Source organism: Felis catus, chromosome A1 (genome assembly GCF_018350175.1).
Source record: "Felis catus isolate Fca126 chromosome A1, F.catus_Fca126_mat1.0, whole genome shotgun sequence".
NCBI lineage: Eukaryota > Metazoa > Chordata > Mammalia > Carnivora > Felidae > Felis > Felis catus.
Window position 1 is genome coordinate 170519824 of NC_058368.1, and position 72089 is coordinate 170591912.

At 36.6% G+C, this 72089-nt stretch overlaps 2 protein-coding genes across 3 annotated transcripts in view; both read left to right on the forward strand.

The window, feature by feature from the left end:
* The first annotated feature begins 1428 nt into the window (after positions 1-1428).
* Positions 1429-45292, forward strand: WDR36 (WD repeat domain 36). Of its 2 annotated transcripts, none has more exons than XM_023244671.2 (23): positions 1429-1590; positions 4065-4092; positions 6189-6289; positions 11234-11351; positions 12334-12466; positions 13950-14004; positions 15441-15573; positions 15857-16032; positions 16342-16462; positions 16940-17005; positions 18281-18367; positions 19658-19803; positions 24324-24438; positions 24921-25086; positions 25325-25433; positions 27623-27702; positions 33313-33420; positions 35485-35582; positions 35979-36124; positions 38667-38786; positions 38963-39044; positions 40690-40877; positions 42024-45292. In XM_023244671.2, exons 1-23 carry the CDS (start codon positions 1429-1431, stop codon positions 42171-42173), a joined length of 2688 nt encoding a protein of 895 aa, XP_023100439.2. In that variant the 3' UTR covers positions 42174-45292. The 2 variants fall into 2 exon arrangements, with proteins under 2 accessions (XP_023100439.2, XP_044890554.1); XM_045034619.1 differs by lacking the exon at positions 1429-1590 and adding an exon at positions 1818-2901.
* A 9508-nt stretch (positions 45293-54800) lies between these two features.
* CAMK4 (calcium/calmodulin dependent protein kinase IV) overlaps positions 54801-72089 on the forward strand; it is a 311152-nt gene continuing 293863 nt past the window's right edge. The window contains exons 1-2 of the mRNA XM_045034623.1: positions 54801-54986; positions 55204-55394. The gene's annotated coding sequence lies outside the window, so the exon portion shown is untranslated. The remainder of the gene's footprint in view (positions 54987-55203; positions 55395-72089) is intronic.

Genomic DNA, 72089 nt, shown 5'->3' on the forward strand with positions numbered 1-72089 from the left:
TCCAGCTGCCCTTCAGTGACACCCCCCGCCCCCCAGCTTCTTCTCCTTTTCTAAACCTAGTGCTAGTCTGGATTTGGATGCTAAAAAATCTCAGAACTTTGTACAAATCACTTAACCCCAATGAACCAGTTTGCTCATTTAGAAAACAGTAATATAATATTTGTCCTAAATTCACAGCTTTAATTTGAAGATTATATTAAATAATGGGTGTCAAGGGCTTGTGAACTGTAAAGCCTGAAGACGTTTTTCAATTTTCTTCCCAAACTGTCAATACATGCAGACATCTTAAGTTTTATTAGAAAGGCAACATCTGCATTGCACACAGTTTACAAAACTCTTAAAAATGCTTATCTAGTAGTTAAAATCATTTGTAAACATTTCCATCAGTCAGAGATTTAAAATAACACATTAATATTACATTTTTTTACTGTAAACAAACTCAGTAAAAAACAAAAAATCTTTGTATTATGGAAAATTTCAATTTTATACTCAAGCATAGGGATAGTATTGTGAACTCTCAAATACCCAATCCCCAGATTAAACAATTACCAGCTCTATTTCATCTAAATGCTTCACCTCATCCCCAGTTATTTTGAAAGCAACCCCCAGATATATCACTTCATCCGTAAATATGTCGGTATCTATCTACAAAAGGTAAGAATCTTTAAAAGCATAATCACAATGCTAATCTCACATATAAAAATTAACAATAATTTCTTTTTTATTATTAAAAATTTTTTATGTTTATTTTTGACAGAGAGAGAGAGAGAGAGAGAGAGAGAGAGAGAGAGAGAGAGAATATGAGTGGGGGAGGGACAGAGAGAGACAGAGAGAGACACACAGAATCTGAGGCAGGCTCCAGGCTCTGAGCTGTCGGCACAGAGCCTGACGCAGGGCTCGAACCCCCGACCCCGAGATCATGACCTCAGCCCAAGTCGGACGCTCAACCGACTGAGACACCCACGCGGCCCAACAATAATTTCTTAATATCATCAAATATCCAGTGTTCAGATTTTCTCGAGAGTCTCATGGTTTTATGCAATTTTATAACTGCACGTTTAACTTGACTCTGTCAACACTACACCTGGTCTCCCTTCACCGTCCGGGTCGTTCCGCTTCCCCTGCCGCTCGCCCTCCTCCAAGGTCCCTGTTGCAGTTTTCTTTCAACCCCACCAGACGTGGGGAACATCTCTGGAACCCTGGAGACGACCGCCCGCGGAACCGAAGTCGCGCCTCCACTGCGAGCTCTGGTGGGAGTTCTTTTTCAATTGCACTAAGAGCCGTGTCTGCTAACCGATTGGCAGGGGAAACCGGAAGCGCTTGTGAGTTTGTAGAGCGGTTAAAGAACTGCCACGAGAAGAAGGGAAGGACCTGGTCCGCTGGTTTTCATCGGGACTGGAGCTCAGAGGAGCCTGGACCGCAGTATCGATGGAGGGTGGGACGGGAGGTCGAACCAGCAGCGCGCTTTTCGCGGGTTTCCGGGCTTTGGGGCTTTTTAGCAACGACATTCCACACGTGGTGCGGTTCAGTGCTCTGAAGCGCCGATTCTATGTGACGACCTGCGTGGGCAAGAGCTTCCACACCTATGACGTGAGTGACTTCTTCCTTCGCCAGCCTCCCGGGAGCCACCCTCTTAGCCCCCAGCTGAGAGCTGCCTCAGCTCTCTCCAGGGGCAGTCCTGCTCTGCTCCCCCACTGATCAAGGGCTTGCGTTTCTGCCGTCTCTTCCTTAACTCCTACCTGTCCAGTTTCATCACGACTTCACATCCACGTGCTGTTGTTGTAGCCCTTGCAATCCGCTTGGGGCGAGTTTCGGAGGCTGTCCAGCTAGGGAAAAGTACCAGAGAACATTTCAGTTCTACAGCAATGTATTTGTTCAGTAAATATCCGTTCAGGTTCCCTTGAAGATGTAAACGTGATTAAGACCAGTTTTTGCCCCCTCTTAACGAGAAGGACTTGTAAGACATTTTATTGTGCAATTTCTGACACGCTGGATTAGAAATTCAGACTAAAATACATTGGAAGATCTTGGAGGGGGTGAGATTAATTATGATTTTGGGGACTGTTCACATTTGGTAGCAAACTAGTTTCCTTAAACTTCCCCTGAGCATCTATTTTCTACTAACATTTGAGGGTCTCGTACGTGCTTCTTAGTCTAAGCCTGGCAGCAACTTCTTTGTGAGATATGTATCGTTTACCGTTTTCCGTAGCACCCTTGTATAAACTAGGAAACAATCTCAGAAATTAAGTTATTTGTCCCAGGGCTTCCTGCTTGTTAGTGATGGTTTTTCTCCTTTAATTTCTTATGAATCATAGTCTTTTGTTGCTGTTTACTTTTTCCCCTTCATCTTCTCCGAAGGAATGTATGCTCTGTGAAAGCAGGGAGCTTTTCTTTATGATAAAGATGATAATAGCCAGTGTTGATTAAGCGCTTTTTGTGGAAGCTGAGCTGTGAAGTTGCATTCTTTTAAGGATTGTGGGAAGCAAATGTGTTAGTAGCAAGAAGAGTTGGTTGTTGGTAGCTGGTTGAGTTAGTGGAAGAGGAAAGTGAGGGACATGCCCAAAGTGGAGATGGTGCTGGTGATGGCAGCTAACGTTTATTAAACGTTAATTATGCCTGGTTCCGTTAACACATTTTATACATTGAATACTCATAACAACTCCATAAAGCAGGTACCTATTTTATTTAATTTTTTTTAAGTTCATTTATTTTAAGAGAGAGAGAGAGAGAAAGTACGCACGCACGGGCACGCTAGTGGTGAAGGGGTAGAGAGAGGGAGAGAGAGAATCCCATTTGGGCTTTGCACTGACTGTGAGGAAGAGGGGCTCCATCCAATGAACAATGAAATCATAACCTGTGCTAAAATCAAGAGTCGGATTCTTAACCATCTGAGCCACTCAGGTGCCTGGTACTTATTTTACTTCTTATTTTACAGATGAGGAGGAATTTGAGACACAGGGAGACTGATTAATTTTGTCAAGGTCATGTTGCTGGATCAGTAACCATAGATTGGGATCAGCTAATTACAGCCTGCAAGCCAGTCCTATCCTGCATTTGTTTTTGTATATCTGTGACATTTTTGTTTATCTTTTTGAGTTTAAGTGTTTTGAGTTTATTTGTTCGAGTTTATTCTAATATAATGATCTCTAAGTAAAATTTTCCACAGTAGTAGAATACAATATAATTAAATTTTGCATGGTATGGAGACCTGTGTGTGTTTACATTTAAGAAATATAGGATATGTAAAAAAAAAAGAAAAAAGAAATATGGGATATGTAATTTGATCTCCAAGGGCCCTTTCAGTCTTAATATTCTAGCATCTCTGGGATTTGAATTTACACTTATACCTCACTGAACTCTGTGCTTCAGAGATGGGTGGTTTTGACATTTAAAAAAAAAATTTTTTTAACGTTTATTTATTTTTGAGACAGAGAGAGACAGAGCATGAATGGGGGAGGGTCAGAGAGAGAGGGAGACACAGAATCGGAAGCAGGCTCCAGGCTCTGAGCTATCAGCCCAGAGCCCGACGCGGGGCTCGAACTCACGGACTGTGAGATCGTGACCTGAGCCAAACCCGGACGGTTAACCAACTGAGCCACCCAGGTGCCCCAGTTTTGACATTTTTAAATGGTTGGAGAAAAAATAAAAACTAACAATATGTCATGATATATTAAAATTACATGAAAATCAAATTTCTGTATACATAAGTCAAATTTATTGGAATAGAGCTATACACATTTGTTTATATATTATATGTGGTTGCTTTCAAGTTTTGTTAGCAGTTGCATAGTTTCAGCAAAGACCACATAGCCTACCAAGCCCTGAAGTTACTATATGACCCTTTGTAGAAAACGTTTATGTCCCCCTTCCGTCACCACTCCTGATGAAATAGTTGAAAATACAAGTTTTCCTAATAATGAAAAATTAGGGTCAGTAAATATATTTTTTAGGAAAGAGAGCATAGCAGATTTATGTATGAGATTATCTTAGTTTTCAAGTGTTAAATTTTCATTAACAAAAGCAATTATAATCTAATATATTTTTTTTTTTCTTTTTAAAAACAGGTTCAGAAACTTAGTCTGGTGGCAGTAAGTAAGTATAAACTTCATCCTGAATTTATTCATGTTTAGTGTCTTTTAAAAATATTAAATTTGGGGGCACCTGGGTGGCTCAGTCCATTAAGCGTCTGACTTTGGCTCAGGTCATGATCTTGTGGTTCGTGAGTTCGAGCCCCATGTTGGGCTCTGTGCTGACAGCTCGAGGCATGGAGCCTGCTTTGGATTCTGTGTCTCCCTCTCAGTCTGCCCCTCCCTCACTCATGCTCAGTATCACTCTGTCGCTCAAAAATAAATGTTAAAAAAATTTTTTTTAAATATATTAAGTTTTTGACATTAATTTTAAGACACAGAATATATAAGAAATTCATTGTGTATTTCTGATAAACTTACATAGTTTAAAAAATAAGTTCAGGATAGGATCAGATGTCACATTTAGTTGTCATCTCTTTAGTCTTTTTAAATTTAGAATAGTTGATTAGACTTTGTGTTTCACAGCATTGATATTTTTGAAGAGTATAGGCCAGTTCTTTTATAGAATGTCCTTCAATTTGACTTTTTCTGCTGTTTTCTCGTGATTAGATTCAGGTTATGCACTATGACAAGAATAACAAAGAAATAATTCAGAATTCTCAGTGAATTTTATTAGCAGGCACATGCTGTTGATTAGTTCTATTCCTGGCAGTGGTAACTTTGATCATTTTATTAAGGTAACATTTGTCAGGAGGCTCCATTTTAAAGTTTTACTCTTTGTAATTAATAAGTATCTTGTGGTTAGATACAGTGAGACAGTGTAAATATCCTGTTACTTTTGAGAGTTTTACCCACCATTTTGTCACTTAGTGATGGTACTTGCCTGAACCAGTTATTAGAATGATGATTACCAAATAGTGATTTTCGGGTTACATCATTCCTTCTACTGCAAGGAAGGGTTTTCCCTTTTCCTACTTTTTGATACTTTTCCAATAGAAGGAAAATTTATTTTTTTGGAAACCGTTTTACAGAATAAAGGGCCTGCCAGGGCTGAGAGATTGTAGTATAACCATGAAATGTGATCTTTGTAACAGAAACAGAGGAGAGCTATAAGGAACCTAGTGTATGTGTCTGATTAACTTAAAATTTTAAAACGATTATAGAAGGGCACTATAGCCTAAGTTGAATACAAAGTAATTAATAAACCTATGAAAATAGTATTTGGGGAATGAAATTTTTTTTTTTTAAGTTTTATTTTATTTATTTTGAGAGAGAGCAAGCGAGCACGTGTGTGGGGGAGGGGCAGAGAGAGAGGGAGAGAGAGAACCCCAAGCAGGCTCTGCACTGTCAGTACAGAGCCCAGTGTGGGGCTTGAGCTCATGAACCGTGAGATCATGATCTGGGCTAAGATCAAGAGTCAGACGCATAACAGACTGGGCCACCCAGATGCCCTGGGAATGAAATCTTAAAGTAGAATATGCAGCCTGAAAAATACTTAAAACAATCATCTATCTTCTAACTCTCCTGCCCCTAAAACAAGGAATAAAAAGAAAAGGCCAATGTGACCATGATAGAGAGGAATAAAGAAATCATATCGTGTGAGAAATGGCTAGAGGTGATAGGCGTATTTGCCTTGGAGAAGACTGAGTAGATAACTGTATTGTTCATTTAAAGGGTCAGGATTTAGAGTATCATAGGGAATTTTTCTGAGGTTTTCCCAAAGCATAGACTTAAATAGGGGTTAGGTCTTGATTTACTTTAAAAATTTTCCTAGAGTTATAAGTAAATGTGGCATTCCTGAAGGCATTTACATGAAGGGTTGATAACTATCTGCCAGTTTTTTTATGTGAAGTGTGATTTTTTTCCAAATAACTTCAAAAAGCTTTTCATTTCTTTAGGATTACATTTTAATGTCTGTAAATACTAGATTTTAATTCTCTTAGGGAAGATCAGGTGATTTAATATTCTCAGTCTGGTAGTTATTATTAGAAGTATAAAGTAACATTGAAGTCAACTTTATACCGATTAGTTTTTATTCATGTATCTACACATAGATACATATTTTTTAATTATAGCCATGAAAAATGGTATATGTATACTTGAGATTTCTGTCTGTGCCAAGATCTTACAATTTCTTCTTTTATATTTTCTTTTACCTAGGTAACTCTGTCCCACAGGATATCTGCTGTATGGCAGCTGATGGGAGGCTAGTCTTTGCTGCTTATGGGAATGTTTTCTCTGCATTTGCCCGTAATAAAGAGGTTTGTATCACTGAACTATTTTAATGTGTTTTTTGCAGTTAATAGTTAACTGTAGTGAAAGTGGAGGGAACTTTAATGTTACTGTTCTTCTATTAGAATTCTCTGGACATGTACTTGTTTTGTTTTAAACATTTATCTGGTTTTCTGGAGGAAGAGAAAGTTGATTTCATCAAATTTTCAAAATTAGTTAAAACTGGTACTTCAGTTTTCTTCATCAGGGTTGAACATCAGAATTATTTGGGCAGCTTCTTCAAAAATTTTCCTGCCCAGTTGGGTCTCATATCCTGAGCTTTCTACTTTGTGTTTTTGGGTGGGGTAGGATTTAGAAAATACTTTTGAAGATGCTTTCCCAGGAGATTCTTTTTTTTTCCTTTTCTTTTTTTTTTTTTTTTTTTTTATCCAAGTTAGTGAGAGGCACCTGGGTGGCTCAGTCAGTTGAGTGTCTGACTTCTGCTCAGGTCATGCTCTCACAGTTTGTGGGTTTGAGCCACAAACTTCTGTCTGCAGAAGCATGTCAGGCTCTGTGCTGACAGCTCAGAGCCTGGAGCCTGCTTTGGATTCTGTCTCCCTCACTCCCTGCCCCTCCCCAGCTCATGCTCTGTTCCTCTCTCACTTAAAACAGTAAAATAAAACGTTAAAAATGTTTTTTAAATCCAAGCTAGTGAGTGTATAGTCTAATAATGATTTCAGGAATTGAATTTAGTGATTCATACTAACATAAAATACCCAGTGCTCATCCCAACAAGTGCCCTTCTTAATGTCCATCACCCATTTACCATTTAGCCCATCCCCCCACCCACCACCCTGCCAGCAACTCTCAGTTTCTTCTCTGTATTTAAGAGTCTATTATGGTTTGTCTCCTTCTCTGGTTCTATCTTATTTTTGCTTCCCTTCCCTTATGTTCATCTGTTCTGTTTCTTAAATTCCACATATGAGTGAATCATGTATTTGTCTTTCTCTGACTTATTTTGCTTGACATAATACACTCTAGTTCCATCCATTTTGTTGCAAATGGCAAGATTTCATTCTTTTTGATCGTCAAGTAACATTCCAATGTATATAAATACCACATCTTCTTTATCCATTAGTCAGTCGATGGACATTTGGGCTCTTTCCATACTTTGGCTATTGTTGATAGTGCTGCTATAAACATTGGGGAGCATATGTCCCTTCGAAACAGCACACCAGTATCCCGTGGATAAATGCCTAGTAGTGCAATTGCTGGGTCATAGGGTAGTTCTATTTTTAATTTTTTGAGGAACCTCCATACTGTTTTCTAGAGTGGCTGCACCAGTTTGCATTCCCACCAGCAGCACAAAAGGGTTCCTCTTTCTCCGCATCCTTGCTAACATCTGTTGTTGCCTAAGTTGTTAATGTTAGCCATCGTGACAGGTGTGAGGTGGTATCTCATTGTGGTTTTGATTTGTATTTCTCTGGTGATGAGTGATGTTGAGCATCTTCTCATGTGTCTGTTAGCCATGTTTTCATTGGAAAAGTGTCTATTCATGGTTTTTTTTGCCCATTTCTTCACTGGATTATTGGTTTTTTGGGTGTTGAGGTTGATAAGTTGTTTATAGAGTTTAGATACTAACTCTTTATTTGATATGTCACTTGCAAATATCTTCTATTCCATTGGTTGCCTTTTAGTTTTGCTGATTGTTTCCTTCGTTTTGCAGAAGCATTTTATCTTGATGAGGTCCCAGTAGCATCTTTGCTTTTGTTTCCTTTGCCTCCAGAGAAACGTCAAGTAAGAAGTTGTTGCAGCTGAGGTCAAAGATGTTGTTGCCTATTTTCTTCTCTAGGATTTTGATGGCTTCCTGTCTTACGTTTAGGTCTTTCACCCATTTTGAGTTTATTTTGTCTGTGGTATAAGAAAGTGGTCCAGGTTCATTCTTCTGCGTGTCTCTGTCTAGTTTTCCCAACACCATTTACTGAAGAGACTCTTTTTTCCGTTAGATATTCTTTCCTGCTTTGCCAAAGGTTAGTTGGCCATACGTTTGTGGGTCCATTTCTGGGTTCTCTATTCTGTTCCACTGATCTGAGTGTCTGTTTTTGTGACAGTACCATACTCTCTTGATTACAGCTTTCTGATACAGCTTGAAGTCCAGAATTGTGATGCCTCCTGCTTTGGTTTTCTTTTCCAACAGTACTTTGGTTATTCGGGATTTTTTTCTGGTTCCATGCAAATTTTAGAATTGTTTGTTCTAGCTCTGTGAAGAATGCTGGTGTTATTTTGATAGGGGTTGCATTGAATATGTAGATTATTTTGGGCAGTATCAACATTTTAACACTATTTGTTCTTCCAATCCACAAGCATGGAATGTTTTTCTGTTTCTTCTGTTTTGTAGTTTTCAGAGTATAGATCTTTACCTCTTTGGTTAGATTTATTCTTAGGTATCTTATGGTTTTTGGTGCAATTGTAAATAGGATTGATTCCTTTATTTTGTTTTCTGCTGCTTCATTATTGGTGTATAGAAATGAAACCAATTTCTGTACATTGGTTTTTATATCCTTTGACTTTGCTGAATTCATGTATCAGTTGTAGCAGTTTTTTGGTTGAATCTTTTGGGTTTTCCACATAGAGTATCATGTCATCTGCAAATAGTGAAAGTTTGACTTCCTTCCTGCTGATTTGGATGCCTTTTATTTCTTTTTTGCTGCCTGATTGCTGAGGCTAGGACTTCCAACACTGTTGAATAACAATGGTGAGAGTGGACATCCCTGTCGTGTTTCTGCCTGCAGGGGAAAAGCTCTTAGTCTTCCCCCATTGAGGATGATATTAGCTGTGGGTCTTTCATATATGTCCTTATGATCTTGAGGTGTGTTCCTTCTATCCATACCTCTTGAGGGTTTTTATCAAGAAAGGATGCTGTTTTTTTGTCAAATGCTTTTTCTGCATCTGTTGAGACGATCATGTGGTTCTTATTCTTTTATTAATGTGATGTATCACATTGATTGATTTGCAGATATTGAACCAACCCTGCATTCCAGGAATAAATCCCACTTGATCATGGTGAATAATTCTTTTAATGTATTGTTGGATCCAGTTTGCTATTATCTTGAGAATTTTTACATCCATTTGCATCAGGGAAATTGGTCTATAGTTCTCCGTTTTAGTGGGGTCTTTGTCTGGTTTTAGAATCAAGGTAATACTGGCTTCATAGAATGAGTTTGGAAGTTTTCCTTCCATTTTTATTTTTTGGAACAGCTTAAAAAGAATAGATGTTAACTCTTCTTAAAATGTTTGGTAGAATTCCCCTGGAAAGCCATCTGGCTCTGGACTTTTGTTTTATGAGAGATTTTTTATTACTGATTTAATTTCTTTACTCGTTATGGGCCTGTTCAAATTTTCTGTTTCTTCCTGTTTCAGTTTTGGTAATTTACATGTTTTGGAATTTGTCCATCTCTTCCAGATTGCCCAATTTGTTGGCATATAATTTTTCATAATATTCTCTCATTATTGTTTGTATTTCTGCGGTGTTGGTTGTGATCTCTCCTCTTTCATTTGTGATTTTATTTATTTGGGTCCTTTCTTTTTTCTTTTTGATCAGTCCTGCTAGTGGTTTATCAATTTTGTTAATTCTTTTAAAGAACCAGCTTCTGGTTTCATTGATTTTTTTTCTACTATTTTTTTTTTTTTTTAACTTCGCTGTCATTGATTTCTGCTCTAAAATCATTTCCCTTCTTCTGCTGTTTTGGGCTTCATTTGCTGTTCTTTTTTCAGCTCTTTTAGGTGAAAGTTTAGGTTATGTATTTGAGACCTTTCTTCCTTCTCTAGGAAGGCCTGAATTGATATATACTTCTCTCTTATATTGCCTTTGCTGTATTCCTGAGGTTTTGGGCTGTCATGTTTTCATTTTATTTATGCCACTACTTTATGTGGATTGAATGTTTCATTATGAACAACTCAGCCCATGACTCCTTTTCTAAGAACCAAGTGGTTCTCTGTATAGAGAAGACAAGATTCTCTGTTTTCTACACTGGTAAGGAAGGGTCTTTTCTTAATCTCTCATTTGGTTTCTAAGTTTGTTCTGGAAAAACAGCCTTGAGAGATGACCTGGCTCAGGAGGTCCAGAATGAAAAGGGAAGTGGTAGTATGGCTGCCTAGATAGCCAAGGATTCGGATCAGTGTACTTGTTAAGGTCTAACTTGGACTGACATTTGTTCCCAGGGTCCTCCATCATCACTCCCTGTGGCAGAGGAGGGCAGTTTACCTGTGGAGATCTTTAATGGGACTTGTTTGAATTTTTAGAGTCAGGAAAAATGTCCTTTTTTTTTTTTTTTTTTTTTTTTAATACAAAATACTGCAGTTTGTAGTTTTCCCTGGAAGATACAAATAGAGAGAAAGTAAGGGTGGCAAGGCATGAGAGACTAATTGCAGGAATTGTAGGAAGCTGTTACCACTTCTAGGTCCAAAGGACAAGGAGAAGAAATAACGTTTCTGGAATTTGGTGAGAACTGAAATCATAGAGAAGGGGCTGTAGTTCTTAAGGAATGCAGCTACTGTAAGGATAAGGGTCTCTGTGTATCAAAACAGAAGTACTCTATCCTCCCTATCTCATCTGGAAGCCAGCTGGTGATGGAGCTTATAGAGTTAGCCTTCTAGAACATAACCATTTTTTTAGGATGCATGGAGTAGTGCTGGTTAGATTGGGTGAACAACCCGGCTGTATGTGTCCTCCCTAAGCTCAGTTGTGAGGTTGAACTTCAGAGGTCTCATTTCTATGTTTCCAGTTTAGGCTTCCTTATTATTGGACTGGCTGAGGGAGCAGGTGAAAATGCCTGGTTCCTTGCCATTTGTTAATCTAACCTTGGATAATCAAAAGTTGGATTACGTATCTTAATGAGAGCATCTTTAGGATTAGCATGTTTTTGGTTAATATGAATAATGTTAAATGTTGAATGAGTAATAATATTAAATTCTTTTGAACTTTAACATTGTAGGTAGTACACACCTTTAAGGGTCATAAAGCAGAAATCCATCTGTTGCAACCCTTTGGGGATCACATTATCTCTGTTGATACTGACAGCATTCTTATTATTTGGCACATATATTCAGAAGGTAAGAATGAGCCAATTTATTGCATTATCATGGGGGTGGATAGTATGTGTGCAGCTAAAATTAAAAACCTATGTAAACACAACTTCTATGTCAGAGGTTTCACATGTAATCAGAAAAAAATTTAGACTCTTTAATATATATGAAGAAAAAGGTTGTAAGTAAAAAATGGATAGATAATTTTAGTCAGCTAGGAGCTAATTATAGTATTTATAACCTGTTTAATGTATTAATTTCAGCTAATACATTTTCCATTGCAGTTCTCCAAGTTCAGTGATGCGTGAATTATTTTCTCTGTAGAGTGCATTTTGGTGTATGATTACACCTGAGTAACTCTTGGTTTGTATTTTCAACTTTCCGCAAAGGAGATTGTGGTAGTAAACTAAAGATCCTGTAAAGATCCTGTAAAGATCCTATAACCTAAAGGAAAGTATACATCCTTTCTCTAAGAATATGAGTCAGTGTTCTTTAACTGTGATAGTCTTATACAGTGGTAGCAAGCTATGTTTGGTGGAAATGTATGAGAATCACTGTTTTTACTTTCACCAAGATTTGCCTCTTACTTTTTACATCTTTGAGAGACCCATCAATCCCCCTAGATATTTGGCTTTTCACTCCATGGAAGAGTTCGGTATAAGTACTTCACTTTGGAATATTCACTCTGCCTCTTGATCAAATTATAAAAATAGTAAGGCTGATTCCTTTTTTTAAGCCTTATTTTTTATTCCTATAAACAAGTTCAGCAATGAGTGGAATTTTTAATAGTACTGATATTAGAATTTTAGAGAACTTTTGACAGTCTAAATTACATTTACAAGTTGCCCCTCATTACATTTAATTTCTCAAGGAATGTGTAAAGGTTCGAATGTAAGTCTTTGGTTTATATTAAGACATAAATCTCTGATATGGTAGGCTTACTTTAAGGGCTAGATATATAGATATATGAAAAATAATTACATGTTGTTTATAACTTTTACTTTTGTAGAGGAATATCTGCAATTGACTTTTGATAAATCAGTATTTAAAATTTCTGCAATTTTGCACCCAAGTACCTACTTGAATAAAATACTTCTTGGCAGTGAACAAGGAAGCCTACAGTTGTGGAATGTAAAATCCAAGTAAGCACTTTATTTAGAATATAATGTAGGTGGTTCCCATTTTATCCTTACCTACTACTCCCTAACACATACTTAAGTCTCTCAATTCTCCCTGCCTTTATATGTTTACCTGAGGGCCTTCTATAAGTATACCTACTTTTGGTGTTGTTACGGTATCACATAGGCAAAAGGTGGCATGTGGTCCTGGCATATGGTAGGCAGCTTCATAAGTATCCATTTAAAAGTATATACTAATGGCCCTAATCTGTAAAGAATCCATATAACTATAGAGAAGACTCTAGTAAAGTAACATAAGAAAATAATTATGTGTTGGTCACTGGACAGCATCTAGTTTTCAATAAACTGAAGAAGTAGGAGAAGGCAAAGTCAATCAGTATTAATTTAGTGCTAGCATTTAGGAATCATTTTTAGAGTAAAAGTCCTTGTATTATCAACCACAAACTTGATGGACATTTACTATAATATTATTGGTATAGCTGGAGGGCTAGATAAATGGTTTTGAATACCTCCACCTGTTATTTGAACATTTATCTGGAGAAAAAAGTGATAGTTCAATCTTTGTATAGCATTAAAAAGACAAAAATATTTGACCATCCAAATTGTACTTTCTAAATCCCTCATAAATTTGAAAGGGAAAATAAGATTATCAAAGGTTTAACATTTATCCTAGTTCGTAGTTTTAAATCAGTGTTTTCATTCAATTTAGCAAATATTGACTACCTACCCTTGTAGGTTTAGGGATAATGACAAGTATTGTCTCTGCTCCTGCATTATATCTTGAGGCTCTTTATGTGATGTTTACACACTATTTTACATTAAATATTCCTTGGATAATCATTGAGTAACTAATCTGTGCCCACTTACTAAATATACTATATGATTTAATACTTTATTGAATATCATTATAACAATTTCAGAATCTGTTTCTTCATGGACTTCTTTATCGTTTGTGGCTTGATTCTGTAATTTAGAGCAGCATCACTATTGTCATGTGACAGTTATATAACATAAGTATCATAGTTATATTCCCATTGGTAATATTTTTCTAGAAACACACTGCAGTAAAAAAACAAGATCCACCTACATTCTAAGATGGTTTTTTGTTATAGTCTGTAATATAAAATGATTTTTAGCTTGTATTTTTTTTCTATTTCTTAAAGAGTTCGCATAATGTAGTAGTTACTAGCAGCATGGGGCATAGGATCTGGAGTTGGTCTGTCTGGGCTCTATGAATTATTAGCCATAGAACCTTAGCTTAATTGTTTCACATAATTAAGTTTCTTATTTTCTTATCTGGATAATGGTGATAATATCTACCTCATGGAATCATTTTGAGTATTAAATAAGTTAATATATATATACTTAGAATACTGTGGGTCAGAGAAACAACTTAAATATCACCCATTATTATTTTGCTTTTTAATATATAGTCGATTTTGTTTCCCTAAAAAATAAAAACTTTCAACTACTTTTCTTCCTGTAGTAAGCTTCTGTATACGTTTCTGGGATGGAAAATTGGAGTCACAGCTCTTCAGCAGGTTAGTATTTTTTTGTTAAGTCAGAGAAGAAATGAAGTTAGTAGTGTGATCTTTCAGTTTCAGGGGTCAACCATATTTTTTAGACCTAAAGACAAAAATAATATACAAAGTTGTTTATTTTTATAAATATTGCCCTAAAAGGTAGTGTTTTGGAAATGTCATTGAAAACAATAATGCCTTTGCCTATAAACATTTATGGAAATCTTTTTACCTGGAATTAGGCTCTAAACCTATAGTTGCTATGGAACAATGTTTACCAATCATTTTGTAAGCGTGTAGTCCAGTGCCTTGTGCAGAGTGGAGATGGTGGAGATGAGTTAGTTGTTCAGTAAAGCAAGGGAGATTGTAGGTCATGCAGAGAAATTTGTTCTAATTTTGAAGGTTGTAGCTTGGAATAATTGGGACCCGAATCCTAACATTTTTAATTGCACTTTTCCATAAATAACTGCTTTTGTTTTCATGAGACTGCGGAACATGTATGAATGATGTAGGTCTGCAGAGAATCTTACATTGGACACGTATACTGCCAGTATATCCTTGTCCTTCTGAATAGCTCTTGCTTATATCTGCCCAACTTATATTCATTCTTTCATTCTCTCTCAGTGCCATCAACCTTGCTGTGCTTTTGCCTACCCATAAGACCCCAGAGGTATCAGAGGATTAGGTCCCTTGAGGGCAAGGAATCATACTTGTTTTAATATCCCCATGCATCCTGGTCACATGATGGTAGATTTAATATCCTCATGCATCATGGTCACATGATGGTAGATTAATAAAATGGTTAACGTGATTCTATTCTGTAATGGTATTGAACATTGATCTTCTGTGCTAAAATAGAGAAACTTATTATAGAGCCTGTATATAAGACCATTTATAAAATGAAGATTCTATTCATAAAATATTAGAGCTGGGACAGACTAATCCTAAGACTTTTTTGCCTTTTAACATGTTTTATAGGTTTTTGTTTCCTTGGATAAAGAACTGTTCACTTCCTTTGTAGTTGGCCTTTTATGTTGCCAGGCATATGGCAAGCCTTTTTATGTTTTCTAAGAGCTGTATCTCTTTTGTTTCTTTCCAGTCACTCACTGATCTGTATTGATTTCATACATCAGATTCCTTTTCTTTTATGGCTGTTTTCTTACTGAGTCAGCTGTGTTTTAGGAATGAGGGGATTGATGGTGACTACCAGATTTGAAGCTGGGAAGTAACTTGAAAAAATCATTCCTAAATATTTCCATGTGAAATAGCAATCAAAGTATGCTAGAATGGTAATACTTACTAGGTTGGTTTTTTTTTGTTTTTGTTTTTTTGTTTTTTTTTTTTGCCATCCTCAGGAAGATATTCTATTATTTCTTTTACATAATTAATGATGCATAACATCAGGATTATTGAAGCTATTTTGATTAAGAATAAAAAGTGAGTAATTTAAATTTCAGGCACCAGCTGTGGATGTTGTTGCTGTTGGTCTTATGTCAGGTCAGGTTATCATTCACAACATTAAATTCGATGAAACATTAATGAAGTTTCGTCAAGACTGGGGACCTATTACTTCAATTTCATTTCGTACAGGTAACTTTTAACTTAATTATTAGTAAGAGTTAAGAATGTTTAAAATGTATACTTCAAAGCTTATAGAAATTTTCCAAGTGGATGTTTTCTTGCAAGTTAATGTATTTAATAGAAATAAGTGAAATTTCTGCATTACAAATAGCCATAGGAATATGGATAGATTATTGGTGCATAGTTTTTTCTAACCTTATGTTTATGGATTAAAGGGATGGAGAGAAGAATTGTTACGTTTGGTGGTTTTATGGCACATGTTTTTCTTACTGTATTTTACTTTTAATAACAGATGGTCATCCAGTAATGGCAGCTGGAAGCCCATGTGGCCATATTGGACTCTGGGATCTAGAAGACAAAAAGTTAATCAATCAGATGAGAAATGCTCATTCTACAGCGATTGCCGGACTGACATTTCTCCACAGAGAGCCCCTTCTTGTCACAAATGGTGCCGACAATGCTCTGAGGGTATTATTATTGTTGTTATCATTTTCCTGGCTTCTACCCTTGGGGTTATTGCAAGCCTGTTTTAGTGTATCAGCCTAAAACCTAGAAGATGAAAGGAAAATGGGATACGGTAATGGTATAGATGAAACAAAAGTACAGCAGGTTACATGATTGCAGTGAAGTGAAAAAGAGTTACAGTTCATCTCTCCCCAGCCCCTTCTCCAGAGTCAGCACTACCCAGTGCCAGTTCATAGGTGTAGAAGATGATCTGACTGCTTACAAATCATTTAACACATTGTGAAAGAACCTTACCTTTTTATTTCTTGGCAGATATGGATATTTGATGGTCCTACAGGTGAAGGCCGGCTTTTGAGATTCAGAATGGGACATAGTGCTCCTCTTACCAAAATCAGATATTATGGACAAAACGGACAGCAAATTCTTAGTGCAAGTGAGTTTCTGCTTCATCCTATTAGTTTATCCCAGAAAGTATTGAGAGCACGGTATTTAATAATTATTAGGTTTGGTATTGAATTTTCAGATTCAGATTTGAATTTGAGTGATTTGGAAATCTGAGTAAATGAGGAGATTCTTTTTGAAAACTTCAGGAAGCACTGTAGATACTATCTTCATTTAGAATGTTATTTTATTTACTGATCTTCACAGACAGGTGGCTGGATTCTGAAACTGGGGCCCTTGCCAAGTCTCATAATCTGCTGAAAATTATTAGTAACTCATATTATCCTTGGTTCTTACTAAATGGCATTCTTTGTACAAGTGAATATTATAATGAAGTCGTTGCAATTTAGCTCTCCTTTTAAAGTATCCCAAACTGTAACTTCAAGTTTTAAGAATCATTAAGATCTGTCATTCAAATGATCCATTGTTTTGATGAAGTTTGATAGGTATTTTCTACATATATCAACAGGTCAAGATGGAACTCTTCAATCATTTTCCACAATACATGAAAAATTTAACAAGAGTTTGGGACATGGTAGGTCATTTGCAAGACGAAAAAAAAGCTACTGGTCACAAAAGAAACGTTTCAAGATACTGTGAGACAACCAGATGAGGTTTCATTGATAAATTTCTTTTTTTCTTGGATAAAATTAAAAAACCCCTGTATGGAAGAGTAATAGATTTTTAACATCAGTGTTGCTGTAGAAGTGGTTGAGGTGCTGCTATAAGGTTATTGAAAAGAATTAGACAGCTTGGGTGGTAAAAACATACTGCTGCCACCCAAAAGACATCAATGACTTATCTTGAGCCATGTGTAGAGTGCAGGATTTTAAACATGGAAGGGACATTAGAGAAGGCATCGAAGTAAGCAGTGTCCCATCTTTTTACAGAAAGAACTTACTTTATTCTGTATCTTTTCCCATAGTTTCCAGCATTTGAAAGATTTTATAAAAAAAAAAAATGTTTTCCAGTTTTATTCATAATTACTCCTCTTTTTAGCTACTGTCCTGGCTATTCATGTTTGTATATACTTCCAGATGAGTTACAAGATCTTTTTTTTTAAGGATCATTCTTTAATTAGCATTCAAAGTAATACTTCTAGAAATTAAATTGGAGAGATTTGATATCTTTAAGAATCTTCACATCTAGGGATATGATATATCCTCATTCAGGTTACTTTTTATTTTCCTTAGTGCTTTAATGAAGTTTTTGTTTGTTTGTTTGTTTTTTAGTTTTCCTCCTGTTGGTCTTCCGTATTTGAGATTATTCAGTGGTATCTTATGTATTTTTTTATAATATGCTAATATTTTTTTTTGCTAGTGTTATAGATGTAATCTTTGTTCATCATATTTCTATCTGCAATATTTAGTATTTAGTAATTACTATATAAGAATATGTAATATGTTATAATTGCCAACTAATAATTATAGTGATCTTAAATATTACTGCATTGTAGAACTCACTTTTTTTTATTGGTTCTGTATTTTGTCCAATAAAATGATTATTTTAATTATTATTTGGTTGTTTCTCTTGATTGACATGACTATATTACCATCGTATCATCTGTAAAAAATGATTTTTTAACCTTTTTTTCAATTATTTATATCTCATAGTTTCTTATCTAATTATATAGACTAAATTTCAAAAATGATTTAAGTAATAGTGGTTATAACATCATCTTTATTTGGTTCCTAACTTAAATAAGAGTATCTTGAGCTGTGTAGTTATATGACAAAGAATTGCTTCTCTTTGATGTTCATTTTTCATTAAGAAGGATCCATAGCTATGTTCTTCTCTCCCTCAACTCCAGGATTAATAAATAAGAAGAGAGTCAAACGTAAAGGACTTCAGAATGCCATGTCAGTAAGGCTTCCACCCATCACAAAATTTGCAGCTGGTAGGTAACTTAACACTGTATTCCAAGAAGTTCTGTTTTTCTATTTTTCCTACTATTTTTCAGTTTTCTTCATTTTAAAGAATGTTTTTGCAGGCATTAATAAGCATTTGGAAGTACCCCAAGTGCCTACTAATCTAATGTGAAGACTGAAAAAGAATTATTTATAATTTGCAGTTATCTTTTAATTTCAGGTTTTGGTCTTCTCTGTAAGACCTTTTAATAAACAATATTTGGTATCTCATTTTGTAGCCCTTTTTATTCTATTATATGTCTGGTATAATGAAAGTCACTAATATAAAAAGGTAAGAACAGAGAACATAAAGTTCTATTGTAATCAAAATCAGAATACACTGAGGTCCTTATATGCTACATTATTAGAGTGGTGTTTCATTCAAAGAATTGAATTGTTGATTGTTGAGTGAAAACTACCATAGAAATAAGGCACCATTTCCATTTCGAGGTTCTTATATCAACCTGATGATGGTTTCTTTCCTTTTTTTTTTTAAACTTTTATTTTGACCATCCTGCTTTCCATTTTTTATCTTAGAACCTGAGTGATCTCAGACATCTGAATCATGTTACTCACCTGCTTAAAAATCTTTCAGAGGCCCCTTACTGCCTGTAGGATGTAATCTCCTCTTATGAACACAGCTTTCACGACTTTGTGATATGGCCCCAGTTGCCTTGTCTGCTTCCCATCCTTCTCAGGAAATGCATCACTTACTTCTTTTTGTTCAAGTTACTCTTGAACCTATTTGTGTCCCCACCCCCAATTAATTGATGTTTGTTTTATTGCTTCTTTCAGGGAGCCATTTATTACTGTCCTCAAGTCTCTTTGTAAACTCTTGCTGAGTGCTTTTATAAGACACTATCATTATTTATTATAATTTCTTCTAATCAGAATTGCTTTTTAAAAAAATTTTTTTTAAGTTTATTATTTATTTTTGAGAGAAAAAGAGTGTGTGAGCAGGGGAGGAACAGAGATGGAGAGAGGGAGAGAGAATCCCAAGCAGACTTCTCACTGTCAGTGCAGAGCCCAACACAGGGCTTGAACTCATGAACCGTGAGATCGTGACCTGAGCTGAAATGAAGCTCAACCAGTGAGCCACCCAGGTGCCCCCAGAATTTCTTGTTAGATTAGAAGCTCATTGCTATCCGAAATTACCTGTACACCATCAGTCCCTAGTGCCTAATGATAACATAGAATATTATATTCTTAATAAGTAATAGGTAAATGAATGAGTGAGGGAATGAAAAATAATTTGATTTATGATTTTCATTATATTTTAGAGGAGGCTCGTGAAAGTGACTGGGATAGTATCATTGCTTGCCATCAAGGTAAACTGTCTTGTTCAACTTGGAACTATCAGAGATCTACCATAGGCGCTTACTTTCTCAAGCCAAAAGAGCTGAAGACAGATGACATAACCGCAACAGTAAGTGAGCTTGAGCTTGTTGATAAGAGCATTTTCTCCTGTAAAATTGTCCTGCTCTTGTTATACTCAAGTTTATTAATGATCATGTGGGTTGAAACAACAGTTTAACATTTTTAAATTATTTTCTAATAGTGTTAGGTTCTCCAACTGTAGAGAATTATTTTAGATATAAGTTAAGTTTTGCTTAATTAGATGTATATTAGTTGCTTTAGTTTTCTAATTAAGTAGGATTACTCAGAATACCCTCTGAAGATGAATTCAGCATTTATCAATGAACTTTCTTACCTTACTTATGCTGAGTATACAGAACTATATTTAATGAATGTGAATCTTAACGGTTTTTTTTCTTTCTTGATTTCTTCTGATATAGGAGTAAGATTTAGCTAACTCTTTAATGACTTATAGGTATAGAAGTTATTTAAAGCCTTTATTTTCTTATATTTGTCTCTTGAGAAGTGCCTTACAGAGAAATTCTAATTGAGTTCTAAGCGTTTCTTAAATACACCTTTCATTTTTTTATGTATATATTTTTTACTTTATTTTTGAGAGAGAGGCAGAGAGAGAGAAGGAGAGAGAATCCTAAGCAGGCTCCACACTCTTGGCACAGAGACCAATGCCAGGCTCAAACTCACAAACTGTGAGATCATGACCTGAGCCGAAACCAAGAGTTGGACGCTTAACCAACTGAGCCACCCCGGTGCCCCTTAAATACAGCTTTTAAATTCCAGTGTTTACTTAAGAGTTTACTCCTCTTTAGAAATTTTGTTTCTGTTTGCTTTTGTTAATATGTTAATCCACTTCTGTTGCATTCAGATTTTCACATATAAAGAAGCAATGTTATATTCTGGTTTGCAGAGTTGTTGCTTCTTCTTTTTTGGATTTTGTTGTTGTTTTAATGAGAGAGAGAGAAAGCACACATCTGTGCGGGGAAGGGCAAAGGAGAGAGAGACAGAGAATCTTACGCGGGCTCTGTGCCCAGTACAGGGCCTGACGCAGGGCTCAATCTTAGGACCGTGAAATCATGACCTGAGCCAAAATCAAAAGTTGGACATTTAATCGACTGAGTCACCCAGGTGCCCTCCTTCTACTTTGTAAGAAACAGTTTTATTAATATAATTTATAAACCATGAAATTCTCTTTTAAAGTGTACAGTCCAGTGATTTTTAGTATATTCATAGGATTGGGAAATCATCACTAAAATCTAATCAATCTAATTTTAGAATATTCTTATCAACTCAAAAAGAAACCCCATTCTCTCACTTCCCCTCTCCCTTCTCCCTAACCTAGGTAACCACAATCTGCTTTTTATTTCTATAGATTTTCCTATTCTGGGCATTTAATGTAAATGGAATCATACAAGATATAGTCTTTCTGATTGGCTTTTCCATCACTTGGCATAATGTTTTCAAAGGTTATTCATGTTATAGCATTTATAACATACTTGTTTTATTGTGGACACTACTACATTTGTGTAGAAACCACATTTTATTTAGCCATTGATTAGTTGATGCTATTTATGTTGTTTCTACTTCTTGACTCTTATAAATAATGCTAACGTTAGCGCATTGTAGCAGGATTTTCACAAAAGAAGTCGTGACTCCCAGGCTTTTCTTTCCAGGAAGTAACTTTATTTGTGCCAGCACGGCTCAGTTGGGTTTGTACCCAAAGAACTGAGCCCCAAACTTCACATGGCATAGTTTTGTACATTTTCTATTTCTTTGTCTACCATATATGGTAACACAGAAACATGCAGTCTGATTAAGTGGTCTCATGTTACAAGGTCATGAGGGATGTTGTTATCATGTATGGGTAGAGCCAGGTTGCCCTGAGGTTTTTTGTTTTTTTGTTTTGTTTTGTTTTGTTTTCACATTCTTAGGGAGGGGACCCTACCACACATAAGTTTTTATGTGAACATATGTTTTTGTTTCTCTGCATTTATACCTAGGACTGGAATCATTAGGTTATAATGCAACTCTGTTTAACATTTGTGGGGAACTGCCAACCTGTTTTCCAAAGTGGCTGCACCTTTTTATACTCCCATTAGCAGTGTATAAGTGTTTTGATGTATATACATTTTATTTATTTATTTTTAATTTTTTTTTTCAACGTTTATTTATTTTGGGGACAGAGAGAGACAGAGCATGAACGGGGGAGGGGCAGAGAGAGAGGGAGACACAGAATCGGAAACAGGCTCCAGGCTCTGAGCCATCAGCCCAGAGCCCGATGCGGGGCTCGAACTCACGGACGGCGAGATCGTGACCTGGCTGAAGTCGGACGCTCAACTGACTGCGCCACCCAGGCGCCCCTGATGTATATACATTTTAATGAACACTTGTGATTGCTCTTTTGATTATTGCCATCCTTGTTGGTATATAGTAGTATCTCATTGTGATTTGTGTTTCGGACTCAGTGTGTTGAGCCTCTTTTCATGTGTTTACTGATTATATGTCTTCTTTGGAGAAATGTCTTTTCAATTCTGTGCCCATTAAAGGGGTTGTCTTTTTATATTGAGTTGTATTAGCTGTTTGTGTATTCTGAATCTAAATCCCTTATCAGATATACAGTGTTTTTTCCCCTTTCTGTGGGCTGTCATTTCATTTTCTTGTTGATAATCATTTTCAGTGTAAGAGTTTTTATTATGATTAAGTCCAACCTATCTTTTCTTTCTTTTTTTTTTTTTTTGCTGATGGTTTTTGGAAAATTGTTGCCTAACCCAGGGCCATGAAGATTTACTCCTGTGATTTGTGCTAAGGAGTTTCATAGTTTTAGCTATTACATTTAAGCCTATAATCCTTTCGGAGTTAATTTATGTGTATGATGTATGTAGAGGTCCAAGTTCATTCTGTTACATGAATATCTAGTTGTCTCAGCATCATTATTCAAAAACTGTTCTTTCCCCCATTGAATAGTCTTGGCGTGCTTGCCAAAAATAAATTTGACATGAATATGAGGCTTTATTTCCAGATTGTCAGTTCTATTCCATTGTTTTATATGTCTGTCTTTGTGCCAGAACCACACTGTCTTGACTATGGTACCTTTGCGTTAAGTTTTAAAATCAGAAAAATTGAATCCTCCAAGTTCGTTTTTCAAGATTGTTTTGGCTGTTCTAATCTCTTGCATGTCCATGTGAATTTTAGGATCTGCTTGTCAATTTCTGCAAAGAAAGCAGCTAGGATTTTGGTAGGGGTTTTGTTGATACCGTAAATCAGTTTGAGGAGTGTTACCATATTAATATTACTTCTGATCCATGAACATGGGATGTCTTTCCATTTATTTAGATCCTTAATTTCTGTCAGCAGTATTTTGTGGTTTTCTGTGTACAAGTCTCATACTTCTTTGGTTTTCTGGTATCTTATTGTTTTTAATGCTATTATAAATGGAGTTCTTTCTTAATTTTGTTTTGGATTGTTTATTGCTAGCGTGTTGAAATATAATTAGTTTTTGTGTACTGATCTATCATGTAACCTTGCTGAACTTATCTATTCTGTTTTTTAGTGAATACCTGTTTTTAACTTATTGAAAGTATAATTACGTAGTTGATTCTCTTTTGTACAAGGCATTTTGAAAGTATGTATGCTCTATTCTCCATAGTACAAAAATCCAGTTTTAAGCTTTTATACTGTTTTGTAAACCATAGAGATTTTATCTTAAGCCTCTTAAGTTTACCTGCACAGTTTTGAGTAGCTGTTGTACTAGTAGTGGTAACGATAATTACAGCTAACATTTTTTGTGTGCTTACTTTCTTCTAGGCTCTGTGCCTAACATGCATTATTTTTTTTTGAGAGAGAGAAAGCATGTGTGCATATGCACGCACGTGAGGGGAGGAGGGGCAGAATGGGGGTGGGGAGAGAGAGAGAATCTTAAGCAGACTCTATGCACAGTGTGGAGCCTGACATGGGGCTTAGTCTCACGATAATGAGATCATGACCTGAGCCAAAATCAAGAGTCAGATGCTTAACTGACAGAGCCACTCAGGTGCCCCTAACAGGCATTATTTTATATTATTCTTGCAACAATCCTATGATGTTGTCTGTTGTTAGCCTCTTTTTATAGACAATAAAGTTGAAGCTTAATATAATAATGATGACCATCCTAATGATATGTTTTCAGTTTTATATCTGCTGTAGAAGCAATTACATAAGGTAAGGTAAAGAAATTAGGCGGTGGAATACTTTGACTTTAATAGTATTGTGAATAAATTAAAATTGAAAGCCAGCTGAAATACAATTCTTCTTACTTTGTAAATTTCAATTGAGTTAACTTTGGTTATGTTTTATTTTCTTGGATAATAATTTCTGTATACTTCTTAGAGAATGGACATAGAATCAAGCAGTTATTTCTTATACACCCAAGTACAGTGACATTATCTTTACGAAAATTAATGAGGCAGTTCATTTAGAATGCTTCTTTTTTTTTAATGAGGTAATTAGTAGGTGAAAAGACATTTGGAAACCATAAAGTACAGTAAAAATATTAGTTATTTTTTGTATAATTTGTGTTAAATTTTTTTTTTTCCAAAGGCAGTAGATATAACTTCTTGTGGAAACTTTGCTGTAATTGGTCTGTCATCAGGAACTGTAGATGTATATAACATGCAGTCTGGTATTCATCGAGGAAGTTTTGGCGAGGATCAAGGTAATGAATTTTTTCCCTTTTTTTATTAAAAAGAATAATAATATACAAGGCTAATAACTAACTGTCTCTGGCATTTATTAAATTCTTGAGTGCTAGCATTTTGGTAAGGTTGTAGATGGGTTATCGTCAATCCTATCTAGCAGTTACTGCCATTACACCTACTATAAACACCATGTTGAAATACTTAAATAGAATGAAGTTATTGATAGATTAGAGGAAAGTAGATATTATACAAATTAAAATTTGCTTTTTCTTCCCCTTTCATTAAGCAGAAAATCTTAAGCTTTCTGGCATCAACCGGATTGATATTGTTTTAATTACAGCAATATAATAATCTTCTGAAATCCAGATTAATTTTAAGATTTTAAGGGAGCTAAATAGAGGGAACTTAGAAATTTAAATGAAGGAATCACTCTGTGTAGTGTTTAGAGAGGCAGTGCCATTTTCTTAATGTCTTTTTCCTTTTAACATATGTTTTAAAGCTCATAAAGGATCTGTTAGAGGTGTTGCAGTGGATGGCTTAAACCAGTTGACAATTACAACTGGTAGTGAAGGATTACTCAAGTTCTGGAACTTTAAAAACAAAATTTTAATACACTCTATGAGCCTTGATTCGTCTCCGAATACGATGCTGCTACATAGAGACAGGTAAAGTTTTTCCTTTAATGATTATGGATTTTATTTTTGATGTTTTTGGTAAAAGTCATAATGTAAGTACATAATTTATCAGGTGGGAAAATTATACATTTAATGTAAAGGAACAGAATTTTGTTTAATTTCCCCACAGGTATGCTTGATTATTAAAAAAAAATTAAAATGACTATGAGATTTTAATGTGAAAGGTTTGTTGGTTTGTTTATTAAAACTGGTGTGTTTATCTTATTAGTGGCATTCTGGGACTTGCCTTGGATGACTTCTCCATTAGTGTTCTGGATATTGAAACTAGGAAGATTGTCAGAGAGTTTTCTGGACACCACGGCCAAATAAATGACCTGGTAAAACGAACTTTTGATGTTTAATTAAAACTTGACTAATTTCTGTTTCTGTTTAGGTTAAAATATATTAAAACTATTGCCCTTTAATAGAATTAAAGTTTTCATATGAGATATTCAAAATAATTTGGAAATTAATTTTCAAAGAATACAGTTTTAAAGAAAATTTAGAATATAAAGAAGTTAATGCCGTCAGATTGAAGTATAAATAAATCTCAGAGTTCATCTTTTTCTCTTAAACTCTAAACAAGGCTAAAATATCCTTTGGAGAATAAATGATCTATTGAAACATAAGTATTTAGTATTAAACTAGGTTGAGAGAATTCATTTCTTATTTTCTGAATGCATAACAAATGAATAGCAGGGGACCTTGAATATCTGGTATCTGGTTTATTCTAGCTTAGTGTTATTTCTAGAGTTTAGATTTCTTAACTCTAAAAGAGTTTAATCAATAAAAATGTGTTTTGGCTTACTATTACGTTTTTATAGTGGGATATAAGATACAAAAAGTACTCTAGTTTGAAAAATATATATTGAGGCTATATTAAGTTTATATATTGTTATTTTTCATCACTCACATCTTGATTCACTTGAAAACAGGAAAAAATTAAAATCTGGGTTATTTAGTGGCAATTCTAACATCTATATTTATTTATCCATTCTTGTACCAAAAATCAGCAGTTTATCCATTCCCTTAAAAATATAGGGGAAAAAGCCAGGAAATTGTGTTGTTCTGCAGATAGGAAATTGGCAACATAATTTGTTGTGTTATCATCTGTAGAAATGAGGGCAGGAGTGGAGTGATTTTGATGAAATTTTTTGATGCATTTTTAAAACCAGTCGGTGACAGCTTGCCCTTTCTTTCTTTCCTTTTCAAACCTTATTTTGAACTTGTATGTCTGGAATTTCTCCTAATCAGCAATAAATTATTCCTGTTCAGTTAAATCTGTGAGCATATAACACAGATTACCTATCAGAGTCATTTTCCCTGTCCTTAATGTACACGATTCTGTAAATTAAACTCACTGTACCTTAAGGTTTGAGTTTCTGCTGTATCACTACAACCCAATGAACAGATTGGAGTCCACTTATCCCAGTATCATCTGTTAATATGGATGGTGATAGTCCCTGTGGTGTGTTTAAACTCCTGGATGAATAATCTACCATTGTAAACATTAAAGTTTTTTTTTTGGTGGGGGGGGTCTTTCATATATGGCCTGATCTAAGCCTCACAACACTTATGTGCTACAGGGAAATGAGAGCTATTTATCCATTTATATCAACAGAAAAGATACACCTTCTTTAAGGTGGCATAAGTAGTTTATTATTTACTTTTATTTTGCAATTCTAATTACTGTGGTGTTAAATTACATTTTGGAATTAAAACATCATTATAAAAGGATCTTTAACTGAAGCAACAAGTGAATAGAAGTTCTTGTGTAGTAATTTTAATATTTTAAGGGAATTTGCATTCCTTTTTTTTTTTTAATGTTTGTTTATTTGTGAGAGAGACACAGTGTGAGCAAGGGAGGAGCAGAAAGAGACGGAGACACAGAATCTGAAGCAGCCTCCAGGCTCTGAGCTGTCAGCACAGAACCCGATGCAGGGCTCAAACACATAATCTGTACGATCATGACCTGAGCCGAAGTCAGATACCCAACCGATGCCCAACCGACTGAGCCACCCAGGCGCCCCAGGGCATTTGCATTCTTGTTTTCAAAATCATTTTGGACTCTAAGAAAGCAGTCTAATATATAGATTCTTTAGTGAAATACAGGTTTTGTTTCTTTCACAGAACTTTATAACTGAAATTAGGCTAACAAAATATTTCATTGAATGTTCTCAGAATAGCTAGCAGTTTTATCCTGAAAATGTTTGTAGTCATTTGTTAACTGTCTATAAATGTAGGTGTTTATGTAGCAAAAATTGAAAATTGGATGATACTGTTTTAAAACTTTTTATGATACATGTAAAAACCTAATTCTTACTTATATCCAAACAGTGGCATATAAGAAATGAATTTTTTTCTATAAAATGCAGCAGTTTAAATTTTACTCAGACTTATTTTTTTATGAAGCCTGCATCTTGTTTTCATTTCTTGCATTCTTTAAGCTGTTAAATATACAGGCACAAATATACATAAATGCACACACGCTTTATATGTGTATTCTTGTTTTTCTTTTAATTTGAAGGCTTTCAGTCCTGATGGTCGTTGGTTAATAAGTGCTTCAATGGATTGCACTGTTAGAACTTGGGACCTTCCATCTGGGTGGTGAGTTTATTTTTAAACCCCTAACCTCTGTCAGAAGATTTCTCAGTCATCGTCTTTACGTGTAACTTTTACCTATAGTTAATGGTTTGTGTGCCTTTTGAATGTGAATATATTTTGGGGATTTTTCTAACCTTACTGTTAGATCAAAAACCTGTTTTTTGGGAGGGAGTAGTGCCATAAAAGATAATAGTGAGGAAAATGCAATCTCTCTTAGGTTTTCTGTACTTGGCAAAATTGAGACATAGAAAGTGAGTTTGAATAAACTTTAGGAAAGCTCATTTGACCTTTTTGATACTCGAAAATAGAGTTCAGACTTTAGGACTGGAAACTCTTATTTAGTGTCTTCTTGTTGTTTTTGTTGTATTTAGTTAAAAGGTCCAAAACCCAACTTTACTTTTATATACTATGTATTTTCTGTGTCTAACATAATTCTTGTTTTAGATAATGTGTTTCTTAGAATTTGGGTAAAACCCAGCAGCATGCAGATGCAGAAATCCGTTTCGTTTCGTAGATAGAAACTTGTTACAAAAACAGCACTTAAATTGAAAATTTACCTACTTCTGTTAAATAATTTGAACATTGGAGACCTACAGAGTGAGAGCAAGGGAGCTAGCTTTGTTATTAAAAATTATGTAGGAATAGATACAATTTAAAATCATATCACTTAACAGAATTGCTTAGAGTATGAAAGTAGTGATGGAAACAATGAAGTATCTATTTAACAGGAATATACTATAAGGTGGGGAAAAATGGGAAGGAAGATGGCACTTTTTAAACCTCTGAAAAATTCCTAAATTAAGCTCTGTCCAATTGTACTTCCTCTTTTCTCAGGAATTGATAAGTTTATACCTGAAAGCAGTTTGACCTTTAGAAAGGAAAAACCCTGATAGACTCATTTCCCTTTAAGGTTGGTATAGGAATGAGGCACAGCTGTCCATCCAGCATACACACCAGATTTGGAACATGCACAGCAAGAGTGTCTAACGGGTCCAGCTTAATAACTAGGAACCTTCTCTATAGGTGTGTCTGTCTTTCACTCAAAATATAGTCAAACAAAATCTAATTTGTTGGCTGTGTCTTGTAGCTTTTAAAAGTTCACTTAAAGTTTGTACTTCCTTAATTTTTAAAAACTCCTTTTTTGAAGGTTACATTAGAAATATTGGTTGTGCTCTTCAGACTTTCACAATCTTCTAAAAATTAACAATATAATTAAATTGCCTTACAGTAGGAAAGTTGTACAAGGTATACACCTTTTTAGTTTCAGTTCACATTAGATGGGAGAGATGGGTTAATGTTGAATAGTACTAAACTGGCAAAATATTTTTTAAAAGTGGTAAGGGGCACCTGGGTGGCTCAGTCAGTTAAGCAACTGGCTCTTGATTTCAGCTCAGGTCATGGTCTCACGGTTTGTGGGTTCGAGCCCCACATCAGGCTCCACGCTGACAATGCAGATCCTGCTTGTCCTCTTGATCCTCTTGATCCTCTCTTTCCCTTTCTCTCTGCCCCTCCCCCACTCTCTCTCTCACTTTCAGAATAAATAAATTAAAAAAATAAAAGGGTAAACACGGGGTGCCTGGGCAGCTCAGTCGGTTAAGCTTCTGACTTTGGCTCAGGTCATGATCTCGGAGCTTGTGAGTTTGAGCCCCGCTTTGGGCTCTGTGCTGACGGTTCAGAGCCTGGAGATTGCTTCGCATTGTGTGTCTTCCTCTTGCTCTGCCCCTCCCTCACTGACGCTCTGTCTCTCTCTCTCTCTCAAAAATAAACAAACAATAAATAAATAGTGATAAACATATGTTTGGAACGTAAGAATTAGGTTCTTAAACCAGCATTCAAAGCTACCAGTCTTTGACTCAACGTTTACCCTTTTTGCTAAATTTCTTATTTCAGTAAAAAGTTGAATGGATTTAAATCTGACCGGTTTTCAACTCTGATGCCTTATTTTTAGATGAACCATGAGACATATTAAGTGAATACAGAGGGAAGCTGGGAGAAACAAACGGGCAAGAAATGAGTCAGTCATGTAAGGATTGTTAAAAGAAAATCTAATAATTTCTACCCTGATTGGACCAAAGTATATTTTAATAAAGAAAACCATAAATACTTACTTGGTTCAGCTATGAGGCACAGTGAATGAGAAAGCTTGAAAAGCAATGTCAAACAGCTGCTGCTGCCTGATTGCAGCTAAGCTGACTTTCATATGTGCTTGTATTTCCATCTTCCTTCATATCCTAATAGCTGTAGGTACTGCTGTTATTAGTCCCATTTTACAAATGAGGAAATGGAGGCTCAGAGAGAAGTCATTTACCCAAGGTTGCATAGTTTGTAAGTGACATTTTGCTGTAATAAACACAGAAGAAAGAAACAGATTTCCCAATAATTGTGATATCAACTTTGCTTAGTTGCGTCATGCTCTGGGGATGAATTGATTTTGTAGAGATAATAAGGAAGTGAGGATCAGTATTTCATTTTACAACCCTAGGTAACTTTTGGATATTCCTAGTTCTTTGCTCAACAAGCAGTTTCATCATTTACACAACATGTTAAATATTTAAACAATGAATTGACTTACGGTCTGAAAAGTGAAAGTATGAGCAAACCTTTGGGCGTGGTAACATACATGTGTATCCATCTGCAGTACCTATCTAAAGCAAATGGCATACGTTCTGAACTGTTTTCTGTAAAATGTTTTTAAAGTGCTTGTGTTTAAATTTCCTTGTGTTTATAGGATTCTCAGAAAGCAGAGTTGAAATTTTTTTCTCTGAAATTATCTGGCATCTACTACTTATTTCTGGTTGTTTTTCATCTATTAGAAATTCAGATTGAGCCCCTTTGGGGTGAGGAAAATATAAAAGTAAATAGTTAATAGAATTTTACATTTTGTTCTTTCTCACCCTCTGACCCCTGCTCTCTGTGGAGCATTACATGAAAATTGTTGGAATACAACATTGTTTTGCATTTCTCACTGAGGCAAAAACCATCCCTTTTGTTTCTATTCTTTAAGAGCCTTTTGTAAGGTAATTCTGTCCCTTTGGAGATTGAACAGTTAGATGCTGTCTGCATTTGCTCAGAATATAATCAGAAATTACCTACTGTTAACCTGTATATGCAAGTCTCTGTGCTTGAAAATCTGATCCCTTAAAGTTTTGTTAATGTTTGCTCAAAAAAAATTATAATTTACCTGGGGCTTTTCATTTTGTGGGATTAGCAGAAGACAGTGTGGTAGTTAGGTCTGAGATTAAGCCTGTACACTTATGCTTTATGAACTAAGGTGGCAGTGTAAAATACACTGTGTATGTGGAAACCACCTTTCTTTAATTTGATGCTTTTACATAATGGAGAGCCAGTCCACCCACACATAACAGCTGTGGAAGTCAAGTTGCACAGTGAATTCGACAAAATATAGTATCAAGTAACATAAATTTGCTCAAGCATTAGATTCTCTTTTTAACAGATTCTAAATGTGTTAGGAAGTTTCACTCCTCGTATAACTTTTAAAGAGCAAGTATTGATCAAGAAAGAAGAAATAGTAAGATCTGAAATTGTTGTGTTTAGGTTTAATCTTCATCTGTATGTGCTGAGATAATGTTTCCGTCTGGGTTGTTGGCATTAAGTGAATTACCATAAATAATTTGTCTCTGGTATATAATAAGTGTTTAGCAAACGTTTCCTTTCTCCCAGGTCCCCTTGATCGAAGAACAGCCATTTTTGTAAGCTTCCAAAGTAGGTTTAAACAGAAATCAGACAGGTTATTACTCATCCTTGTCCCCCGTAACTAAGAATTAAACAGCAGTCATTGTCCTGAGCACACTTCGTTGTGTGTTTGTCTTCATTGCTCCTAATTTTAGTTTTGTTTTCCTATCTTGCATTCATTATTTAAACTTTATATTTTCAATCACTCTGAGCAAATTAAGAAAGAGATTTTATCATGAAAAAGTCACTCAATGTCGCCACTGGAGAGTCTTCATTTACATTTGAGCTGCTTAGAGTATGTTCCATGCATCACCAGTGTAGGCATCCTCTGGGTCTCTATATTGCTATCTAGCTGTTTATCGTATCTTTAGTTTCAGTAGTGGTTTTACTGAGTTGATAGTGATTAAGTGTTCAGACTTCTTGGGTGACAATCTTTGGCTCAGTTGCTTTCTATCTTGAGCACATTTTTAAATCTTACTGGGCTTCATTTTTCTGATCTGTATAGTAAGGACAGATCTGCCTTAGAGGGTTGTGAGGATTAAATTGAGTAGACTTAAGTGCTCAGAGTACTTTCTAACATGGAGTGCTAAAAAAGTGTTAATTGCTATTATTTTTTAATTTGTTTTATTTAATGTGGATTTGAAACTTCAGTTATTTTGCTGTGACTTCTCATGGATAATGTAATGGCTTTAGTGAATAAAGTAGTATTTAAAACAGCCATGATTAAAACCAGTATGCTTCTCTTAAAGCATACAAAGTGTTCACACTCAGCCAGCGTAAGAAGCCTCCACTGCAAGATGCCAATGGGTTAGACCTTTCTGCTCCTTAGATCCCCTTGTGTCACTTCCTGCCACCACCATTCTAGTTCAGCTCTTTATTGCTTGGTTAGATGACTGCCACCATAATCTCACTATATACTTCCTGTTCACATATCTTCTACATTCTGATGGCACATTTTGTTATGAAAGTGAAGATTACACCAATATCTGCTCAAAAGCCTTTAGTGATTTTTCCTTTGATTAAAAGATAAAAAGCAAACTCAGATGTATGGTATTCAAGGTGCTGTACGCAGCCTTATGCTTATGCACTTGCTAATTTATCAAACCACTTCTCACTTACACCCAATTGTATTTTGACCTCACTTTGACCTCCCCATTTCTCTCAGCCAGGAAATGCTTTATCAACAGCATCCATTGAAATCCTGTTCATTTGTAAGGCTCATCTCAGTCACTTTGTTCTCTGAGGATCCTGTTCTGTGTCTCCTACCTGTGTGTAATTGCTTCCTCTCCCTCCCCAACTTTTCAACTCCTCCAGCATTTTAAAGTTGTGAGACTGGGTTGCATAAGCTCTATAAGGCTTTGTGGTTATGCTCTGTAGACTGAATTTTCATGTTTCACATATAGCATAGTTACCTATTAGAAAAATAGGTAGACTTGCACAAAAGTTATTCCGTTACTATTTCTTAATCTTATTCACAGCCATTTCATTATTTCCTTTCGTTGCTTAAGCCTTTTTAAAATTTCACTGAAATAACAAAAATACAGGAGAGTACTGGTAATAAGACTTATTTTAAATGTGTTACGTCTTCAGAATTTGTCCCCAAGTCAGTCTACCAAAGTGGCTTTCCAGAAAAAGAGAGCATTTCCTCTAGTATTTTCCCTGTTGTTGAAACTTTTTCTCTAGTTAATTGGTCTATTTAGGGTTCTAGGTCTTTCTCATTAAGAGAGATTATTTTCACATATTAACGTATTTGACAAAGCTCTTTGTTAGTGATGGCTTTCTTGTGTTGATTTGTAGAAATAAAACATGAATATTTTCTTCATCTTTCATACCTTGTTCTTTTAGCAAAAATATATTTTGCGAGTTATGTCCTTTTTTGGTATTTGTTAAAATACTTTAACATTCTAATTCATTTTATAGCCTTATAGACAGCTTTTTGTTGGACTCTGCTCCTCTCAATGTTACTATGTCCCCTACTGGAGACTTTCTGGCTACTTCCCACGTAGACCACCTTGGAATTTATCTTTGGTAAGTTCTTATATACATTTCTGTTCTGGGTAGGGAAGAGGATGATGATACTATCAGAAAATCATAGTTGCTAACATTGCCATTTAGGTTTTTGTTTTTGTTTTTATTTTAATTTATAAAATGGAAATTTCACATAAACAGTTAATTCACCATGAGTATATTTAACATCTACTTGATAATTTAGATAGCTTTGCTTCAGTGTGTATTCTAAACCACAGGACTGATTTTTAGTTATATTTGGTTTTTATTTGCAGAAAGGATAAGTGAATTTTAAAATTTAAAAGGCCTGGTCTGGCCTTCCTGCCACAGCCCTATTACCACTTTATGACTTTAGCCAACTTCTCAACTCAGCGTACTTTATCTGCAAAATAAGGCATAAGTATGGGCAAAATGCTTTCTAAGATTCATTCTAGTTACATAACTCTTTATAACCATGAAATGGTATTTATGATGATCTTTCAACTCCATTATGATGAACATGTAAGAGTTCAAAATAAAGGTCCATCATCTGAGTCTAGAAAAGTTTTATCTGCTTCCTGAATTTAGTTGTATAATTCCTTTAACTCTTACTATTAAGGAAGAGAAAAAAATTGATCCCTTTTCTAATTATAAAATTTTATAACTGGATTTTTAGGATATGAAAATAAATTCAATATATAGTAGAAATAGACTCTGGCCACCTTAACATGCAAATTGGAATATCTCCTGGAATCTAAGAAGCTTGAATAATCAAGACAAGAAAATAGTAGAATACCTATTGGACCTCAGCAGGAGTATATAGTGTCACGCTTAATATAACTCAGAACCTGATACTCTCAATTATTATTATTATTTTTTATTATTTATTTTTGAGAGAGAGACAGAGGGGCAGAGAGAGAAGGAGACACAGAATCCAAAGCAGGCTTCAGGGTCCAAGCTGTCAGCACAGAGCCCTATGCGAGGCCTGAACCCACGGACTATGAGCTGAAGTCAGACACTTAACCAACTGAGCTACCCAGGTGCCCCTGATAGTCCCAATTATTATATTACATTCCAGATTTATAATGTATGGGGAAGAGAATCTGATTAGCCCTTTGGGGGAGGTATCTTGGATTAGTTATCCAAGGCTATGGTGCAGGGTCAAGTAGCAGAACCATGATCACTTTAGAGGACCGTTCTACAGAAGGTAAAGACCATGACTGTTACAGCATATTTGCTGTCTGACTTAACTGAGTCCATCTTTCCTTTAGTTATGATTTCCCGAAACGGAGGTGCCTGGGTGGCCCAATTGGTTGAGTGTCCAGCTTCGGCTCAGGTCGTGATCTCACGGTCCGTGAGTTCAAGCCCTATGTTGGGCTCTGTGCGGACAGCTAGGAGCCTGGAGCCTGCTTTGGATTCTGTGTCTCCCTTTCTCTCTCTCTGCCCCTCTCCCACTCATGTTCTGTCTCTCAAAAGAAATAAATGTTAACAAATTAAAAAAAAAAAAAAAAGACTTTCTTAAAAAAAAAAAATGATTTCCCTAAATGAAGGTTGCCATTTGTCAAAACAATTTAAATGTTTGGAGGTTATGTTATCTTATGCAAGTATTCATTACTGATCTCTCAAATACTTTTCGTACTATATTAAAATAAAGACTCCATGGGGTGGCTCAGTCAGTTGAGTGTCTGACTCTTGATTTCAGTTCAGATCGTGATCTCATGGTTTATGGGATCAAGCCCTGCACCACTCTGTGCTATCAGCACAGAGGCTGTTTGGGATTCTCTTTCTCTCCCTCTCTCTCCACCCCATCCCCCACATTCGCTCTCTCTCTCGCTCTCTCTCTGTCTCTCTCTCAAATAAATAAAAACTGTAAAAAAATAAAGATTCCATTAATAAATAAAGTTTATGCACAACTCTCTATCGATGACATTTATGACCTGAATCAAGGCATTTTCAAATTAATACTATCTGAGATTTTTTTTCTACTTATAAGTGATTGGAACCAAGCTGAATTCAAGATTGCAGAGATTATTAATGACCAGTAATTGAAGTTTTTCTGGAAAAACTTAAAAGTCTTAAAATATTGTTTATATTTTTATTTCTCAGGTCCAATGTTTCACTGTATTCAGTTGTTTCACTACGCCCACTTCCCACAGATTATGTTCCTTCAGTAGTGATGCTTCCTGGTACTTGTCAAACCCAAGGTAATCACAACATAGTAAAATAATTTTTGAAATGTAATCTCATAAACCTAACATGGGGGATATTACTACTGAAGGCAAAGTTTAATGCATTGAATCAAAGTATTTTCCAACTGATAGGAAATATTTTTAAAGATGTCATGAATTAATGCAAAAATATAATTTGTGGTATTGATAAGATATTAATAGTATACCAGTGGAGAAATGTTTTGTTTCTGGTGATGGGAATTGTAGATAATATGACAAGATGAGGAAGTAAAAGTAAATAGAGTTTTTAAGGCTATATTGAGTAAGCATGTTATGAAATACAAATGGATTTGGAATAAATTAAGTTGCTTTTATATGATAAAAATCTTATTCTGCATTAATATGTTTCACCTGAAATTTTTTTGTTTTAAGATGTGGAATTATCAGAAGAAACCATAGAACCAAGTGATGAAATGATAGAGTATGATTCCCCAGAACAGTTGAATGAGCAGTTGGTGACTCTGTCACTCCTCCCTGAATCACGGTGGAAAAACCTTCTTAATCTTGATGTTATTAAGGTAATGCTGTAGTACACTTAATACTGGTTCCTAAAGACACATTCCAGAAGCATTTTCTTTAGTAGAGATAGCTTCTTCTACTTGGAGGGTTTCAGGAGGAGCAGTTAATGCCTAAGGTAGTAGAGCATACCATTTAGTTGAATGCTGTTGGATCCAGTGATTATCACAAGATTCTTTATCTATTGAAATTGACTTTCAGGGGCGCCTGGGTGGCGCAGTCGGTTAAGCGTCCGACTTCAGCCAGGTCACGATCTTGCGGTCCGTGAGTTCGAGCCCCGTGTCGGGCTCTGGGCTGATGGCTCAGAGCCTGGAGCCTGTTTCCGATTCTGTGTCTCCCTCTCTCTCTGCCCCTCCCCCGTTCATGCTCTGTCTCTCTCTGTCCGAAAGATAAATAAACGTTGAAAAAAAAAATTTTTTTTAAAAAAGAAATTGACTTTCAGAGCACTGAGCAGACCTTTTGATATAGCAGAAGTACAGCCTGCAACTACAGAGCCATTAGAAGTTGGATGTTTTAAATCTAACCTAATAATATACTTTTTTTAACTTCTAAAATGAGAAAAAAAATTGCTATCATGATGTGTGATATTTCTGTTGCTAGGCATTTGAGTACTAGAAGACTTTCTCTGGTCTTTTAATTAAGCTTCAGCTTCCCTTTGCCATTCTATACCTTACTCTGTCAACTCCAAGAAGACCTTCACAGTTTGCTGTGTTAAGTACAGGCACATAAATTAATATGAACTAAGTACTGGATAATATCCCAAGGACAACAGCAGTGAAAAAAAAACCAACAAACCTAGCTCCTTTGTCCTTGAGAAATTTATAATTTTATATGAAAAATGAATGATTATGGCATAAATTAGTGTTTTTCAAAGCATATTTTCTGGCCCCCATTTGTGAGTAGCAAAAATAATTAAAAGGAATAGACTAGAGTAGAAAACTTCAAAGGTTATCATCTGATAATAAGGGTGAGTGTTTATGAACGTCTTACATGTCTTATGAGCATTAGAAAGTGTAAGAACACTTACATAGATAACTATGACAAGGTATGGTAAGTATTTTTGTAACTGATTACTTAGCACCAGAAAAGACATGTGTATCTTGGGTAAGAAAAGAGTTTTCATGTGTTAGTTTTCCTCACAGAAGGTATGTTATGTAGGAACATAGTTGTGAAAAATCTCTATGATGTTATCCAGTGTGTCAGCTATAAAGGCAGTACTTTATGGAATAGCTTTAAAAGCAATGCATTAAAAAGGACAAGTAGGTTAGTGTGAAGGGTGCAGTCAGAATAATGCCCAATTAATTGAACTAAGGTTTTGGACTACTCTTTTGCTTGCTTAGATACAGTTTTGTTTTAGAAACCAAGTGAATAATCTTTATGGTAGAAATATGCTAACATCTCCAATATTTTTATTTTTTTACTGAATGAAAGAAATTAGAATTTTGTCTTATTGGTAACTTTTCTCCTTTTGGTTTTCCTTATGAGACTATTTCTAGTGCTCCCTGTGGAGCAATTGCAAAAGGATTTTTGTTCTTATTTACAGCTCAGTGACTCTCTCCCTTCCAACTCAAGAACAGCAAGTTACAAGGGTAACTGTGACTCTTACTAGAGGCTCCACCATCCCCAAGAAGGGCTGTGCATATGCTACAGTTGGCACTCCCTTGTCCTGTTTTCATGTAGTAACTTTCTTTTTTGCTGTGCCTCCACAAGGCCACAAGTATCCTTGGTTTTCTTTCAAAAAACGAATCTCTCTAGGGTCACAGAGCTCCTAGGGAATGGAGGAATGATGTAAGGTAAAATTGTGAGACTTTTATTGGGCAGTTTACCACAGAAAGACCCTTTCATCAGATGCTCCTGAGGTAGTGATGTGTAGCCTGTGGTCACCAAAACTAAGTTCTGTCAGTGGGAATTCCAGTGGAGGTTTTCCTGATAGAATTTTACTAACACTTGTAATATTTTGTAAATGAGCACTATTGTTCTCTTGCTTCTTAAAGACTCAAAGTAAGGGAAAATCAGTAGAAATTTTAACAAACTAGAAGAATCAGGCTATATTCTTCACAAGAAAATTTTATCAAATTATTTCTAATGGCAAAGTCTACCTTTGGCTCCACATTTCTTCTGGAGAGAAAAAAAAAAAACACTTGAGAAACTGTTGAGCGTTTATGTAAGTTTTGCTTTCTAGCCCATTTTGCGAAAAAGGTTTTAGAAGTTCAGAATTATTTGATTGTTATTTCTTCACCTAAATATTCATATAAATCATGTTGGAGGAAAAAGAGAGTTCATAGAGCTTCTCATGAACTGTGTCATTTTTCTTCTGCCTTACCAGCAAAGGTACTGGAGGCCTGCCTTGAGACACCCAATTTAAAGATATCTATAATATTGGTTGGTTGGGATTTTATTTTGGCATTCAAATTTGAAAATGTTTTGTTCTTTTATTTTACTTTTTGCACTTTGTTTTAAAATTGTTTGGAATTATACATTAGAAACTTTTGTCACAATAATTACTTCATAGTCTTTTCCCCTTTCTGATTTTCTTTTAATCAGAAAAAGAATAAACCAAAGGAACCACCCAAAGTACCCAAATCAGCACCATTTTTTATTCCAACAATTCCTGGCCTTGTACCCAGATATGCTGCACCTGAACAAAATAATGATCCCCATCAGGTAAAAACCAAATTGGAACATTCTAAGTATATGGGGTGTGTTTTGTGTTGTGCATTTGTAGTTCTCTGTCAAGACCTATTTTACAAAGTACATTAATGATAGCTTTTAATTATAAGGTATAATTTTTTTTGTTTCATTTGCATTCTTGAAATAATGTGCATTTGTTTTTCTTTAAGTCTAAAGTGGTGAATCTTGGAATTTTGGCTCAAAAATCAGATTTCTGCTTGAAACTTGAAGAAGGACTGGTAAATAATAAATGTAAGTTAAATTGTGAAATCTTTTACCAAGTGTCATCAACGTATTACACTTTGTGTGAAGAGAAATTGAATGAAATATTAGCAGATTTTTCAGTAGCTGAAAGAACATAGTAAAAACTTAAAAAAGATCAAAATTTTGATTTTCTTATGAAATAATGTTAGCTTTTGTATCGTTATATTTTTAACAAGTGACACTGAACTCAGATGAATGTCAATATTACAATATTTTAAGAACCTCTCGTACTTTCTGTATGGAAATTAGTAGGCTCCCCGCCCCCCGTCTCTTGCTTTTGTTTTTATTTACAAATACAGTTTGTAATATGGCAGAGACTTTTGTCTCCTTTGATTTTTAGATCTTCCTAAATTTTCCCATTAAAAAGTAATTTTAAAATTTATTTATTGTACTACTAGATTTAAATTTTGAAAGATACAGTTTGTAGCTAATAGTGATAAACAGTAAGAACTATAATTTTAAAAAAGATCTATAAGCGATAAACAGACAGTCACTCTCCTGTTTGATTTATCCTCTTGTTTTTTGGATCCAAATGCTTTGTTTTTATACCAGTATCACTTGAATCCACATTGGTGAAAAGTCAAATAATGCTACTGATGGGCCATTGCAGATGACTGAAGAATAGCAGAATCATAAAAGGAGTAACTTGTTATATGGGGGTGCACAAGGAAGAAGATACTATCATTTAGTATCTACTGGAAGACAAAAAATAAAATTTATTAGACTTTTGTCTTTGGCGTCATTCCCTTTCTAGAAGCTAAAAGCATAACCATTGCCATTGTAATATCAAATGCTTGTTGTAAAAATAGTTGTAAGTATATAGAATATATATTCATAGGATGCATATAAAAATCAGTGCTGGGCACCTGGGTGGGCTCAGTCAGTTAAGCATGTAATTCTTGATTTCGGCTCAGGTTGTGATCTCACGGTATGTGAGTTCAAACCCCATTCCTGGCTCTGCACTGACAGCACAGAGCTTGCTTGAGATTCTCTCTTTCTCTGCCCCTCCCCTGCCCGTGTTCTCTCTATATATCAAAATAAATAAACAAACATTTAAGAAAACAGCAACAAGAAACAAGAATCCTTAAATCTAGAGAAAAGGTATCAATTTGGGATGGGTAAGAATGAGGTGTAGAGTCTTTCCCCTTTTATATATTTCTGTATTGTTAGTGTTTCATAATGATCATATGGTACTTTAAAGTTTTTTGTAACAATAAAAGGAAAGAAAAATAAATTCCCCCACCTCATCCTGTTCTCAGTGCAACTACTGTTAATAATTTGGATTTGTCTTGATTGATATGTGACCATCTGATTGTTGTAAGACCATCTTGAAGTGTCTGTTGCTAGGTATTGATTAGATTTTCTTAAACAGCAGGGAAAAACAAACTTAATAAGATACAAAAAGTTTAGTGTTTTTAGTATTTTTATTGTACTAAAGTGATTGCTCTCATCATTTGTACTAATTATTACTTAATTTGGGGTTCATTCTGTGATTTAACAGGAAAAAATAAAGCCACAGGAAGAATTTCCTGTGCAATTTAAATATATGTAGCTTGGGTATGAAATGAAGCTATAGTTTCCTAAGTGAAGTGATTGTAAGTAGTAATGAGATTCTTTTTAAAACTTAATGCAGATGAAGCTGCTCTTAACCTTCTGAAAGAATTAGGCCCATCAGGAATTGAAACAGAGCTGCGCAGCTTGTCTCCTGACTGCGGTGGGTCTATAGAAGTGATGCAGAGCTTCTTAAAAATGATCAGGATGATGTTGGACAGGAAGCGTGATTTTGAGTTAGCCCAGGCATATCTTGCATTGTTTCTAAAGGTAAGTCTGATGTAAGACAGTACTTCTCAGCTTGCCTTCCTCTAGGGTAGTACTGTCTGATAGAATTTTCTGCAAGGATGACAGTGTTTTATTCTGCATTGTCCAGCATGGCACCCACTTGGAGCTTTTGGCTATTGAGCACTTGAAATGTGGCTAATGAAACTAAGATACCAGATTTCTTATTTTATAGAGATTTAATTAATTTAAGTTAAATAGCTGTGTGTACTATTGGACAGCTGGACAGCACAACTTTGTAGTCTTTTCTTTTACTTAGCACAATTTTGACTCATCCACCTAACTTTTCTGTGTCCTCCATTTGATTCAGTATATTGAAATGTTAACTTTTTCAAGTCATCACATTTTGGCAGTTTTTCTATGATCATAAAGAGAACGTTAGGTTTTGTGTTGATTTTTTGTTTGTTTGCTTTTGTTTTTTCTGCTGCTGAAATCAAAATACTTCTATCCTGGTTGAAGGAGTTTCAAGTAATTTGGCAAGAACAGTTGTTTTTATGACTAACATAATGGAAAATTCCTGTTTATTGCAGTAGCATGTTTGTATTGAAGGAAGTAGATGATGCTGACTTGTGTTAACAGATAATGATACTTCATCTTTCCTATTTGTATCTAAAATGAGTTTACACTTGATCTAATTATGTGCAACTTAAAGTAGACATTTAGATGGTAGAATATAGGATGAAAGAAATAGAATGCCACAAATTTTTTCTCTATCTTTTTCCAAAATTATCAAGTATAGTTTCTGAATATAAATGTACATAAATCTTTAGAAGATAAAGCAAAGGGCCCTCAATCATTCATTACCAGTAGGTTCCAATGAAAAGAGAAACCTTAAAGAAGCACAGAAATACAGAGTTAGTGTTAGAACTAGGATCTTGTTTCTGCATCCATATTAGGACTTTCCTTAGGTAGAGGAGAGTGATGACAGCTTCAGTTCTACTAAGGGAGAGACAATACCATAAAGGAACTCATAATAAAAGTTCGATAGAAGAGAGGGAAATGGAAATTGGTAATAAACCAGCATCTAAGGAAAAAATAGAATAGTATCTTCTGCTGTTCCTTGGTAAGAAGGTTAAATCTAGAATAAACAAAATTTTAATTTTCTTAAATGTTACAATATTTTTCTTTCAGTTACATCTTAAATTGCTTCCTTCAGAACCAGTACTTCTAGAAGAATTGACAAAGTTGTCATCACAAGTGGAAGAAAACTGGATCCATTTACAGTCACTCTTCAATCAAAGCATGTGTATTTTAAATTATATAAAAAGTGCTTTGTTATAAAAACAAATTTAAATTACCAAATAAATCAAAGACTTTTGTATTAAATGGGTTCCGTTTAAGTCATACCTTATTTTCCAAGTTTCATATGAAAAGAAATGCCAGTGCTACTAACTAGTCAGTCATTCTTCACTTTAAATGCTAAATATTATCTTGAAATAAAATTTTACCTGTCATTTGTTTTAAAGACTTATAGAATCTACTCAATGACTTATTTTCCAAGTCTCTTCACATCAGTTACCTTGTATATGACTTTTTTGAATTGTCATCATCAGCTCCTATTTTTTAAATATCTATAATGTAAGAGATGCTAGGTATTTCATGTAAAAAAGTACTGAATTGAAAATAAACTGATATATAATATAGTATAAAAGTGCCTTTATGATTTGAAGGAAAAAGGCATGTTTCCTTCCTTGGTGGCCTTTGATGAAAACATGGATCATTGACTCTTAGAGCTTAGTTAGATCATTGACTCAGACATTAGTGCAGCCCACCTGTAATGCAGAAAAAGAAGCTGCTAAGGTCATTTTGGGATCTCCGTGACAGATCCAGATTTTCTAACGCTGCCCAGTGCCCTCTCCGTTAGAGCCTTTCTAAAGGAACTTGTTCTTTTATAAGTAAGGTGAGAGGCACTTTCACAAGGCAAATTGCTATAGGAGACAGTTGAATTAGATACCTAAGATAGGGGAGGGAAATTCTGGGCTCCATTGAAGATATCCTTCAAAAATGTTTTTTCCTTAAAGATGGCCTTTTTATTTGGGAAGACACTACTGACTATGTACTTTTCTCCCCTAACCATTTCAAAACCAGATAGCTCTGGAAGTTTCTCTCATCATTGTTTTCTTCTCATGATTTAAGACTTGAGCGAAACGTGAATTAACAAGAAGCAGTTCCTCCTCCTTGAAAAGTGCTGGAGGTCATCATGAAAGCTGCTTTGCCTCCTACTTGTGTCTGCTTTCCCTACTACCAAAAAAAGTCTTTTAGGATGGAGCTAAGGTCACAAATGAGTGAATGAACTTTTCAGTCTTCGTATCCGTTAACTGAAGCCCCATCAGTATGAGAAGTTGATAGAGGACTTAATAGTGGGATTATGCTATCACAAATGCAAATACTTTCCCAAATAGCAGAAAAAAGCAGAGGACAGTTGCCACTTACATGGTAGATCTTCGAGATACAATGTGATATGACTGCTTTGGTGTTCTTTTTGTCCTTGTAGAGGTGTGAAAAACTGTATTACTACAGGCAATTTGTTTAAGAATTGGAAGCCATATTGATAATGTAATATTTGTAAAGTTTAATCTACTTAAAAAAGATAAAGCAATTCCTAAAAGCACAGTTCTCTGAAAACAATTTTTAGTCTATACATTCAAAAGCAGTAGTATTCATAAAATGCAGCTGGTTGTATTTGAATACCAATATTCTCATTAGAAAAGGTTTTTACAGAATAATCTCTTGAAAGAATAGTCCTCACAAGATGATCAGTGATAACTTTAAATATCAAAGCATTTTTGTTTATAAGCTTAATAAAACTAGTGACTGAAATGTTAATAATGACTTAAGTCTAAAAACTATTTCCCTCTGCCCCAAATACTATATTCTAAAGATATGGCAAAATGTCAATATATAACCATGTACCATGTGAATTTTATAAGTAACTAAAAAACAAAATAATAAGAGCTTAAGTTGATACTGTATTGCTTTTATAAATCTTGAACTGAACTTTTTTCTCTCTTTCAAATGAGAACATAGGAGTTGAGTGTATCATTTCTATCAGAGGTATCTTTAGATAGTATTAACATCATTTTGGCAGGTAATCTTCCAGAATCTTTCCTGTATGTTCACATCAAGTAGGAAGGGAGAAAGAAATACAGAGAATGATTTTGAGTGTATATTTTTTCTTAAAATGTATTGGTTTGTGCATACTGCTTTTCTTTACATTTCATATTACAAATGTGGCATATGACTGCATTTTACTTGTAAAATACATCAGAGAAAAGTCTATTTTTGACAATCACCTTCAATCCCAATACCCTCCCTGTTAAGCACCAATTGTTAACTTTCTACCTAGACCTTTTTCCATGAATGTATATACATGCTATATATAAGCACAGGAAATGAAGTGTATAGTTTCAATTTTTACCTAAATATATGCATATCATTCTACAACTTTTCTACTTGGCTTATTTCAGTATAATCACACCTAATTTCTTTACTTTGTTTAAAAAAAAAGAAAGATTGTTCCACAATTATTTAGTCTAAAATGGACACTTAAGGGAGTTTTGTTTTGTTTTTTCCTGATTACAAAACAATGCTAAAGGAACATCATCCTGTATTACACTGTGCATAAAAGGATTTCTCTGTAGTATATGCTTAGGCTTTGAATTGTTGGACCCAAGTCAGGCAGTTTTAAAGGGATATTTCAAGAGATACTTCAGTTGGCTTCCAAAATGGCTGTTATCAATTTGCAGTTTCTTTGCAGCAATGGAGGAGTATCCATTTCCTAGGACACTTGATATTAGATTTTTAAATTTTTTATTTAATGAGTAAAAACTTGTTTTTTTTATTGTTTTAATTCAAAACTCTGACAGTAGTAAGGATGGGCATCTTTTCATGTTTATTTTAGACCATTTTTATATAACTTATGTGACTTGCCTTTTGGCAACATGGCTCATTTTTTTGTTGAATGATTTGTCATTATCTCATGGGTTTTTTTTGTTGTTGTTTTTCATATGGTGTAGATATTAGTCTTTTATGTCTGTTACCAATGTTTACTCATTGATCACTTGTATTTAAGTTTACTTATGGTGTCTTTTTTAATAGATGTTTTATATTTATATATACAAGTTGATAATTTTTATTACTTATTTCAAAATATAAAACATATTCTTTATTCTAAGACATTTATCATGTGTGCATCCCATCAGTTCTTCATTGAGACTTGATTTTTGGAAGAGTAAGATATAGAGCTACTTTTATTCAAAAATTCAAAAACCATTAATGAATTCCACTCTTCTCACTGATTGGAAATGCTGTTTTATTATGTGCTAAATTCTTTGAGATATTTGATATCCCAAATAAATAATAAATTGCTTCTAGTAACAATAAATAATACATTGTTTCTAGTTTGCTGATGTATTTTCAGTTTTGTTGGGGTTAACATCTTCGTAATGCTTTTCCCAAAAATGTCTTGACTGTTGGTGAGCATATCTTGAAGTTATGTTTTTGTGCTAAATTAATAGGATTTGGAGAGATTTACAATAGTATTTCTCTTCAAGAACAGTATGAATTCATTAAACTAGATCTTTTGTGGACTTGGTTTAATAAGACTTCTTTACATGCATTTTTGACAGATTTATTTCTGGGTGTTTAATTTTTGTTGCTATAGTGAAATAGACCTTTTTTCTAATACGTTTTATAATTGCTCATTGCTGTCATGGCAAAAGCAATTTTGTTTTTATATACTAATTTATTATGATGCTGCAGAACTCCTTTAAAAGTTTGTCAACATTCTTACTTAAAAAATCCACAAGAATCCCATCTTTTCCAATTGATGAGATTATTTCCTATACAATATTCATATTTTATTTAATTGTTCTTAAGATTGCTTTAGCTAGTATCTAGCACAGAATGTTGGATACTGAAGTGTCTAGAAAGTAATAGTCTTGCTACTGACTTCAGTGAAAAAACTTTTAATGTGTCACCATTAAGGATAATATATGCTATGAATTTCTAGTAGATATCCTTTGTTCAGTTCTATTTTATGATTTTCTACTTAAAATTTAAACTAGTAGGTATAAAATTTTATTAAGTGATTATTCTGCATATATTGGAGGATCAGTATCTTTAGTGTCATTTAGTGAATTTTATTCAAAGATTTCTAATATTAAGTTATTTTTCATTCTTAGGATAATAGAAATGTTTCCAAGTAAGATGAAACTAGTGTATTTTTCTGTTTCAAAGAGTTATCCTTGATTTTTTTTTTTTTTTAAGTAACCTCTAAACCCATGGTGGGACTTGAACTCATGACCTCGAGATCAAGAGTTGCATGCTGTACTGACTGAGTCAGCCAGGTGCCCCTATCCTTGGTATTTTTTTAAAACTTGCTTAGTCAAAGGGGAAAAGCCTTGCACAAAGTCTTTTTTTTTTTTTTTTTTTTTTTTTTTTTTAATGTTTGTGTTTGAGAGACAGCATGAGCGGGGCAGGGGCAGAGAAAGATGGAGAATCCAAAGCAGGCTCTAGGTTCTGAGCTGTCAGCACAGAGACTGCTGCGGGGCTCGAACTCAGGAACTGTGAGATCATGACTTGAGCCAAAGTGGGATGCTTAACCAACTGAGCCACCCAGACGCCCCTTGCACAAAGTCTTGAGATTTTTGCCCATTTAATTTTTTCTATGGTTACTGAACTAATTTGTTTTTCTATCTCTTCACAAACCAGTATTGGTAAATTACGTTTTCCTTACAAATCATGACTTTAATCTAGATTTTGAAATTTATTAATGTAAGTTATATTGGGGTTATGCTTTTTTATTAATTGCTTGGTTCCAAGTGACAGAAACCCAACTTAAATACATGAGTGTCAAATACAACGTCCAGGGATAATGTTGGCTTTACCTACTGCTATATCCACAGATTTCTCAAGAATCAGTCAGGTTCTCTAGATCTCCTTTTTGCTGCCGTTATTGGCTAATTGTATAGTCATGATCTCTTCATCCTCTGACTCATCAGATACTTATTGAGGACCTACTATATACTAGAACTTTTTTGTGTGCTAGAAATATACATGATCAAAACTTAAGGTAATACGCTCTGAATTGGCATGTTTTCCCCATAAACTAATTAGAGATTATCTTTAAACAAATCCTGAAATACAAGTCTACTTAAACTTTGAACCGTAGTTGAGGGGTGGGCCGTATAATGACATACGTAAGCAGAGGGAGAGGCCAGTGAAAGTTTACACACACATTTCCATGTGGGTGACATTTGGAGAACTCTGGAAGTTTCCACCTGCTGCTTGAAGGGAAATGAGGCACAGAGTTGAGAGTATAGCGCCAACAGGCTATCTCTAGAGCCACTGGCAGAGTGATCTGTAACCCTATAGGAGGGTGTAGCGGTATCATCCTACTTCAGGGACCAGTTGGAAGGTCGGCTGAGATTCAGGGCACAGGCTAAGTAGGATGAAGATGGTGGGTGGAGGGAAGGGGCGGGGAGAATCTGGCAACACAGATGGCTTTCCCTCTACTCACATGCCACCTTGGAAAGGAGACGGGAGTGGATTGGTGTTTGTGAGCACTGAAGAAAAAGTTCTCAGACACTTTGAGCTGATGTTCAGGGCTGCTTCGGCCAGCAAAAACAGCAGCAGCAGCAAACTGCACATAGCTTTTATTTTTTTAATCAGGTATCAGTATTAAAGAATATCAAGGTATAGAACGAGAAAACAAAGGATCTTCTGGTGGTTATGTGAAAACATGCAGAAAATACATGCAGCTCCAAGGAGTGCCAGAAAGTTACAAAGGATTTTGTATCTAACTGTCATCTGGGGAGATCATGGGGCTCTGTTCTCATCATGCTATCATGTGTGGCAGCCGTGAGACCAGAACATTGCTGACAATACAGCAATTACCCCATTCACCCTTCAGGACTTAACAATACATTTTCTAGAAGTAACTCCACATCTCCCCCGTTTTGTTTTTTATTAGCAGGACCAAGAGTTGTCATAGAAGTGAGCAACTGGGTATTGCTAAAGAACATCTTGGGTGACTTGTTAGGGGAGCAAAGAGACCTCATCGTTTTGATAACTTCAACAAAAAACAAGATCATTAGCAGTATTATAATAGTGTTAAACCAGGAGTATAGATTAAACCCAGAGAACCAATTTTTTGGATTGATTCAGTTAGAAATATGAATTAGAGTGTCAATTGTGGCCTGTTGGCTTTCTTGTTGAAGCTCTCGTTATTGTGCAATCTGATTTCCAAGTTGTTAATGGAGACGTTTAGGGGCGAGTCAAATGCCTGATTAAGATGTCTATGCATCTGATTCCAGGACTCATTGTATTAAATGGGAATGATACAGTAGATCGTGAAACTTGAGCCACATACAAGTTGTGATCAGGTCCATAATGCTTGTTGATGTTCTAGCCAGACAATAGCAGTTTCTGATGGCTGAAGTTGGGCAAGGATTTGTTGAAAAATTCTCATTTGTTCTTCCATATCTAATATAGTATTATGCATATATTGATTTATTTGGTGTGCAGTTTTTAAGGAGATAGCTAAAGAGGTGGCTGCTGTATTTGCTGTTACTGCAAGTGCTGTATCAATGTTTAGAACAATTGTACTGGACCCTTCTAAGTTGGTCCTTTATTCTGTACCATACTTTGGGTTTTGGGAGTTCTTTTGTCATTTGAACTCCTCCTCAGGAGGAGGCCAGTCCTCCAACAGGAAGTTTTAATAGAGGAATAGGCACTAGTGGAATATTTACATCCAAGTATCAGACCCACAAATCCGGGATTCCATCTGGGGTTAGAAGCATCATAATGGAAAGGAAGTGACCAATTCCAGGTATGTCCTTCCCAAGTTCTATTACTTTTTATCACTGTCAGTCCTTAGGGTCCCCAATTTGTAAGAATTGTATTGTTAAATAGGGATATTTGGGTAAAATTATGAGAATGGCAAAGGTTCCATGAAAAGCCATCATAGGACTACATCTTTAGCCAGGGTCTGGTGCATATTGGCACTGGAGGTTTTGGTATTCATTTTCCCTTAGTCATGTTTCCTCCTATTACTATTGTGAGAACAAAATGTTGACATTTGATAGTACTTAGCCAAGATTCATCTTTTGGTGTTTTAAGTATGCTATTTATATACCACCACTTGTCAAGAGGGATACAGAGGCTTTTGTTAATATTGCTAGTGTTAGGATTATAACAGAAACATAGAGGGATGCCCAAGTGAGGAAAAGACCGATTTATTGAGAGTCTATGTGATGGATAGTTAGATGAATCATCAGCATTAATGGGAATCCAATGTCTTCCAGTAATAGAGGAGTCATTAGACAAGAAAGGAGTTTGGGGATCTTCCCAAGAAACTAGATCAAACACAGGAAGTCTAAGAAGATAAGCTCCGTAGGTAAAAGTAGAATGTGAGTGAGCAAAATCAACAGGTAAAGAATGCAGACATATTAGCAGGAATATTACCTTTACTGAGTTGGCAGGAAGGCAAGAGATGATAGGGTCATCTCTTTTCAGGAGTCACGGGCATGGCCGTGTTGATTAGAAACTCTTCACCCTGTGAGGTTAGTTTTTTAACATTGGCCTCCATCTCCAGGAGATGCCTCCATTGGCCAAGTGATCAGTCTTCTTCTATGGATTTGATCCCGCTGGGAGGGGTCATTGTCATCATTATAACCTTGTGGGTTATAAGGAATTCCAGTGGAGTGGTATGTTCCAGGTAACATTCCAAATAAAAAGGCCCAACTGGTCAAAAGATTTCATTTATAATTTAAATCTTGGGAAGTTTGTTGAAACCTTAGAAAGTTATAAAGCACATCCTAAATAGGATTACAATAGATTATTATAAGTCTTAATTATTTATTTAACCAAGGTGGCAATAAGTGATTTTTTCAATACAAATATGTAGGGTTATATAGTTGTTTGCAAAATTTAGTTCTATTAACATTGAGAAGTTTTAACTAAGTAATCAAAGACCTGGTAAAGAAAAAACATAAAGCTTTGGTTTTTTTGGCAGACAAAAGAGAAAAGACCTTTTTTTACTTTTTTTTTTTCTCAAGAGCAAATCAACAATCCAAGAAAATCTTGTCTTTTCACACAGACAAATGGAATAGGATAGAGAACCCAGAATTGGACCCACAAATGTATGGCCAACTAATCTTTGACAAAGCAGGAAAGAGCATCCAATGGAAAAAAGTCTCTTCAGCAAATGGTGCTTGGAGAACTGGACAGCAACATGCAGAAGAATGAAACTAGACCACTTTCTTATACCATACACAAAAATCAACTCAAAATGGATGAAAGGCCTAAATGTGAGACAGGAAACCATCAAAACCCTAGAGGAGAAAGCAGGCAACAACCTCTTTGACCTCAGCCGCAACAATACCTTACTAGACACATCACCAAAGGCAAGGGAATTAAAAGCAAAAATGAACTATTGTGACCTCATCAAGATAAAAACCTTCTGCACTGCAAAGGAAACAATCAACAAAACTAAAAGGCAACCAATGGAATGGGAAAAGATATTTGCAAATGACATATCGGATAAAGGGCTAGTATCCAAAATCTATAAAGAATTTACCAAACTCCACACCCAGAAAACAAATAATCCAGTGAAGAAATGGGAAGAAGACATGAATAGACACTTTTCCAAAGAAGACAACCAGATGGCCAACAGACACGTGAAAAGATGTTCAACGTCACTCAGCATCAGGGAAATACAAAGAAAAGCCACACTGAGATACCATGTCACACTGGTCAGAGTGGCTAAAATGAACAAATCGGGAAACTACAGATGCTAGCAAGGATGTGGAGAAACAAGAACCCTGTTGCACTGTTGGTGGGAGTGCAAACTGGTGCAACCTCTCTGGAAAACAGTGTGGATGTCCCTCAAAAAATTAAAAATAGAGCTTCCCTATGACCTAGCAATAGCACTACTAGGAACTTACCCAAGAGATACAGGAGTGCTGATGCATAGGGGCACATGTACCCCAATGTTTATAGCAGCACTTTCAACAATAGCCAAATTATGGAAAGAGCCTGAATGTCCACCAACTGATGAATGGATAAGAAGATGTGGTTTATATATTCAATGGAATACTGCTTGGCAATGAGATAGAATGAAATCATTCCATTTGCAGCAATGTGGATGGAACTGGAAGGTATTATGCTGGGTGAAATAAGTCAGAGAAGGACAGATATCATATGTTTTTACTCATATGTGGATCTTGAGAAACTGAACAGATGACCATGGAGGAAGGGTAGAGGGAAAAATAGTTACAAACAGAGAGGGAGGGAGGCAAACCATAGGAGACTCTTAAATATACAGAGAACAAACTGAGGGTGGATGGGGGGGGGCGTAAGGGAGAGGGAAAATAGGGAGAGGAAGGCACTTGTTGGGATGAGCACTGGGTGTTGTATGTAAGCCAATTTAACAATAAATTATATTCCTAAAAAAAGAACCTAGAAAAAAAAAACCCTTCTCTTTTGAACAGAGAAAAAAGCAGAATTTCAATCTTGTATTGGTGTATTTTAAAAATCCATTCATTTTAACCTTAGTCTTTACCGTACATAAAATTCCTTTTCAGACTTCCCTTCACGAACCTCCTGTAACTTGCCTTAGCATTTAGATTTTGTCCCAAGCCATTTCTCTTCAAGCCACCAGTCTTATGTAGGACAAAATTATTTTCTTTTACCTTCATCAAAAATATATTTCCTTTTCGGGGCGCCTGGGTGGCGCAGTCGGTTGAGCGTCCGACTTCAGCCAGGTCACGATCTCGCCGTCCGTGAGTTCGAGCCCCGCGTCGGGCTCTGGGCTGATGGCTCAGAGCCTGGAGCCTGTTTCCGATTCTGTGTCTCCCTCTCTCTCTGCCCCTCCCCCGTTCATGCTCTGTCTCTCTCTGTCCCAAAAATAAATAAACGTTGAAAAAAAAATATATTTCCTTTTCTTATACCTTTTTTTGACATATCTCCTACTTTTCTACATACAGAGTTGCTTTATTTTCATCAGCCTTAATTACATTTAGCAGAATTTTAACTCTTAGAAACCTTAGTTTCCAGTGAAAACTGGAAGTAGTACTACTGAAGTAGTAACCAATTGTGAACTGTTACATTCTTTAAATGTAATGTTAGAATTCTTTAAATGGCAAATTTACGAATCATTTAAGCATAAAGCATTAAGCTTTTGGGCAGGCCCAAATATCCTTAGTTTTCCAGTAATAAGTCAAAAATATAAACCTACATTTAATAGTTAATGCTTCAGCATTCCATCTGATTTGGAAAAGGCTTAAATGTCCAATGCATTTAATTTTAATTTATTATCCAAGCAAACCTTTAAAGTTTTAGGTTATCAAAGACCCTGAGAGCTATCTTAACAATTATTCATGAAAATCTTTGAGATAGAATTAGCCATCATTTTAAGTCGTCTTTTTGTTAACAAATTGCAGCAGAGATAACATGAGCTTATTTGACCTTCAGTAAACATAGGTAGAAAAAGTTTTATATTTAGTGTTGATAATTCTAAAGACAGGTGTATTTTAATGGAAACAATAAACTTAAATCACTTTAACTACCAAATATGTTCAATTTGGGTCCATTTGAAAATAAGCAATTTGTTTACCATTGTCAGTTTTATCTGGGACATTGGTGGGGAGACTGGAAATGGGTAGTGTAAGTCTAAGGGGATGCTCTTTGCTCCTTGACAGCAAAGGGAGGAGGTGTCGAGGGTTCCAGAGGCATGGAAGATGTAGGCTGCACCCAAGGTGGTGCAGAAACTGGAGGAGGGTGAAGGGAAGGCAGAAGAGGTGAGGTGCCTCCAGGAAGGCTGGAGGTGGATAAAAGTCCAGTGGACAGAGAAAGAGGTTCTCCAGTCCTAATGCCCGTCAGCTAGGACAGATGAGCAGATGCAGGGGTTTTTTTTTTGTTTGTGTGGAAATGGGAAGTTTTCCGAAACAAAAGGAGTTTCAGCAGCTTAGGAATATTCCTTAAAACCTCCTTCCTGAGGTAGACTAACCAGAGACAATTGGCTCCAATTCTCATAGTCTAATTAACTCAGGTAATGAATGAGGGAGAGGCCCCCACATACAGTTAGAGTAACCTGAGTCTATTAGGAAGGATGTACAGTGAGAGCAAAAGAAACAAGAAGACAAGGGATTGTGCACGCCTGATTGGAACAGAAAAGATTAAGGATATTTTTCTCATCTCATTACAAGCATTGAGTGCCCTAGTTCCTACCTGGATGAGCGGATGGCCTTTCCCCGTTTTTGGGCCTGAGAGATGAGATGCGCAGCTACAGCCTGGAGGCAGTCAATTCTGCTGGTCCCTTTCGGGCGCCACTTGTTGCCTCGCACCGAAGAAGAAGTTCTCAGACACTTAGACTGAGCTGACATGCAGGGCTGCTTCGGCCAGCGAAAACAGCAGCAGCAGCAAACTGCACGCAGCTTTTATTTTATTTTTTTTAATCAGATATCAGTATTCAAGAATATCAAGGCATAGAACAAGAAAACAAAGGATCTTCTGGTGGTTATGTGAAAACATGCAGAAAGTACATGCAGCTCCAAGGACTGCCAGGAAGTTACAAGGGATTTTGTATCTAACCGTCATTTGGGGGGGATCATGGGGCTCTGTTCTCATAATGCTATCACGTATGGCAGCCTTGAGACCAGAACATTGCTGACGATTCAGCAATTACCCCCATCCACCCTTCAGGACTTACAATACACTTTCTAGAAATAACTCCACAGATTAGAGCACTGAAAAGAAAGAAACAGACTTAGTAGAAACTTTGAACACTAAATTTCACTATTCAAAAAAGCCTAGGCTAATGTGAAAGAGATAGCATACTTTTTATTTGGTAATTTTGTACCCCCACCCCATACTCCAACTCCAGTTGTATAAGGGCTTATGGATGATATTTTATCAGTTATAAAACGAATTTTATGGGGAATTTTTTTCAGTGTCTGTTCTATATGTTCAATTTCCCAGTTCCAGTTATCCAGCTGAATTCTACTAAATAACCTGTAAAGAGGTATATACAACAGTTTTCATCTCCATTTTTAAAAAGTGATTTATTTGGGCCACAAAATATGTAGATACAATGACTTAATGTTCACTGAAAAGAAATTTCAGTATTTATACAAATACTAGACAAATAATTTTTAGTAGTATCATTTATTTGCTGTTAATGTCCAGCAATGAGTATTCCCAATCAGAGTTTTGGTTGGTTGGTTCGTTGGGGTTTTTTTGCTACCATTTAAATATTTTCCACTATCTCTGACTCAGTTCCAGTCTTTACAACTTATTTATTTTGGCTCTTTTGCGTCATCTGAACTTTCCAAGTCTGGCATCTCGTCCTACAATTCTGGCCCATGTTTCCTCACTCCTAGTCACACCCTGCTCTTTAGCATAAATATTATGCAAGTCCAGTGGGCGAATGAGTGGCAAGTGACTGGGTTGCCGGGCCTGGATTCACCCTAAGAAGTATATACCAAAGGTGACAGCCTTCCTATCCAGCAAGGTGTTGCACTCCTTCCTTCCTTAATTTATTCCTTCTGTCTCATCACATACTTAGCACCTTCTCTGTCTCAGATGCTGTTTAATGCTCTTGAAATGCTTAAGAAAACAAAACATATAAGGACTCTTGTCCTTAATTTTAGCTCATTTGTTTATATTATTTTGCTTGCCCTTTTGTCTTTGCTCTCTTTTAGAGCAAAGACGAAAAACAAATTGTTTCTGGGCCGTTACTCTGCAAAACACGGGTAGCCAGGAGTTGGTTTCAAAGTGCGGAAAATGCGTGCGTGAGCGGAGGTGCGCGTGTGCGCGTGTGCGCGTGCGCGCGTGCGTGTGGCGTGTAGGGGCGGTCTCACGTAGCTTCTGAACGTACTTGCATACCTCCATGGTGGCGCGGGCGGAGTGCAGTATGACAAAACCCCTGCTTGCTTTTTGCTGCCATTCTCGTTCTAACAAAGGATTTGATTGTAACTTTGAAAGGCAGTGCATACGGAGAGATAAAATAATTAGGGAGAAAAAAAAAAAAAACAAAGCACCACACTACCTCCTTTTGGAAGACATCACCTCTCCGTTGTCTGGAGGAAACTGGTTGGTATCAGATGGCCAGATTCAGGGAAACGAAGATGGGGAACAGGCCTTGCCCTACTTGTTAGACCCGAACTATGGATCCCAGGGTAACTGCCCAAGGGACGGTGAGGTATGGTGAAGGGCACTGCACAAGCCGGGCCTATAAGGGGTGAGAAAATAGGTGTATGTTGGAATTGTGTGTTTATCTCTCACAAACTGTCACATTCCTTTTCCTCAGTGGTTCATCCAGTAATTCTGTGTGGAATTCAACAAGATGTTGGAGATACGAATGCAAATGAGACAAGGTTCCTGACCCCCAACTCCAGGAGATAAACCATGCAGGAGGGGAGGCTGCACAGCACCTGCCCCTCTGGAGCCGGGGAAGGTTACGTGGAGAAGAGGACAACTGCCACGGATCTTGAAAGAAAGGTGAGTGTCAGGCGGGTGGTGGTGTAGAGACAAAATTCAGAGACCGAAGGGAAATGAAAAGGGCAGTGCAAAATCAGGAGTGACTAAATGCTTGCTAGTTATTACCTTTGGGATATATGGAAACCAGTGACCTTTGAACTCAGTACAAAGAAAGCTAACTTTTCTGTATTCTGTCGTATGTTTTATTTAAAATTAAACAAAACAGGTTGATTAACAACTGTCGATTCTGGGCTTTGTTACATACACATTTCAATACTCTTTTTTTTTTTTTTACTTACTCCATTTTATTTTACTCTTCATTTAGTTTTTCAAATAAAATTTACATATATCTTACCATCCATACATGCATGTATATACACTATTATGTACAGATACCCTGTGTGCTTGGCCAGAATTTCATTTCCTTCTGGAAAGTGACCCCTGGAAGCTACAACTGTGTTTGTTGCCTGAACAGGTTTGACGTTCCCACAAACCTCCAGGTACCACTTGACCTGATGATGCTTGGATGTGAGCCTCTGATACTGGCTTTTCAAGGGGGGCAGATGGTCTCCAGGTTCTGTCTTCTTCTCTTCTCATTTGGCTGACATGAGCTGGAGTTAGGAAACCCATGGACGTGGCACTGACTCACCTAGTGCTTGGCTGAGCTTGGAGCTCTTCCAGGAGATGGTGGGAAGGGCAGCTGTTGGCAGAAGAGATCCTCACCTAAATGGCACGGGGTTTCCCAGAAAGCCTGAGGAATATCGGGGTGGAGAGTTTCACTTTCCTTTAGCAATAAACAAATAATCCACTTGATTCCAGATGAACTAAATGTCAAAGAGTGACATTTTTTCACGTTAGCTTATCTCTTTACCCTTTACCAGAGCTCAAAGAAGGAAATTACTATTCCCCTTCCTGCCTGGAAATGACAATCACTCAACAGATATACCACACCTTGTATCACTTGGAACCAATTTTATCTATCTATCTATCTATCTATCTATCTATTTATTTATTTAGAGAAAGAGAGAGAAAAAGAGAGACAGAGAGCAGAGGAGGGGCAGAGAGAGAGAAAAAGAGAATCTTAAGCAGGGTCTTTTCAGTGGGAAGCCTGATTTGGGCTCCATTTCACAACCCAGAGATCATGACCTGAGGAGAAATCAAGAGTTAGACACTTAAGTGCCTGAGCCACCCAGGCGCCCTGAACTAATTTTATCTTTTTTTTTTTTTTTTAATTTTTTTTTTTCGTTTATTTATTTTTGGGACAGAGAGAGACAGAGCATGAACGGGGGAGGGGCAGAGAGAGAGAGGAAGACACAGAATTGGAAACAGGCTCCAGGCTCTGAGCCATCAGCCCAGAGCCTGACGCGGGGCTCAAACTCACGGACTGCGAGATCATGACCTGGCTGAAGTCGGACGCTTAACCGACTGTGCCACCCAGGCGCCCCTAATTTTATCTTTAAAAACAAATACTAATCCATATATATATATATATATATATATATATATGTCTATATGTATGTATATTTATTTGCTATTTGATATAAATAGCAAATACATATATACATGTATATACATATATACATACATACGTACATATAGACATATATATGTATGTATATACACATATATGTATATATATGTGTGTATATATATATATATTTTTTAAACAAAGGTCCTTTTTTCTTATAGTTCTTACGTAGTTATATACATATAACTATATATATATATATAGAACTATATATAGTTCTTGGGTAAATAGCACTGCCTAGTGGCACTTAGGGTAAAATTTAGATCATACAGAGAAGTATCTCTCACTACTTTTCCTCATCTTCAGTGTGCTCAGCCCTGGTTGGTTTCCTCCTCTTCTGCCAATATGGCAGTCATATTCTCATGGTTCTGCCTTTGCTTGTGCCCTCGAATGAACTTCCAGATTTGTTACAGAATCCATTTCAATGTTGGGCAAACAATAAGTGTTCAATAAATACCTAATTCCATGGTTTTCATTGAGTGCATCAGTGTTCCCTAGGGATTCCTGAAATCCTTTTAGAGGTACAGCAATGTATTATGAAAAACCATTTCATAATAAGACAAAGAAGTTAATTGACTTTTTTTTTTTTAACTCTTTTTGATCTCAGTATTTCAAATACGGGGAATATCAGTGGATATAATCTATATAATCAAAGCTTGGTGGAGTTCTTAGTGGTTTTAAGAGTGAATGGGTCCTAATTACACTAAGTCTTGGAGTAATTAAGAATTACTGCCCTAATTGATTGGCATATAGCCTCTTGGTGCTAGTATATATAATATATAGTATATATTAAATATTATGCAACACTCAATTCTTCTCTCTGAGAATGTTTTAAAACCTGATGTTGCAAGATTTGGAATATGAATCAGTATTACTCTTAGATCCTCTAAGAGGATGAGCGGGGCCAGGATGGCTCTCAGGTTGTGAGATCCTGATATTCAGCTGCAGATTAGTTGGGATCAGTGGTCTGTTGAGTTCAGTTAGTACTAGATAGATGATTGGCTTTGGACTAAAACAATGAAAGGATAAATCAAGAATGTTTAAATTGTTAATGAAATGTATCAGTCTGAGTGTTTAGAATCAGTTTTAGCTATTTTCAGCAGAAGATGAATTTATTAAAGAGCATTAGGAATCTTTCCAAATTTTTGTGGCCTTTATGGCTGCAAACAGTGTCCAGATCATCCCAACACATTTATATGGCCAGTACTGGCCCTAGATGCTGGGTGTCCCTGGTGCCTCTGAAAGCTGGGGGGTATTGGCCATCACCCTCACTGGAACAGATTACACGTAGCACCTCCTCCATAGCAATGACTTAAAGTTCATATTGTCATAAGAGTACATCCAGTTGGGAACAGTCCAGTCACACCTGTACCCAAGTCACAAAGGAAGCCAAGAGAGTGAGATTCTGTGGTTCTATTTTGGAGATGCAGGGACTTCAAGTGTGAAATTCTCCAAACAGAAAGAGTGTGCACAAGGTATTTGGTGTCAAAAAGTAGGTCTTCCCATAGTCTTCTGCTTGGCTGTCCAACACATACACTTATTCCATACTTTAAATTCCTAGCAACAGTAATACAACACTAACCTTCAAACAAATAAAAGCACACTTACCCTCTCCCCTAAAAAGAGAAACAATTCTCTATCAGTTAAAAATGATTTTAGGGGCTCCTGGGTGGCTTAGTCAGTTATATGTCTGATTCTTGATTTTGAATCAGGTCATGATCTCACAGCTTGTGAGTATGAGCCCCAAGTTGAGCTCTGTGCTGACAATGAGGAACTTGTTTGGAATTCTTTCTCTCCCTCTCTCTCTGCCCCTCCCCTGCTCACTCTGCCTCTCTCAAAATAAATAAATAAGTTATAAGATGGCTACCAACAGCTGTAGACATCAGATTTCATCAACCCTTCCCGAGCAGGAAAAAAATGGAAACAGGCAAAATTACTTCTCCATCTGAGGCTTTGTTCTTTTAACTGGGGGGTGGGGGGGGGGTGGGAGGGGTGGGGAAACCCAACGACCAGCCAGATATTACTGGGCAGACCTGACTCATATTGCTATCATTTGGCTAGTCACTGATAAAGAGGAATGATTAAGACCAAACATGGTTTATCACTTAGGGCTGGGGAAAGAGCAATGGTCACCATCTAAACATGAAACTGGAATGCTGTTAGAAGGAAAGAAATGGCAGACATTAGTGTTACATTGGCAATGGATACTGTCTTCTGATTCATAATACCAAAAAAAACGCTTATACCATTCATTGTTTGCTAGAGATTGTTTTTACTGAGTTATGGGTTAAACATGTTTTAAACAAAATAAATTTGTTTTTGTGTATAATTTAACAATGGCCAACTATTTTAGTATGAAAGGAAAGTGCGTGGATGTTAAAGAGTTAAAATGGTCCAAATAGTCCAACTTTTCCTGCCTTGTGAACCTGGCTCACCATCTCTGAGTAGCTGTAAGTGATGAATACAACACTTCTTGAATTGGTAGCAGCATGGCTCTTAGAGAAGAATCTAGAAGGTAAGATTTAAAGTCATAGGTGATATTTGTGACAGAGGCTCCTGTATAAATGTAACCCTGCTCTCCAATATAAATTTGCTTTAAAAAAAATTTTTTTTTAATATTAGAGCGCAGGGGGGAGAGGGGTAGAGGGAGAGAGAAAGAATCCCAAGCAGGCTCCATGCTCAGCGCTGAGCCCAGTGCCGGGCATGACCCCACTACCCTGGGATCATGACCTGAGCTGAAATCAAGCTCAACCTACTGAGCCAACCAGGTGCCCCAAATTTGCTTTTAATAGCCTCCAAAATTGCAGGCTTTCTCCAACTTAAGGTATGGTGCCACATGGTCTCATTGCTCTCACCTGACCTCTCCTCAGGTCCTCACTCAACTGATTAAGTCAACATGAGCATAGTAGCTCCTTGGATAATTGGGGTTTTAAAAAAGCTTTATAGAGGTATAATTGCACACATGTAGTATATATATCTAGATGAGTTTGGACATATGCCATGATACCCATGATAGCATCACCAGGATCACGGCTGGGTCACAGTGCCCTCTGCTGATTCCTGGAGTCCCATGCTCATTCAGCACAAGGAAGGAAAGTCACTCAGATCTAGTACAGGATGTGTGGGCAAAATGCTGATGGAGTTCCTGTTTTCAGCACCTCATTGCTCAGTATCAACATCTTGTGAAAGTTAAGGATCCAAAGGGCATTTCAGTCAAGTGATGGCAAAAAGAGCTAGTTTCATCTCTTTTTCTCACTTAAAAATGTTAAGTGACCTAGTATTTTTTTTATATGAAATTTATTGTCAAAGTGGTTTCCGTACAACACCCAGTGCTCATCCCAACAGGTGCCCTCCTCAATACCCATCACCCACTTCCCCTCCCCCCCCCCATCAATCCTCAGTTTATTCTCAGTTTTTAAGAGTCTCTTATGGTTGGCTCCCTCCCTCTCTAACCTTTTTTTTTCTCTTCCCATCCCCTCCCCCATGGTCTTCTGTTAAGTTTCTCAGGATCCACATAAGAGTGAAAACATATGGTATCTGTCTTTCTCTGTATGACTTATTTCACTTAGCATAACACTCTCCAGTTCCATCCACGTTGCTACAAAAGGCCATATGCCATCCTTTCTCATTGCCAACTAGTATTCCATTGTGTATATAAACCACAATTTCTTTATCCATTCATCAGTTGATGGACATTTAGGCTCTTTCTATAATTTGGCTATTGTTGAAAGTGCTGCTATAAGCATTGGGGTACAAGTGCATTCCTAATATTAGAAAGAAGATGTTAGCGGGGCACCTGGGTAGCTCAGTCAGTTGAGCGTCCGACTTCAGCTCGGGTCATGATCTCGCAGTCTGTGAGTTCAAGACTGAGCTCAGAGCTGTACTGAGCTGTATTGACAGCTCAGAGCCCGGAGCCTGTTTCAGATTCTGTGTCTCCCTCTCTCTCTGACCCTCCCCCGTTCATGCTCTGTCTCTCTCTGTCTCAAAAATAAATAAACGTTAAAAAAATGAAAAAAAAAAAAGAAAGAAGATGTTAGGGAAGGTTTAGAATGTTTTCAGGGGGGTTATATTGAACTAAAACTATCTCAAGATATCATCTACATGAAAATATACTACATTTGGAAGAAAGAATGTTTACTTATTTTAAAGTTTATTTATTTTGAGAAAGGGAGGGAGAGCGTGAGCAGGGAAGGGGCAGAGAGAGAGAGAGAATCTCAAGCAGGCTCTGCACTGTCAGCACAGAGCCTGTTGAAGGGCTCGAATCCACAAACCGTGAGATCATGACCTGAACCTAAATCAAGAGTCAGACGCTTAACCAACTGAACCACCCAGGTGCCCCAAGAATGTTTGCTTTTAAAAATAAAATGAACAAATCAGCAGACTATAGATGCTGGAGAGGATGTGGAGAAACGGGAACCCTGTTGCACTGTTGGTGGGAATGCAAACTGGTGCAGCCACTCTGGAAAACAGTGTGGAGGTTCCTCAAAAAATTAAAAATAAATCTACCCTATGACCCAGCAATAGCACTGCTAGGAATTTACCCAAGGGATATAGAAGTACTGATGCCTAGGGGCACTTGTACCCGAATGTTTATAGCAGCACTTTCAACAATAGCCAAATTATGGAAAGAGCCTAAATGTCCATCAACTGATGAATGGATAAAGAAGTTGTGGTTTATATACACAATGGAATACTAGTTGGCAATGAGAAAGGATGGCCTTTTGTAGCAACGTGGATGGAACTGGGGAGTGTTATGCTAAGTGAAATAAGTTATACAGAGAAAGACAGATACCATATGTTTTCACTCTTATGTGGATCCTGAGAAACTTAACAGAAACCCATGGGGAAGGGGAAGGGAAGAAAAAAAAAAACGGTTAGAGAGGGAGGGAGCCAACCGTAAGAGACTCTTAAAAACTGAGAATAAACTGAGGGTTGATGGGGGGTGGGGGGGAGGGGAAAGTGGGTGATGAGCATTGAGGAGGGCACCTGTTGGGATGAGCACTGGGTGTTGTATGGAAAACAATTTGACAATAAATTTCATATTAAAAAAAAGAATAAAACAATTAAAGAAAATGAAATACTCAGCTGTAGCCCTTGCCCACCATTCTCCGTATCATTTAATAAGAGAATACAAGCTTCAGATATTAACAAACCTGGATTTGAAACCCAGGCCTCCTATACAATGAGTACCTGACTTTGGACAAATGTAGCATGGAAGACCTGCAGCTGCAAATATCAAAAATAGAACTTGAGAAACTCAACAGAAGACCATGGGGGAAGGGAAGAGGAAAAAATAGATACAGACAGAGAGGGAGGAAGGCAAACCATAAAAGACTCACATACAGAGAACAAACTGAGGGTTGATGGAGGGGGTGAGAGGGGAAAATTGGTGATGGGCATTGAGAACACTTGTTGGGATGAGCACTGGGTGTTGTATGTAAGCGATGAATCATAGGAATCTACCCCAAAACCAAGAGCACGCTGTACACACTTGTATGTTAGCCAATTTGACAATAAATTATATTTTTTAAAATGCAAAAAAAAGTAAAATAAAGACATCTATAAATTTTATTTTTCATTAAAAAAGTGGCAGAAAGAGAAATGACATTTTAAGTAGAGAAAACATGTCACATCACTTTCCAGGAACAATTAATGCTACATTTTTAAATGAATCCTGAAGAAATAAAATGTAAATCACATAGAATATAAGAGTGCTTCATGTTTTTTCTCTTTAAATTTATTACAGCAACTTAAAAATATATCTCTCTCCTTCAAAAACAATAACCAGCAAACTGCCTTCTTAAAAACCCATATCATTTGGCACTTTTTTTGTGACTAGAAAGTGTTGGCTGTGGAAAACTAAATTGCCAGTTATAGTTAGTGTCCTGTAAAAAGTTTGTGCTCCAGACTTTTCCCAAGTTTAAGGCTTTAACTGCTCCCAAGCCAAGGGCTTGCCCTATACAGGAATGAGTAATGGTGGCTTTAAATCATTTCATACCTAACTTTCTTAACTATAACCTCTTTGACCATTTATTTTATGAGCTGTGTCTAAAGTGATGAAGTGAAGGGATATCAGGAAAGCAGGAGGAAGAGACTGTGGAGAAAAGACAGCATGTTGAGAGGTATTGCTCCTCACCACTTGGGACTAAGTATATCTGTAATTTCTGGCTTCACCCAGTCCACATTCCAGTCTCTGGTTTGCCAGTGGATGGAGTACTGCCTCGTTCTGCCATGCAAGCCCAGAATACAACACAGTACTGGGCCTGTTTCTTTGCATTCCACAATCCAACCGTACTCAACCTCTTCTTTTCCTGAACATGTGCTAATCTTTAGGCGTTTATACTGCTTACTTGAAATTTTCCAATATGTCCATAGCTTTCCATTCCCATGCTTTTGCATAATGTTCTTGATGCCCTCTCTGCCAATCTCCAAAGATAAAAGGAGAAAGCATTGCTTCTGGAATAAACCTCACCTGCTGGCAGGCCTGATGGTAGCTTCGTAGTCTTTTCAGCTTTGAAATGAGGGTTTAATAAATTCACTGCTAAAAAAAAAATGCACTGCTCACTAGGGCTCTTGGAAAATGCCACATCCACAACAAAGCCTGCTTTCATCATCCAGGTAGGACTGCATGTCTCTTGGGCACCTCCCTGCGCTGTATGTCTGAGGGGGTTGACTCCCATTCTTATATAAGGTGTTCTGTTTAAGTACCCTCATGGCTGAAAATAAATCTGTGTCCTGGAGATCATAGGTCTGAAATAATCTGGCCTACCTTTTTGGAAATGACATTTTTCACCTTCATAATATATGTGTTTGTTTTCATGTAAAATAATGCATAGGCTTTCAGTTGGTGTGTACCAGAACACATTGGTGATTTAGCAAATGGTCTCCAGGTATGTGTTGAGATCTGGAATGACCCCAGTCAAGTCGCCTCCAGCTTTTTAAGTATTTGTTTTGTTTTGTTTTGAGAGAGAGAGAGAGAGAACACGCTTGAGTTGGGGAGGGGCAGAGAGAGGGAGAGAGAGAATCCCAAGCAGGCTCTGCACTGTCAGCACAGAGCCCTACACGGGGCACAATCTCCTGAACTGTGAGATCATGACCTGAGCCAAAATCAAGAGTCAAATGCTTAACTGACTGAGCCACCCAGGCACCCCAAGGCTGCCTCCAGCTTTAATCAGACCTGTTACTATACATGAGTGTGCCGCATATATGTAGGCACTTTCTGTTTGCCAGTATGTGACACATGTTGAAAAACACTGCATAGTTGGTTCCTTGCACACATCCTGTCTCCTGCGGTCGTGCATGTGAGAGGCGTGTCTCTGGATAGACAGAGCTGGGCTATTATTCATCTGTGAATCCCCTTGTTGACTGGCAAGATGGCTTGAGTACCTCCTCAGTGAGTGTCTGCTCCAGGTAATTGAGTTGAATGAAAGAGAGAGGAAAGTGGATCAACCAGAGCAGACCAAATCAGACCCGTTGCTACAAAGCTGCAAAGACCCCAGAGCTTCCATTAGGCCTGCCAGGGTGTTTGGCTCACTCCAGAAGCAGTGCCTTCTCCTTCACCTCATTTTCTTCCTTTCTCCCTATGGCCTCCATATTAAACTTGGACATTATTATTTATTTAAATGAATATAAGCCAAGACAATGTTATGAAAGTAAAAGGAAAAAGATACTAACCCAAGAAGGAGAGAAGAGAGGCACACATCTTGTCCAAATGCTGCTGTTGTCCCATGGATCTGGAATTCAGAACTCAGTGGTGGTTGCCTATCTGGCACTTGTACCTCAGGAACTTGGAGAAGGTGCCACAGTGAAATAGGAACACAGATCAGCAGTTGACAACATTGGCCAACTGGTAGTGGTGTCTCTGAGTGAATGCCATAAGGCTCTGAGGTTCTAGTCTGGAAAATCTGCTAACAAGAACCAACCATTGCTTATGGAATGAATTACTTGTCTGGATCAAAGAAGTTCAGGGGGTCCTGCTGGCTGGAACCAAAAGGAATGTCTTCTTCCCACCCTAGCTTTGTAGTCTCCCTCCAACAACCTCTTATTTGTGGAGCCTGACAGGACACTGTCACTCTAATAAGTGGAGGCATTTGAAAAAGTTTGGCCAAGACTATTGTTTAGTTAGTGGTATACAGTCTTTCTGTCTTCAAAGCCTGTTCTACTTAAGGAAACTGGCACAGTGTCATTAATATTGAACAGGAGTATTTTTGTACATCCCATAAATTCTGGGGTGTTCTGGCTGGGATTAATTAGTTACTAGCAAGCTCCTTTTCTCCACCTTGGGGAAAGATCTGTACTTGTGCAAATAAAAAAAAAAGGTGAGCTATGAATTTTCTTATCAACTGGAGAAATCTTCTCACTGATCTGGTGCCTTGATGTGAATAGCTGTGAAAAGTTCATATCCAATTGCCCTCCAGACCTATTTGAGAAGTACATCAGAAAAACAACCTGGTTAATAGAGGGCATGTCTCATTCATTACTGGCTTTTATTTCCTTCAGAGCCCAGCACACTTAGGAATATGGAATTATTTGTAAACTGTCTTCCTGATTCACCTACCCTTCTGGTAAACCTTCCTACTTCCAGAAGAGAAATATTATAGCCAGCCAGAAACTGATTGTTAAGCTACAAACTTCTCAGCTTTCAGGAAGGCAATTAAAACTTAAGGGTCCTTACCTTATGGAAAGTGCTAGGTAGCAAGGCTATAGGCAATGTCTGATAGCCCTTTCTTTTCTAAATTTTCTGTTTGGAATTTAATTTACATATATGTAAATGTACATATATTAAGTGCTCAGTTCAATAAATTTTGGCAATTGTATACATTGATGAAACTACTAAACAAACCAAGATCTGAACTTTTCTGTCACCCAGAACACTACCTCTCGTCCCTTTCCAGTGGGTTTCCCTCTTTTCCACACACAGATCTCAAAAACAAGTATCTTGATTTCTATAACCATAGTGTTGCCTGTTCTTGGATTTCACATACATAGAACCAGTGTGTACGTTGTGTCTAGCTTCTTTCACAAAACAGTGTCTTGAGATTCATCCATGGTTTTGTGTATTTCAGTAGTTTCTTCTTTTTATTGCTATTTAGTATTTCTTTGTATGAATTCCTACAATTTATTTCTCTATAGACATTTTGGTTGTTTCTAGTTTTGGATTGTTTAAATTTCCTTTTTAAAAATATTCAGATTATTTAACTGGAGTAGACTTCACATAAAATTGTGAAAGGAGAGCGTGTATTTTTGCAAAGAGGAGGCTTCTTTAACAAAGATTCATTTTTTTTTTCTTAATAGAAAATAGAACTGGGTTTGTCCTGGAGGAGAGAGGATTTCAAACAGACTTCCAAAAGTTTTCAACTGTAAGGTCTGAGGTACATGGAATTCTTTTCCAAGGGGACATGTGGCATCTCCTTAAAAAGTAAGACCTTAATGATATTCATTCTGGTTTATTTGGGATGATTGGGATGAAATTCAGAGGCAAATGGAAGGGCCAAATCAGTATACTCCAGATGTTATTTTTTAGTCCTAAGCTGATAGAACCATGATTCTTTCAAGAAACTACTTCATTAGCTCCCCAGGTGCAGAGATGTGCGAGGCTCTCTGGTTAAATTCTCCACATTGCTTGTACAAGAACTTCAGCTTCCTTCCCCTAATATGTTGAAATTGCATCCTGTGCTTAATTTTTGTGTTCCTTCCGTCATTTGCTTGTTTAATGCACATTTGAGTACCACCTCTGAGCTTTGATAGAGGTGAAGGTTGAATAAAATATACTTCTTTTAACATTATATAAATTGATTGAGGCCTCTTGTAAGGGTCCATTATAAAAGTATTTCCAGTATAGGGGAATGGGTGGCTCAGTCCATTAAGCATCTGACTCTTGACTTTGGCTGAGGTCATGATCTCACGGTTTGTGAGATCTAGCCCTGTGCTGACAGTGCAGAGCCTGCTTGGTATTCTCTCTCCCTCTCTTTCTGCTCTTCCCCCACTCACACATGCCCCCCCCATAAATAAATAAACTTAAAAAAAAAAGCATTCCCAGTATAAAAGTATTGCCTAGTATATACTTAAGATACTAAGCATATAGGTAGTAATCATTACATTTATTATGGCAAAAACCTAGCTTGTGCTTTTCTTCAGACTGGAAGGTCACGCCATGTCCACCTTGGGGTAGAATAATCCTGTCTGCTGAACTGTGGCATTGGTGACCTAACATTTAATCTTCGTTACTGGCTTTTCTCCTCCTACCCATTAATGTCTGTCCAGGGAAGGATGGGTGACTGACTCAGATGATAGGAGAAGGGATTTTGTAAGCTCAGCTCAGTTCCTTTTCCCATTTCTCTGCTTTAGAGACTGTCATTGTCTAGTTTGCCATATGGTAATGACCTGCCTCTAGAGAGTGAGGACAGTGAGAGGGCTGAAGTCAACTGTTCTGCTAGGAATTGGTGAGCCAAGTGAGTTTAGTTCAAGAGAAAAGTATTGGAAAGAGCATTTGGCTCCAGCTCTAAAGCCATGTTTTCCAGTCAAATTTTCCAGTGAAGAAAGTAGATATTTTGAATATATTATCTTGAAGTGTACTGTCTTTCCTAAACTTTTATCTTTTACCTAATTTAATTTGTATTAAGGTGGGAAAGTGGGGTATGATAAAATGTAATTAAAAAAAAATTGAAAGTCTAGCTCTCATACAAATATGTGATAAGCACATATGAAAGATATATTATTCACTCATTAATGGTGGAACTATCAGGAAAGTAAAGCTAGTTAAAAGGGAATATGAAATTGAAGAAAAGTAAAAGAAAGACTGCTAAATAAGTTAGATATAAAACTAGTTCATGTTTTACAGAGCAATAAATTTCAAACTTTGGGATATCTTTTCTTCTAAAAAGAAATTATTTTATCTCTACTGAACAAAAAAAGTTGCAATTTATCAGTCTTCTCCAAGTAAACAACTTTGCAGAATTGGGGGCCTTAGTCAAAAGTAAATAGTATGTCAAAGTATCTTCTCTTATATCATCATATGATCCTTGTTGACAATGTAGCTTCTTAAACAATGATCTAGTATGGCTTCCAGAAGGAATGAAATAATCTTATTGTCATATTACCAAGTCTGGAGACTTTTTCTTCCTTAGCAGTTATTGTTTATCAGGATACCACAAATTCTGGAAGACAAGCACTCATTGAACAAAAATAAAAGAAAACACCTTGGGTTGGAATGTGGCCAACTGAAGGCAGCTGTCACTAACTGGACACCTTAACTACCACAAAAAAATTTCCTAAAACTAATCCATATTCAATAGCACCTGTTATGGACTGAATGTTTGTGTTTCCCCAAGTTCATACGTTGAAATCCTGATTCCCCAGTGTGATGGTATGAAAAAGTGGAGTCTTTGGGAGATAATTAGGTCTGGAGAGTGGAACCCTCATGATGAGATTAGAGCCCTTGTTAGAACACATGAGAGCTTGCTTCCTCTTTCTCTGCTCTGCTGTCTGAGGATAAAAGAAAACAGCCATTTGCCAAACTGGAAGAGGCCCTTCACCAAATACCAGACCTACTGGTATTTTGATCTTGGGCTTCCTCACCTCCGGAACTATGAAAAATAAATGTCTGTTGTTTAAGCCACCCAGCTATGGTATTCTGTTATAGCAGCCCAAATTGACTAAGGCAGCATCTTTATGGTGATTGATGTGGGACAGAAATCTTTACCTTTTAGATAAGTAAGTTGCAAAATGTGCCTTCAGATTCTTAAATTGATTGACCTGTTTCATGGAGTTATTTACTGCCTGGACCATAGCATGTGTTTACGTAGGTGTTAGGCTCTGCTTTTATGGCCCATATGAATACTAAGAAGAATCTGATATAAATTATGGCTTTATTGTCAGTCATTAATGTTTAGCTCTTCTAACAAAAATGGACCAGAAAGTTTCCGTTTCTTCTTGAAACCACACCTGTTTCTATGCCATAAACATAGACCGAACATTTTTCTACCTCTTAGCCATACCTGGAAGCGATAGAGCTGTTGATCTAAAAAATGTATCTAGTCATCCACTTAAAGATAAGTGGAACTAGGACAGAAACCATTTTATGCCATTTTGTAATGGAATGTGTTCTGTCAACTGCCTATTCCTAGTAACTCAGAGAATCACAATTATTTTTAGGAAAAAGATTCTGAGGGAGCAGTAATAGCCTGGTATCTATTTAAAGATGAAATAGCTAGGCTCTTTGATTGTTTCTTTTTATGGTATCAGGAATTGATAGCAGGGGTATAATCAGAAATTGTATTATGATTCAAAACAGTGAAGAAAGTCTTAAATAACTTTGTAATTTTCTCAATTGTAATAGTTCAGTTATACGATATTTTGTCCAAGATCTTTTTGTACCTTTCATAGAATATTCAGTTGATAAATTTGGGCTAGCATACTGTGTGTAAAGTTGGTATAGATTTACAAGGAAATGCCTAAAGAAATTCAACGTTGTGCTTTTGAAATAGGAGAATGATTGCATAGTACAATGTGTCTGAGAAGCAGGCTTAAGGTATAGATAGATATTAATATATAGGCTGTGTGCTTGGCTTGCATTAAAATTATTTTGTATACTTATTTTACTGAGATGCATCAAGCTACATTCAAAGCTTGACATTTCCCTTTTCTTATGGAAGACAGTGGAAAGGAGCGTTGTTAAAGCAAAAGGTGCAAATTTTCCTCTTTATTTAAGGATATTAAATTTTGTCAGAGAGAGTGAGATAAAAAACAAGCAGATGGGAAACACTTACCTCTGTTAAGAGGTAGGTAAGTTGGTAACCCATGAGGGATGTTACACAAATAAAGGAAGCAGAGAATACGTGTGTAGACACAGAAAGTGACGGAGGGAACAAGTAGACACGAAGTATTTATACTACACTACCAATAGATGAGACCCTCCGTATTTGTGAGATCTTAAATCAACCATGTGGCACGCATTCCGGCCCTACCTATTCTCTGCCAGATTACAGACCATAGCTCTTCATGAGAATAATTGGCGAGCTGCACTGTGGCCATAGGCACTTACCCCTAGAATAGCTTGCCTATTCTGTAGTGTACTTACAGGCAACCGTTGCATCAAGGTAATTTCCTATGTGACATCAGGAGTTGAGAGAAAAGATATTTCAAAATGTTGGAACACTTTTCATATACCTCAGGCAATTAGTTTTATGTTTGTATCCCTTTACATTTTCTCCCATCTTTTATAAATTTTTCTCTATAAAACGCATTGCTAATTCTTAAGTGAATCATTGATGGTAATGGCATTTATGGTCCCTTCAGAGGTTTGGATCTGCAAGCTTCCTCTTCACCTAATTGTATGTTTTATGTCCCTTTTTCTCCCTCCCTCACCCCTTCTTCTTTCTGTCCCTTCTTTCCTTCCTCCTTCTTTCCTTCCCCTCTCTCTCTCCCTCCCTCTCACTCTCTTTTTCTATTTTTCTCTCTTCTTCCTGTCTCTCTTCTTTATTTCTTTTGATCTCTTTGCTGCTTCTTCCACATGGTTTATTTTAGAGGTGTCTTAAGGTCTTTTAATGGGATAAGCACAGCAAAATAGTATTTATGAAAATAGGTGAAAAAGAATAATGAAAATCTTGGGTGGAGATACAGCATGAAACTAAAAATACTACACACCACAGAGCTTGCCCTGTTCAAGTTGAGCCACAAGCTAAGTTCTAAGACTTCTGGATTTAATGTGAAAAGGAGAAACTGATCAGTCACTACATTCCCAGTGCTCAGGCACAGAACTGGTTTGAACAAAATTGGATGCTGTTAGTAAGAAATAAAAGGTCACTGGGTAGGAAACTAGAAGTTTCTACCACATTCCATCCCTTTGGCTTTGTAACATTCATGTATACCCTTCGTCCTATAAATTGAATACTTTCCCAGCCCCTTCCCAAGTTAATCAGTCATACAGTGTGTGATATTTCTTCAGAAATAGAAATACAGTTCCCTCTAAACGTTAGTAGGCCTTCAGTCTCTTCCAGTCAATTCTACATGTGAACAACCACTGCCAGAGATCTTCTGAGTTACAATGTTAAGGCCTGAGAAATATTGGTTCCTAGTGACAAGTCTTTATTTTCCATACATCTTTTTCTCCTTTTAACTTAGTTGCCATTATCAATGTGAAATAATAAATCTGGAGGAAAGGAAACACGTTTTATCCCTTTTTACTGGCAGGTTTACTTCCTTTGTCTAGTAGAGAACATGAAAAAAGAACTGAGAACCCAATACCAGCCTCTGGTAAGGCCACTGCTTCAGCTCTGGTAGGAAAGGCTTCAGTTTGGGTAAGAAATCACATCATAGGCTTCTCAGACAACTTAGGTTCAGGCTGCAGGCAGAGACCTGCTCTCTTAGGTGTCAGACTAACCAGCTCTTGTCTGAATTCATCTTTATCAGGCAGGACTTTGCAAAAATCATCAATAAATAACTCACATATTTTGAATTTTCCTATAATTTCCTCAAATACTAGAGCTGGCATAAACTCAAAGTCTGGGCATGAAATCAAATGTTTAATCACCACATAAAAAAGATGATCAAATTTCCAGCTTGAAATGGGAGGGACCTAGTAGTCTCTCTCTCTGCTCTTCTTTACCTGGAAAATTCACATTTTTGTTTTTTTTATGTGCAGCATTCTGCTAGGTCCTGCATTTTGCATCTGTGAATAATACACTTACAAGTAGCAGAAAACTTATTACAATGGCCTAATCAGATAGGTATTTGTATTGTAGGCTCAGGCTGCCATAACAAAAATACCACAGACTGGGTGGCTTAACCAACATTTTTTTTTTCTCATCCTTCTGGAGTCTGGGAAGTCTGAAATTAAGGTGCTGGTTGATTAGGTTTCTGGTAAGAGTTCTTTTTCTGGCTTGCTGATGGCTGCCTTCTCTCTATCCTCACATGGAAGGGGTAAGGAGATATCTTTGTCTCTCTCTGTAAGTCCAATTAAACTTTGATTTCATGCATAGAGAGAAACATATCTTTTCCTCTCCAGAGGTCACTAATTCTATCTGGTTAGGGTCCCACCCTTATTACCTTGTTTAATCTTAATTATTTCCTAACGGTCCCATTCCCAAATCCTGTCGCACTGGGGATTAGGGCTTCAGCATATGAATTTGGGAGGGGGGACATAATTCAGTCCAGAATTAGGTTCTCCCTCTCCCCACTTCTAGAGGAAA

Coding starts and splice junctions, on each gene's coding strand:
- WDR36 (XM_023244671.2), top strand. CDS start 1,429: ATGGAGGGTGGGACGGGAGGTCGAACCAGCAGCGCGCTTTTCGCGGGT. Junction 18,368..19,657: donor CATCACAAAATTTGCAGCTG/GTAGGTAACTTA, acceptor ATTATATTTTAG/AGGAGGCTCGTGAAAGTGAC. Junction 27,703..33,312: donor TGGGACCTTCCATCTGGGTG/GTGAGTTTATTT, acceptor TTCATTTTATAG/CCTTATAGACAGCTTTTTGT.